Source organism: Salminus brasiliensis, chromosome 1 (assembly GCF_030463535.1).
Source record: "Salminus brasiliensis chromosome 1, fSalBra1.hap2, whole genome shotgun sequence".
In the NCBI taxonomy this organism is placed as follows: Eukaryota; Metazoa; Chordata; class Actinopteri; order Characiformes; family Bryconidae; genus Salminus; species Salminus brasiliensis.
In genome coordinates, this window is record NC_132878.1 from 66577595 (window position 1) to 66649241 (window position 71647).

The following is a 71647-nucleotide window of genomic DNA, read 5'->3' on the forward strand; positions in this document are numbered from 1 at the left end:
CTAAAACACAACCTATGCTGCAATGCTGGTCTACGCTGTTTTTTTGCTTTTTTGTTTTGTTTCTGGTTTGTTTTTCCAGGAGGGTCAGGTTCATTATATGAGAGATGTCCAGTTTAACCCTGCCATAATGCCCTATTGGTCAAACTGACCCAGTGCATGTTTAACCATGCATTAACGTTGTCTTTAGCTAGCTAGCGCAGGCAGTTCTACTTTAAGCAATATTTAGTGTAAGGGGTAGGTCTCAAACATATTCACTCAGTCATCTTTCTGTATTTTTAACCTTTTGAAAGAAGTCGATTTGCCCCGTAATATAACAAGAGGGTTAAGACGTGTGGCGAACTACTGAACTACATTTCCCATGAGCCTCGTCAACAGCTTGATGTCAACATTGCCGTTGTCAGTCAGACAAAAGGCGGATCAGTCAGAGACTGCGAGCAGAAGGAGGCCGGACAGGCTGGAGATTCACTCCTAAAAAATCATCTGCATCTGTCTGGCACTGGGGCTTTACAGGCTGTGTTAAATGGTCTGGCGGGCTGGGACGTTTGCAATACATTTAGGTAAAGGTAACGGCTTTAATGGTTCATTTTTGACGGGATTAACTTTGCTAGCGGGCTAGCTGGCTAGCGTCTGGGTAACTTAAATGAGCTGCTTCTGTTGGTGCAACGGCTTTGCTGGCTTAATTTGCCCTTTTTTGCAATGTGGAGACAGGTGTATCTGTGTGTTGAGAACAAAAGTGAAGTTACAGGGTTTTTCTTTGCGAGCAAATTTGCGGGGCTAGGCTAGGCTAGGCTAGGCTAGCTAGGCTAACTAGCTGTGTGCAGTACGCTAAGCTGCAGTTGGCAGAAATCAGAGTTAGCAGCAAGCTAGCAGATTTTGGGTTTCAGGGGGAAAACAACTAAAATCTATCACTAATGTGATTAAATGTGATGCATTTGCAGTAGGAGATGGTGAGGGGGTCGGGTTTGGCGACGCCGGGTGTGTTTTGTGTCGAGGAGGAGACTTTAATACGGGTTAAATGTCCTGCTTGAGAGTTTCTGATGTGAGTAGACAGCAACGGTTTTTTTAAAAGGTCAAGAAAAAAGAAACAGGTTTGACCAAACAGCCCTGCTGAGAGTGCTGGCTTTGAGTCCATCGTGCCTTCTTATGCAAATGGGACCAAAATCACCCTGAGAAATGGAAACTGTGGTGTTTTGTGATGCCTGAGTCGAAATCTTAAGCAGCAGGCTCGTCCTCTCCGGCAGGATAATGAGATGCTGTAAATGTGGGGATTTTTTTTTTTTTTTGGAGAGCAGGATTATTCTGGGCGTTTCTTGCAGGTCGCCATCATATGACTTGAATAACAGCAAACGCTTCATATTCCCTTCTGCACTCCTGACTGCCATCCTGAGCCTGGAGGAGACTTTTATAACTCTAGGAAGCAGATCCCCACACCCAGATAGAGCCCAAGCCCCAAGACTAAGTAGGGGTTATAATGGAGGAGGCACAGTTTAACCCAAGCCTGGGCTTAATCCCACAGACAATGAGTTTTTAAAGACTGGATTTAATCTGAGTGTCCGAGAACTGGCTTTAGCTGTCACATAAGCCGTGTTTATTTAAGGATGCACTGATAAGAGTAAAGTCATAGAAGCCAGTGGTCCAGAAAAAAAATAGTTAAAAAGGGGACGTCCACCAGCCTTTCTAAAATTCTGCCTGTTCGAATGGTTAACAGAGTCGTTCACCGCGGGTTTGGTGTGAAATGCTCTTTCGAGGGAGCCTGGTCAGATTTGTTCACAGTGGTAGTGAGTGCAACCAGACCGATAGTTTAATGACTCCCGAAGCTCCCTCACCCCCACAGAAAGTTATTATACTAAATGGCTAGAAATGCACTGCTTATTATCTGAGACCCACATTTTAGCTCAGTGCTCAGTGTTTTGCAGGAAAACAATTTGTTGGTCAGGTGTACCGTAAAAATATGTTTTTCGTTATATATTAAAAAACAACCCTGTCAGACGTTTGAAGTCTTAAAATCACTTTTATCACACTTTTTTTTTTATGACCCTAAAGGACTTTTTATGCTTTAAAAGGCAGTGATTTGTGTTGGAGTGCATATAAGCTGACAAAATTATCACCAGAATGTATTTATCACTTTCAGTAATTCAGTTACTGTGTTTTTTCCCGCCCATTATTTGAACCTGAACATGAGGGACCTCAGCTTTTAGTCGTCTAAATTGGCGTCCAGTGAGAGCAGCACTGTCTGCATCCGATCTACATTTGCAGATTCTGTAAGAGCTACATAAAAGTGCACAAGCTGGACAAGCTGCACTCTTATCGACAGGGCAAAGGGTTAAATTAGGTTAATATGTTGACAGTAAAAAGAAAATTGTGGCCTGAATAATAGATCACACAGTGCTCTTTTAAATAATGATAAATGTTCTGACATTTCGACTCTCCGACACAGTGCAGTAGTAATATCAGATCAGAAAAACTGTTATTACACAGATCTCTAGTCAGAACTATTGCTGCACTACATCCAGTTAAACAGGACTGATTACGCTCTCTGTAATGCAACATGCAGTTGGTCAGTGTTCTTTAAGCATGATGTATGTGCTGTGTATCGCTCTAACGCAATTGATCACCATCACAATAGATTTACTGGTGGTTTTGAATAGTAAATATTCGTATAGGCTAGTGTAGACTATGAGGTAGACATGAGGTAGACATGTTGACCCCCGCTTCCTATCACCACCACCACTGTAAGCCGTTACACCTTAACAGCGTAGAAATTCACCTGCAGTTTCTCTTTAATGTAGCAGTAATGACTGTCGAATAAGGAGAAATGAAATCTGAATCATTTCAATATCAGCAGGTATTTAATACAGTGTATTTACAGACTCTAAGAAGCTTACTTTTCTTTATCAAATAACTTGTTAATGACTTGGTAATTAAGTCATAGTTCAAATTATATTTATTAAAATGCATATTATAAATGTATGAATGCCACCATTAACCATTATTTTTTATTAACCATAAAAATAATGAATATCCTTTTTGAATGAACTTAAGCTGAACTTTTTATTATGCATAAATAATACATTAACTACCTATTTAAATTATGAACGCTTCAGATTGTCCAAAAAGTTGTTTTACCTGCAACTTTGTGATAAACTTTTCAAGGTGAATAAACAAGTTTAGCATTTATTAATACATGAACCACAGTAAAGCAATCATTTGCTATCATTACTAAACTATGAGGTCTTGGAGTTCCTATTTATAGAAGCCAGATCTTGTAAAGTGTTACATATTTTCAAAAATCCCTCATGTTTAGATGATGCTGAACTGCTGCACAAAATATCTGCATTTTTATTCGTTTTACTGTCTTTGTAACTCTGTAGTGCTGGATTTCCTCCAGATTTCTCCATTGTCTAAATGTTTATGTATCAACATCTGCATTAGCTGAGCAGAACTCATGTATCCTGTGTATCTCCTTGTGTGTATTATTAACAGCACTACATTCTCCAAACTAGAACAGTTTCTAAGGTATCAGCAGTTGGTCTGTAGGCTGTAGACCTGTGTCTTTTAATATCTTTATCTTTAAAGTTAAGGGGGGGGCTTGAATTCTCCCTGGTGGAGATCGCTCAGACTTAACCATGAGCCTGTTCGACCTTTACCTTAGCCTAAGGCAGTGTTTTGGTTTTGTGAACAGATGTTTTGGTTTTGGTAACGACAAAAGGCCGTTTTGTTAACGGTTAAGAGATGAGATGTGTAGATATGAAGTGAAGATCTCCTCCAGTTTTCATTAGGTTTGGAGTTTTCAACATTATTTGAAAGCGTCAGGTTTTTACGTGGCCTTTTTGTTTGTTTGTTTGTTTGTTTGCTTATTTATGTTTTGATCTGGTAAATCATATACGTGATGAACGGACAAATAGAAACGGTCCAAAATGACGTCCGTTAAAAGTTAAGAAGGTGTTTCCTGCTCCTCGCGAGGTTTTGTTCAGACAGAGGTGATTACTTTTTAATTTAGCGACTTCAGCTTAGTTGAGTTTGGTGAACGAAATTAAGGGTTCTTCTGGTACGGCAGAGGTTCTGTACAGAACCATGAGCACTCCATAAACGACGTGAATGTTAAATGGATCTTTGCCTCTTTCCGTGGTTCTTCAGTGATTTTGTATATGGTTCCTTTAAAGAAACTTTTTAAAGCATGTGTCTCTGCTGTTTTGAATACTTTAGTGTTTTCAGCAGCAGTGCTGTCGTCTAAAAAGTTGGCCTATACAGCTGTACAGTCATTTTAGTTGAAGTCTGTTTTTGTAGTCTTTGGTTGTTGCTGTTCTGTCCTCCTCTGCGGTTTACCAGATCCCGGGTCATTAACTCGTACAGATACTGGAATATCAGCCTTAGTCGTAATGCAGGTCCTCAGTTTAAACAGTGTGTCGTTAGTTAAACAGCATGATTCCTTTGACTCCCTCCAGCACTTCCGCACCGCTGCCATACTGTATGTTAACACAGTGACTCAGGAGAAGGAATATAATGACTTTTCTCCTGAGCGTGTGGTGCAGTGCCTTGCAGCAGTGGCCTGGACTGCTCTAACGCTGCGGCCGCTCCGAGTGCCCTCTGAAGCTGCTGTTCATAAATAGCCCTGCAGCTCAGCTCAGCGGTCTGCAGTGCTCGCTGTCTGTCTGAGCCACTGTACAGCGCTGAAGAGCACAGCACAAGCAGACAGACAGGAATTGTGTGTGTGTGTGTGTGTGTGTGTGTGTGTGTGTGTGTGTGTGTGTGTGTGTGTGTGTGTGTGTGTCATACTCGTCCATGCCATCCACAAGAAAGGGATCCAATGAGGGAAGAAATGCTGAAGGATTGTGTTTGTGCTTGAGATGATGGCAGTGCCAGAAGTGTTTTATGATGGCAGTCTCTCTCCCTTTCTTTCACTCTTTCCTCTCTTTCTCTCTCTCTCTCTCTCTCTCTCTCTCTCTCTCTCTCTCTCTCTCTCTCTCTCTCTCTCTCTCTCTCTCCCCTTTCTTTTTGTTCCCTCCATCTTTCTATAGCTTCCCCCCCCCTTTCTCTAACACTTTCCATTTTGGCCCTGTCCCATTCATCTTACTCTCTCTCTCTCTCTGTCTCTCTGTCCATCTATTTACTGATCTCACGCGCTTTCTCACACAGTGGTGTGCTGATGGAGCCTATTTTTAGGAAAATCAGGAGGGGGAAAAACTGCAGGTTGTGTATAGTTTCATGTCTTTTTAGAAGTGTTTAATGAGAGCTATTGATTCATTGCTGTTATGGTGAATTGCATTTTAAGACTTTGAATATAATCTAAAGTCTGTTTATCCTCAGGATCCCACCAAGTGGTTCCCTCTACCTCAAAAGATGTGTAGAATATTATGACCAGTGTTATTATTTGTATATACACTATATGTCCATGCATTCAGCTACTTGAAGTTGCACCCAATAATGACACAAATGTGCAAATGCACAAACGTGAACTAATGGCAGTTGTGGGATAGAGGGGTGTAAAGCCCCCCAGTATTGAGCTGTGTAGCAGTGGGATTGTGTTCTCTGGAGTAATGGTGCTCCATCCAAGGCTTTTGAGATGCTCTTGTCGCTAAATGCAATCAAATCCTCACAGCAGTGGTCCACAATGTAGTAGAAAGCCTTCCCTGGACAGTAGAGACAATTCCAACAAAAGCAGTGTACTTAAAGTTTTTTAAACCTTTGAATTTGAAAGAAACAAAGAACAATCAGGTGTCCCAATACTTTTGTCCATATAGTGTAAGCGTATTTGATTTCTTTTTTTCTCCTCTACACACACACACACACACTTTTTTTTTTCCTCTCCCCGTTGTGGTGTAGGTTAACGCTTAACCAGGGTAAACACAGCAGCTGAAGGGTGATGGAAAATAAAACACAAACTCAATCCAAACAATTGAACAAACGGGGGTGTGCGTGGCAGATGTGTTCTTTGGTTGGACTGTGTGGTGGTTGTTGTAGTACACTGTTCGCTCTCTCTTCACAAGTTCTCTATTAACATAAACTGGTTTGAAATATAACCAGTTAGTTAGCCATCCTGGGCTGGAAATGTAGGCTCTGAGACTGGCTGCTTGATTATTAGCCTGGTGTCAAACTGCCCTTGTTGAGTTGGCAGTTCAGGTGTTTTGGTGGTATTTGTGATGGGATACTTGAATTTGCATAAGAAAGGGTGCCATGTTTACTCACTACTGGTTTGGCTGCTCTGTGTGTGGGTCAGGTTAATGCAGTGAGCAAACGTTCTTTTGAAAAGAGTATGCATAAATAGAACTTCTTAAACCCTTGCCCTGCTAGTGGAGCGCAGGTCATCTGAAGGTGTCCGCTACCTTGTAGATGATCTGTGCTTTAAAAAAAAAAAAACCTGCTGTTCTGTCCGCTATTCTTCTGGTATTCAGGACTAACAGTAAACTCACTGGGTGGTTTGGATTGTTTGAAAAGTGTATAGTTTAAAATCTGTAAAAGCTTAGTTTAAAAAATGAGCATTTGAAGAAGGGATAATGTTTATAGTGCTGTGCTGAAATGCTGTGTAATGGGGGAGAGGTCAATATGATATAGTTTCTTGATATGAGATTTTTCAATGCAGCCAAAATGTCCATAGTATGTCCATAATTGTTCCATACATTTTTTTCAAATCTAAGGTTCATTTTATTTATTTATTTATAAAGCAATTATTTTATTCTGCGCTGTTTTGCAGCATCTGCCGCTCCGCTCTCTTTAAGTATATAACCTCACAAAATGTAACCCCTACAGGTTATAACTGATTTACTAAAAGGCCAGTCATTTGAGCTTGGGTGAATGCATATTACACCCCCCCACACACACTTTACTCGATGCGCCACACCCACAGTGGTTTCTGTGAAAGTACATAAGAACGTATTGAAATTGTTACACCCTTACTGTTTAAGGTTCCCTTTGGTGTCATATGCAGCAAAGCTCATAGTACAGTCCAGTCAGATCAAGCTTAGGTTTGTCTGAGGAATGGGAGTATGATCTCTTTATTCATGAAGAACTTACTATGTAGACATGTCGATATTGAATTTGATCAATATTGTTCTACACTGTGTTGAACTATCCCAAATAAAACTGAATGACGAAATAATTCGTTGTAGATCAGGTCCTGTGGTTACCAGCTATTGGCCCTTTGCTTGGTAGTGTTGGTAGGGCCCCTTCTTCAAGAGTATGTTGACGGACTTGTAGCAGTACATCAGCACTGAATGTTGGGAACTCCACGCAGTGCTCTGTCTGTGCATCTGCGGCATGGACTGAATGATTAATGTATCTTAATACGCCGTAAGAACCAGTCATGTTATAGATGGCGTACGTTCCGTTCTAAAGGAAATTACATATTGCAGCAGAATAGTTTCCATGACAACAGCAGAAGTGATAACTCTGGGTGAGCCGTGTTAATGAAGGAAGAGTGGATACAGGCGGCTGGAATTAGGTCAGATAAAAAAGAAATCTTCCTTTTATTGTCAGAACAGGCTGGGCGCATCAGGACGACGCTGCAGATTCAGTCTTTTTAGCTCAGTGTTTCAGGGGAAACCTCAGCCATTTTAATAACTGGTTTCATTTCAGTTCTTTGGAAAGATTTGGCCTTTCGTTGTATCTCTCAAAAACTGAGCCTTAAACTGAGACAAAAAAATATGATTTTCTGCCTTGGATGCGTTAGGACGTGTTTTTTGCTTCTTTTTTTTTTTTTTATGTTTTTCCTAACTCCCAGCTTACAATACACCTCTACGGAACTATTGTAGGTTTCTCAACAAAAAAAAAAGCTTGACTGAGGTCTTCTCTCTGTATGAAACGACAAATTGCAAACCAAGACCTATGTTTAAAAAAAAAAAACAAAAAAAAAACACATGCACACCAGAATAGGCTATGGTCTTTGGTGCAGAATAGATAGGATTTCCAGCAGTTCCATTGCCCCTTTTGTAACATGTCCTAAAGCTACCTACCAACCTGCATCACACTGGGCACTACTAAAAAAATCACTAAATGTTTTGCATGAAGGTCAGTGAAGCCATCCAAGTGTTTATCCAAATCTCTGAGATAGAGAGCAGTCCAGTATCAGTCTGCACCACAGTTTATTAGGGTAAAGCTTGGATCAGCAATGGACAATGACAGCCCTGGTATCTTATGTTCACATTAAACATTTCAAACACTGAAATGTGTTCCTTCTCATGTGAAACAACACTTTTGGTGACTTCCTAGTTAGACTATTGTCAAACTATTGGTGTATGTAAATGTCTAATTGCCTAATCTAGACCCAATGTCTTGGAGGTCGTTGTAAATTGGAAATCGCTGTTAGCAGGCAGAACAAGACAAGAATGTTAAACTAGCTGCGGTCTTTAAAGATTTTTGCAGAACTTCTCTGAAGACACTGCTGATGCTGTGCTGAAGGTGATTTTAAATTTACAACGGAGATGTTTTTTTTTTTTATTTTATTTTTTTTTTGCCTGAACTGAGCTCCCTGAAGATATAAATGAGTGATGACTCTTCTTGTTTCTATGCTCCCTACAGGATGTCCCACTACACAGACGAGCCTCGCTTCACCATCGAGCAGATCGACCTGCTCCAGAGGCTGCGGCGGACCGGCATGACCAAGCCGGAGATCGTCCACGCGCTGGACACCCTGGAGCGGCTGGACCGCGAGCATGGGGACAAGTTCGGCCGACGGGTCCCTTCCGCCTCTGACTCCGCCTCCAACAACGGCTCCACCTCTACTTCCACGCCTGCCTCCAATAACAGCGCCAGCAACGCTGCCACAGCAACCGCCTCCACCACCTCCACCGCCACTCAGACGCAGTTCCGCAGCGGCCTCTCGCCATCTCCTAGCAACAGCTATGCCACGTCTCCGCCCCGGCCCGTGCTGCCCTCGCCTGTTTCACTGGTTGCCATGGTGCCGAATGGCCGGGATGCTTTGGCCACAACACCTAATGGGAAGCTTTCTCCGCCTCGCTACCCGGTGACCGCTGCCGCCGCGGTGAGGCCATATGCTTTCGAGGGACCAGAAGAGGAGATGGACATCGACGACAAAGTGGAGGATCTGATGAGGTCAGTGAAGGAGATGCAAGACCTGACAAGTACGGTTTTGTTCTTGACATGGCTTTAGGAAACATGTCGCCTTAGTCAGAAGTACTCTGAAGTACCCAGTGCAGACCAACAGTTTGTTTTACACAGGTTCATCTAGTATCATGACCTCATTTTTACACTATGTAAAACAGAAGTGATTTATCCGATCACATTGTGGTGCAAAGTGTAAACCCAAGCTGGCCAAAGGGTATCCGGATTCAGATACAATCTGAACTTGAAAAACATGTCAATGCAATGTGTAAACAATTTCTCATTGGCTTTTTATTTGCTCATGTATAATTGACTGATGTAGGAGTAGCAGTAACAACAACAATACTTCAGGGTTCAGGGTTAAAACCCCTTGGATAAACTGTTTGATGTTGGATGTCCTTAGTGTTTCAAAAATGTATATTATTCATTGTTCATTTCTTTTCCCACAAAAGAAACAGAAAGAGCTGCAATTTTGCAGGCAGACGGTCTTGTCTTGGACCCAGTCCTGTGTCTTTTGCATCTCGCTGCACTTGGATCATCTTGTCTTCATTCGCATGATAGGAATGTGTGTACAATAGCTGAGATCTCATAAAACAGGCTCATCTCCACCCACGCAACCCTAGAGTAATGCAGTCAGCTCTAAGAGAACACACTCACACTCTCATCCTGTAATGATTCCCACTTTCCTTAACACAGTTTAGGACAAGGCTATTGATTTGACTCTGTCCACCTCAGCAGCCTTTTTGATGGGTTTCTGTAGAAAATGACCATGCGCTATATTTACAACTCTCAAACCACTGCATAGCAAATTATGCCACCTTTGATCACTGGGAGAATGAAGATTAAATGCCCTATTGTATCATTTGGATGTTTCAGTGTATTGAGTTGTTTGGTCATGTTTTGATGTTTTTTTTTGCAGTAGTGTTCTCAAGGATTGAACCAGTCAGTTGCTAGGTTAAACTTTCCTGCTTTTTGCCCAGGGCATCAGGTTCTTTAATGAAATAACCAAGAAGATGCTGTATCAGCACTTCAGCATGGAGATGCTTTATGAATGCATTCCATATGGTGCCTATAAAAGCCTAGGGTTGTGCTGCACAACGTGCGGGCGATAGGGTGATGTGGTCCCTTTATCACCATAAATTGTCACAGTACGCTTTTCTGCACTGGTGCCATAATGCTAACGTAGTTGAAAAACGATGGAGGTTTATACCCCTCCCAAAATCTTCCTAGGTGACACACACTTTATATTAGCCTACTTGCTCTGTACAATATGAGAGCATGTTAGCACTGACCAGCACTGATGATACATGCATGTTTTTTTAGCAAAACAAAACAAAAAAAGCCAAATTAGTCTTGTTTTATTGTATTCTTACCCCCTTTATCGGAAGATTCCACAGCCATCTGCAGCTGGGAAACCCAGAGAAGCATTATTGGCTTGGATGTAATCATACGTTTGGTATAATGGGATGCAGTGATGTTTTGGAACACTGAATTGAAAAATAAATGTTTTACAGTTTTTTTTTAGCAGCATTTTCTGTTTGGTGAAGTTACCACTAATGAATTTCATGTGTTCCAACAAATCTCAGAAAAAAACTAAATGGCATGATTTCATGTACTGTATTGTGAAATTGATCTTTTTTTTTTTCTTTCTTTTTGCTATGTTGTATTCTTAGGCGGGAGAGCAGTATGGTGAAGGAGGAGATCAAGGCGTTCCTGGCTAATCGGCGTATCTCTCAGGCAGTGGTGGCTCAGGTCACAGGTCAGTGGGTGAAGCCATCATCAGTGTTGTAGTTGTTGTGTAGTGGAATTGAGATTAGCGCTACACCTTCACTGTGTGACTGGGGTCTCTCTCTGTCTTTCTCTGTCAGGTATCAGTCAGAGTAGAATCTCTCACTGGCTGCTGCAGCAGGGTTCAGATTTGAGTGAGCAGAAGAAAAGAGCTTTCTACCGCTGGTATCAGTTGGAGAAGACTACACCAGGTAGTGTCTGTGTGTCTGTGTCTGTTCGTGTTCCTCTGCTGGCATGACGTATGAACCACAGCTATGGCACTGTTCGACAAACAATGCAGCACTGCCATCCAGAGTCCTGTTTTGCACCCTCCTCATTGGAGACGAACAGCTGCTGTGTTGGGGTTTGGTGACATTCACTGCTAGCATTCCTACAATAATTAGCACTAATTGTTTTGGGATCCCATCCAAATCACTTTTTTCCAAATCACTTTATTATTGTCACGTCACATTACACAGGTGTAAAGGTGAGTGGAAATACTTGGGTGCATGTCCCTCACAGTAATACAAAAAAAGAACACACAGTCGAAACCAGACGTTTACATACATTATATAAAAAGACACATTTGTTCTCACTGTCTGGCATGAATTTAGAATAAACCTTTCCTGTTTTAATTCAGTTAGGATTACCAAAATGATTTCTATTTGCTAAATGCCAGAATAATGAGAGAGGATTTTCTTCAAAGTCAAAAGTTTACATACACTTCATTGGTATTAGTACCATTGCCCTTAAACTGTATGACTTGGGTCAGACATTTTGGATATCCTTCCACAAGCTTCGCACAATAGTTGGCAGACATTTTGGCCCATTGCTCCTGACAGAACAGGTGTATCTGAGCCATGTTTGAAGGCTGCCTTGCTCGCACCTGCCTTTTCAGGTTTGCCCATAAATTTTCAGTAGATCAGGGCTTTGTGATGGCCACTCCAGAACATTGACTTTATTCTCCTTAAGCCACTTTATAACCAGTTTGCCAGTATGCTTTGAAAGCTTTAACTTCCTGGTTGATGTCTTGAGATGTTGCTTCAGTATTTCCACATAATAATCTTTCCTCATGATGTCATCTATTTAGTAAAGTGCACCAGTCCCTCCTGCAGCAAAGCAACCCACAACATGACGCTGCCACCCCTGTGTTTCACAGTTGGGGTGGTGTTCTCAGGCTTGCAGGCTTCCCCCTTTTTCCTCCAAACGTAACAATGGTCATCATGGCCAAACAGTTAACTTTTAGTTTTGTCAGACCACAGGACACGTCCCCAGAAATGAAGGTCTTTGTCCCTGTGTGCATGTGCAAACATTAATCTGGCTTTTTTCTGTTTCTTTTGGAGTAATGGCTTCTTCCTGGCAGAGTGGTCTTTCAGCCCATGTCAATACAGTACTCGTTTCAATTGGAACAGCTCATATGAGGATGTTGTGACATTGGAAGCTTCTGATTTTATTCAGGTTTATTGGCAACATCTGAGTTAATTAGATACACGCCTGTGGATGTATTTTAAGGCACACCTGAAACACACTGCTAATTTGTCTATCATGGGAAAGTGGAAAGAAATCAGCTAAGATAACAGGGAGAGAATTGTGGACTAGCACAAGTCTGGCTCATCCTTGGGTGCAATTTCCAGATGCCTGAAGGTGCCTCGATCATCTGTACAAACAATTATACGCAAGTGTCCAGCCATCATACCGCTCAGGAAGGAAACAGGTTCTGTGTCCCAGAGATGAACATGTTTTGGTCCGAAATGTGCCCAAATCACCCCAAGAACACAAGCAAAAGACCTTGTGAAGATGCTGGCTGAAGCTGGTAAAGTCATGACATCATATGGGCTGTTCCAATTGTTTAAAGGCATATTAATCTTAGTGTATTTAAACTTTTAATCAGCTAATCCTAAACTTGCCGTACAGCATAATGCACTTTTTTATCCAGCCCTAATAATAATATTGATTTTGTGCTCCCAGGTGCTACGTTAAACATGCGCCCCGCTCCAATGGCCCTAGAAGAGATTGAGTGGCGCCAGACTCCGCCGCCAATAAGCACTGCCCCTGGCAGTTTCCGGCTGCGCAGAGGCAGCCGCTTCACTTGGAGGAAGGAGTGTCTTGCTGTCATGGAGAGGTGAGGAGGAGAAGGAGGCACTTGTGAACCTGTGGGTAGCGAAGGGAAAACATAAGAGAGGATCTCAGTTATAAATGCAAATGGACGTCATTTGATACTTTAGATAGGACAAAAATAATGCCTTTGCCCAGACGTTTGTGTGTGAAGTCACGAGTCATAGCCATGACATTTTCTCAGCAGAGCTGTTGAGGTTTTCTAATACATGGTTGCATAACATCAAGATTAACTAAACAGCTCTTCTGCATAATAGGTATTTTAGGGGGTAAAGGCATGCATCTACCCGTTTCTTCTCCACAGCTACTTCAATGACAACCAGTATCCTGATGAAGCCAAAAGAGAGGAGATCGCCAATGCCTGCAATGCTGTTATACAAAAACCAGGTAACTAAGACCTATTTGGCACTTTACATTTGAGTGTCTGCTAGTTGTATAAAAATGTATTGGGATGTTTTGAAGGTGGACATTTCACATGCCTGCACGCACTTTTTGGATAAACTAAAACTGTCCAGCTGTATTCAAATGTAAAAAAATAAAAAATATTAAGTTGCATGATGCACATGCTATGTTCTAAATAATTGTAATCTGACAAAATCCATGTAGCATCTTTGAAGGAATCCATTGGCTATCCAAATTAATTTCTCTGTCCTATTCTTCAATACTTAGAATCTTAAGTCGTACCTTCAGATAACAGGACTTTTGGGTGTGTCCAGGGAAAAAGCTGTCTGACTTGGAGAGAGTCACATCATTGAAGGTGTACAACTGGTTCGCTAACCGTCGCAAAGAGATCAAGAGGAGGGCCAATATTGGTAAAGTGTCTTATATATTTATTTAGTTCAGCAGTTACTGATGGATTGCTGTCAAGTTCAGTTATCTTTATCTATTGGGGAAAAGGAAATCTGTCTGCTTTTAAAAAATATATATGCCCAAAAAATGAATTCCCATAAATATCTTTATTGGGTTTTTTAACAGGCTGCTCTGTGTGGGTCGGGGCTCAGTTTTCTGGTAGTGGATGATTTCATATTTGGTCATAATGGGACAGTCTGGTAGTGGTTTTTAAGTAGCTTCAGATGTGTCATGGCAGGGTCTTTTTTCCAAGAAGCCACAATCCTGGAGAGCCATGGGATAGACGTGCAGAGTCCTGGAGGACACTCAAACAGCGATGACATCGACGCCAGTGACTACACTGAGCAGGTGAACAGTTTTCTACAATCTGACATTAGTGATTTGTTTCTGATTATAATCATTTTATTAAGTTAAGTATTTTATCAACTGCTCACATCAGGAGGCCTAGAAGCAGTGCTTGTATTATCAATTATAAATGCTTAGCAACAAAATGAATGTTCTGTTCTCTTTGTGCCCTGCGCAGGGATGTGAAATGCCGTACTTCGAGAAGAGACCCATGACCCGACCGTTTGGTTTCTACAGGCTTGAGCCCACATCCCCCACACAGGTATAATGTGCCTGTGGCAGTTTATCCCACCTGATCTGTGTTGTTAAAAATTAAGTTTACAAACTGGAGATACGTATAATAGGGTTACATAATCGCGATTGGCTGCTATTTACTTTCAGATGTCCTATGTTCACGATTTTATGACATGAATAATGTGAGCCAGCCAAATGCACCTGTGCTGTGTTCGAATGCTCGCCTGTGCATGTTAGGGGCTACATGGGGGCCCTCCAGCCTGTGTGTTGATCAATGTGTTCATTTTTCAGCTTGCAAAGTGCGAGCTTCAGGTAAAGAGCAAATAACAGTGTTCTTGTCTTTGTTGCCTGTTTAAAATAAACCTTCTTTGGTAGTAAAACTTGGCCCAAAAAAAATCAGCTGTTGGGCGATTTGACTGTAAAGAAATCTAAATTGGCCATACAAATTCATCCAGTGCACCCCTAATGTGCTCATAAACATTTTGTTGTTATTTACATATACATGTGTGGCTGAGAGCTGTTTTAATGGATTATTTTCTTGGTTTACTGTTTGTTTTGTACTGTCTGTTCATGAAAGCATCAGTTTTGACAAGATGCATTCCTCATGCATGCAAGCAATTCTTATTGTGATTTCAAATTGATCCCTTTTAAAATGCAGCTCTTTCAAAAAGAGCTGAAATTGCATGTTAGCCATAGTTCGCAGTAGTGTGAACCTGATGTCGAGCCAGAGCTGTGTTGGTGTCTAGTCCTGACCTATCGGTGATGTTTTTTTCCTTTCCAGGACGACAGCGCCAATCATGCAGACCATCAGGACCCCATCTCCCTCGCTGTGGAGATGGCAGCTGTCAATCACAGCATCCTGGCTTTGTCCCGTCCAGGAGCCGTGTCCAGCGACATCAAGACAGAGGCACTGGACGATGACTGAAAAGGCCTGCTGGGTGTGGCTGGGTGTGAGTGTGTTTGGGGTTGCTGTGTGCGTGCGTGAGCAGAAGTGGATGTGTGCTGCTTCATTTATAGGGTGGAGGTCTACTATTGCAACGACCAAAACAATGACGCTTTTGTCTCTAGCTATTAGAAGAGGTCACTCTTTTAACCCTCCATCCTCCTGTATGTTAAAAATGGCCAGGCATGCGTCTGCTCTTCTGCACCGGGCTTGCATTGGGGTGGGGGTAACGAATAAGGTTAAAGCATCTTTGGTGCTTGGACCTCTAAACAAAAAAAAAAAAACAACAAACAAGAAAACACCACAAAGTCCTCCTTTTTCTGGAATCTTCCACAGTGTGGGGCCCACAGGCCCTTCCTTTAAACCTTTCCCTGCTTCCTAAACCCTCAGGCCACCAGTCCTGACCCTAAACTTTACCTCATTCCGCTCTGGGAGTGTGTAAATCCGTGCTGATTGTGCGTTTTCCTGGTCCTCATCGGTGTGCTTCCTGGAAGTAATGTCTCTGTGCTTCAGGTGTCTTTCTTTTTTTATTTTTATATTATTTTTTTTTTTCTCCAGCATCTCTTGCTGAAGCGCAGGAGTGTCCTGAGTTTTTGGGACAGGAGAGGTGTGTGTGTGTATGCGTGGGTGTGTAGTGACCATGTGATGCATAGTCACTGTGTGTGTGTGTGTGTGTACCGGACTCCTGTATTGACTGACCGCTCTGTGTATTTAGCTTAAATCTTCATTCCCTCTTAAAGTTTCAGAGGCGTACTTCAGCATTTTTTAACATGATCTCTACCTGCCGCAGCTGTAGCATATGATTGATTTCAACACAGTTCTTTACATTGACAGACAAAAAAAAGGACTGGCGATAGCAATAGAAGTCAGTGAGCCAGAGAAAGTGCCCTATTTTATAACGGCACGGTTTGGTCCAACCTTGCAGTGTGATTGACTGACTGAGACACAGTATCCCCCGATTACGGCAGCCCAAACCAATCTCTGTGTCCATCTGCCTCATTCTCCTTTATAATAGCAACAACCAGAAGCCGTTAAACGAGCAGCAGCCAAGTTTGAAACGACTGTTACCGAGCCTGCTGAAAAGAACTAGACCCAATAATCCTGTATCTTAACAGCCATGTTTTCATGAAAGGCAAGGGCACAATCAGAACGCTCCCATTACGAACAGCGCAGCCAGAGCGGCAGAGCTCTGAGTCAGTGTCGCATTTCTGTGTTTGAAGCGTTGTTCTGATGTTCCACCTCAACAAAAACTGCGGGAAGACGTCCGACGTTGATTACAACACTGTTACATCAGCCAAACAAAACAATCCATGAGGTGAAGACCAGAGAGCTGAATGAACCTTCCTCAGTGTTTCAATGCAGCAGCTCTCGCGCTCAGCTCGGTGCTGTTTTTCTTTGCAGGTTTAAGTGAGCTTTTTAATAACAATAATATCATTGTTTTAATATTATAACATCAGGACTAGAACTGTTTTATAATCACAATAATACACTCAAGGCTGTACTGTGAGATAATGGCACGGGTTATTTTTTAATATATATAATTATTGTAATTATATAGTCCTATGCAAAAGTTTGGGCACCCCTGTTCAGATTACATTGTTGATGCTTTAAATATATGTAATATGTAAAAAGATGCATATATATAAAATAAATTCCAATCTGTTAAATTCACCAAGAAAAACAAGAATTGTGTCTAAATGTGCAGAAAATGCCATATTTTAGTAGAGGATTAGCTCACTTATTTATACTTCTCAACAACTTGTCATTTGAGCTGAGGGCCCAAACTATTGCACCGGACCTTCAGTAAGTTTAGTGATCATGATTAGGTTAAAAAATGCTGGAGTATTCCTTTAAGCTATGTCTTTGCTTCTGTTTATTATTATTATTATTTTTTAATAGATTTTATTTTGTATTTCTTTTCTTCTTTTTTTAACATCAGCTTCTTGTATGTGTTTCTTTGTAATGGAAATCAAGTGGAAGAGGAAGAGCAGAATTTAAGCAAAGTGATACTAGTAAGACGTGATTTTCATAAATGCCAAAGGATGGAGTTGTCGTCCTGCACAAAACCGCAAGTCCCTTGGACTATAAACTGAGGGTCTCCTGGACTCCTTCAGGTTGCCTGAAAGAAGAGACCTTATGTGTAGACGTAATAGTTGACGGTGTTTCTCATTTTATATTTTATTTGTAAGTGTCCAGCTTTACCCAAAGCGCTGTGTTGGGTTGTTTTTGTTTTTTTTCTGTGTTTTTTTTTTTTTTTTTCTTGTATTTATTTTCAATTCCTATGTTCACGTCCAGAGATTTGTAAGAAATAAGCTAAGATCTCAGTCATAACATAAACAACACTTGTTCTTGTGCAATTGCATCAGTAGATTGAAAATGTGACATTAGCGTAGGGCGTCAGAGCATTCCTCTGAGTTCAGAGAGAAAGAGAAAAGACTGAGCGTTCTTGGCCCTAAGCCCTGATAATCCGGCCAGTGCATCACCGTCACTGTGGTGCTGAAACTGATTTGTGAGATGACGTAGTGGCGTAACACTTTCTCGGCGTGTAAAACGAGCCGGTGCGTTTTCTTTTCCGCTGAACGTCTGCTGTCTACTAACATAAGCTTGGTACAGTTTCCGATATGTAGCTATTGTACTCGGGAAGAAAAAAAAAAGGTTCTGAAAGAGGAGAAACCTTCTACTCAGTATATTTTCATGTGCCCTCTCTCTCTCTCTCTCTCTCTCTCGTAGTGTAAAATGATCATTGATATTTATGAAACGCAGAATTAACTAATCAAGGGTTCTTCTTTTATTTCTTATATCTGTTTTTGTTTTGCATATTTTGTGATTCTTTTTTGTTGTTGTTTGTTTAAGAGCAGTCTCTCTGTGTGTCAGATTCAGATATATTTTTGAGAAAACAAAGCACCCCCTTTGAACTCAAACGGGAATTGATAAAAGGCCGCGGCTGAAACGCTGTGCTACCTGAGGGAGCATGTTGAAAAGGAGTAGCCCACAGATAGCCTATGACGTTTGTAGAGACAGTAGGACTGAAGAATCTGGTTGTGTGCGTGCGTTCTGGCCTGAACAACTTGGAGGATTTGTAATTGTGAAATTCTTCGACAATACACTGCAAAAACACTGTAATAATTTTTCTAAAGACTTCCTTTTAAACTTTTTTAATTTAACGAACCTCGTTATCAGACGGTAGAATGACTGTAAAGCTCGTAATAGTAATGGTTTTATTCAAACCGCTGTCCTGTTCCATCTTTATACCATTGTGCAGCTGTAGATGAGCAATCAGTTTCTCTCCCAGTTAGTTTACGATCTCTGACTCGCGCCACGCTGTCTTCTCTTGGCTGATGCTTGTGGCGGACAATGTTGCAATAGTTGAGATATAACTTTTAAACAGAGTGTTTAAAGAGAGTAGGATTGTTCTGGTGATTGTGCTGGTGAGTCAGTGAACCATCGTATCTGCTGAAAAGATGTGCTCACCCTGGAATGGGGGATGCTCAGTGTTCAGCTCAGAACGTGGAGCACAGAGCATGGAGAAAAGGGGACTAAACGGCCCAGGGATCGGGGCTGACAGGACGGATACTGTTATTAAGGCAAGGAGATGCATAAACCAGTATTAGAGAAGAAATGAGGAATGAGAGAATTTTATTCCCTTTTCTTCTTTCCCCAATAAATGCTTATTCAGGCCTGTATATTATGATCCACCTTTTCTATCTAGAGGCTTAAATGCAGAGGGTCAGACAGCCAGTTCACAAGCTTTGTATTATTTGGTTAATTCAGTCCTACCTAAAAGTGGACATTGTTAAAACTGCAGCTCTGGAGATTTGGGAAATTGCATGCGAAGCCATTCAGCCCCAAGTGTAGTTGTTAAACAGCTTGTTTTCCTTTTGTGGGGATGGGAATAGACTGACTAGCTCAGTGTATTGTATGTTTAAACACACACACACATGCAAACCTGTGCCAAACTCTCATTATCAGTTAACTGGGCTTTATAAGCCACACTTCACCAACACACTAGTACTCTGATATTTAGCCTCCATCACAGCCTCTGCTGTTCACTGAGCTTTCACTGCTTTTCATCAGGGGGTGCTTTGTGTTCCAGTCTTCAGGGTTTTCAGGTCCATCTGTCCATAAGCATCTCTTTTCATATATCAACAATACTCAATAATGATGTATAATAAATAATACAATAACTATAACTTAAATTGTCAAATAAAATAACTGTATTGAGTTTAAGTAAGTTTGCTCTCAATCATTGTATGTCCCATTTAAGAATTTAGTGCCTTTTTTGGACAGTAGACTGTTCTGTAATTAAACTGTAGTATATATGAGCGTTTTTTGTACAGTTTCTTTGTTTAAAATGACTTTTTTTAAAACTTGTGTTTATTTTAGTATTGTATCTACTAGAGAATAAAGGTATATTGATGAACAGAGTTACAGCATATTCTTTCCCTGGCTTCACTGTGTGTGCATGAATATCAATCAAAAACAACAAAAAAAAGTTCATTATGGACACGTAGCAGTTTTCTCGTAGCAGAAAAGCCAAACTGGCCTCTGTGAGTCTTCAATAAAACAGATAAACTGTATCTGAGGAATAAATTACACAAGTTGAATCAAAATGATAAATTACTTTAAGAAAAGCAAGCTGGAATAATAAAAGGCTTGGAATAAGTGTTTCCAAAGCCAAAAGGCATTTACTTTTATTTTTTTCCTTCTCCAACACAGCTGTAAGAATCACTGATTGACATAAATGAGCGCGTTTGCTTTCAATGAAACTAAATAAAAATAAATAAAGGAGAATAATCAAATGCAGAGAAGTGTTCTAGTGGCTGCATGGGAAAGAACTGTTCCCAGAGAAAGACTAAAGTATCTGTTTTTAAGATGAAATTCAGGTATAAAAGGAAGGCCTTTGTGTTCACTTTGTGTTCAGGGAACGTTTCAGTAGTAGTTACACAGTTGTCTTAGTCTTTATGCTGTGTGATTTACACACACACACACACACACACTCCCATCATGTTAAAACCACTGTAAAAAAATCTCTTAAACAACTTGATCACACCATACAACCATCCCAACCCAGCACACACACACACACACATTCAAAAGCAAGCTAACCACCCATGTTTTTCCCCCCTTAAAATGTAGGGGCAGGTTCTCACATGCAGATTAAGCCTAAATTAAAGAATACTTTTAATTGTGGTTCTACACTGCCATTGCTGTTTAGTTTAAGACTACTCCTAATACATATCTGGGGAAAAAGTTTCAAATAGCAAAGACCCCCCTGATGGTGGTGGTGATCCATCCTTCCCTGAGATTTCCTAGGAAGCCAGTATAAAGTAGATAGATGATAGGCCTTCTGTAGTAAAACACATAAAAACAATCAGAAAAATACTGATCAGTGCAGAAGGATTATTACACATTGCAGTAAAACACATACAAGGCACCACGGTTTCCTATGTAACACAGTGCTGCTATCTTGTAGCATTAAACAGCATTACACCTGTTCAGGTAAACTCAGTGTCGTGACTTTGAGTAAGGCTAATGCTGTACAGTCCCTGAATGGGCAGCATGTAGCCATATAGACATAGTGGTGAAAACAGACGAGAAGAGCAGGATAGAAGAAATCTTCATTTAGCTGTTCCAGGACTTCCTGTTCTCTCCTTTGCGTGCCCCTCCAGCTCCCTCGCCTTTGGCCAGCGCAGTCAGGGCCGCTAGGTTGGGGCTGGAGCCCGAGAGGTTCTGTTTGCGCTTCTGTCGCCGGTGTTTAGCTGTGCCCGAGGCACGAGAAACCCGGTCTGGTCTCACCAGAACACCGTAGCCAGGGTTACAGTGGAAGTAATGACGGCCGCCCACTGAGCCATCGTTTTTACCTGATGACGAGAGCCTTGTAAGAGAATGTACCACGCTGTGAACTGATAGCATTTGTAGTGGGGGGAACTATAAGAGGTTAAAATGCATTACAAATAATTATGTTTACGAGTAATACGAGTAACCTTGTAAGCCGTTCTGGATAAGAGCGTCAGCTAAATACCATAAACCTAAATGTAAATGTAAGTTATCTGCCTTGGGTATCGCACACTTTTAAATTATCAGGCATTATGGATTTTCATTTTATGTTGACTATAATTAATCATTCAGGACACATCCAGGTTCCTGATGTTTCAGAGCTTCTAGTCCCCCCCCCCCCCCAAACCTCTTGACAGAAATGATTGCAGTAAAAAAAATTATAAAATAGCACTAAACACACATACCTGCTGGGACATCAAGTTCCACACCAACCCAGATGCCCTCTGCAAAGTCAGTAGGTCCAATGTAGCGCACTGTGCCATTTTTGTTGCTGCCTACGTTTACATATTCATCCTCCTTCAGCCAGTCTGGGATGGGACCTTCCTCATGGACTTCCTCTGTATCTGACAGGATCTCCAGCTTTTCCAAAGGATCACTCAAGCCCGACAGTGGATCGATGCCTTGTTTAACCTCGTCTTCCTCCACCTCGTGAATGATCCCCTTAAACGACTTCAGGCCTGAAGCCTTTACCCTCTGGATTTTAAACGGATTTGATGTGGAGGTCGGGGAGGTCTGGGTCTGAAGACTTGGTGCCAGTGGTTGAACTGGTTGTTCCTGCTTTCCTGATGCCGCTGGTGAGTGGTTTATATCAGGGAGATGACTGGTAGTCTTTATTTGGGGTGAGGATTTTGAGGGCTGGGTGTCAGGATCAGGAGCTGATGCTGGTAATCCACTCAGGAGTGCTTCTTCAGCAGGTAAGCTGGAAGGTTGTGTTACAGGGGGTGATCCAGCCAGGGATGCGTCTTGAGCAGGTAAGCTGGAAGGTTGTGTTACAGGGGGTGATCCAGCCAGGGATGCGTCTTCAGCAGGTAAGCTGGAAGGTTGTGTTACAGGGGGTGATCCAGCCAGGAGTGCTTCAGCAGCAGGCAGGCTGGAAGGCTGTGTTACAGGCGATGATTCAACCTGGACTGCCTCAAGAAGCACTGGGCCATTATCCCCCATGCTTGACTGGTCAGTCATTTTGGCTCTTTCAAACCCTTGCTCTTTATCAGTAAAGCTAGCATGCTCTGCCCCTTTCTGTGGAGTGCTGATAGCCTCTACAGCAGCATTACTGTCTTCCTCTAGTTCCATTCTGTCAGAGGATCCAGCAGTTGCCTCTGGTTCCTTTACACTGGACTCAAAAGGTAGGTCCATGTTTGAGACTAAAGTTTCTGAGAGTGTTGCTGTGGAGATGCTTGTGGACATGTAGCCACTAGATGCACTGCTAACTGGGCTGTGAGTGGAGTCTTCGGTCTCAGGCTGAACATGAGGATGAGCCTCTACAAACTGCGACAGGTCCTCTGTTTGGCTTTCTGGGACTGGGATCTGTGCAGCCAGGGTAAAGAGGAAATCATTCAGCCAACGTTGGGTAACAGGTTTAAGTAAAAGAACAAAACAGAATATTCTTTAAAAAAATAAATAAATAAAAATAAAAGCTACTTGTTATCATGTGGTTTATGCAGTATGTTACTATGGATGATGCATTTCATTTAGACTCATAGGGCCAGTTTCTTTCCTGTCTTGTTGATGTCCGATGCATGACATACTATCAACGGTTATGAATGTAAGCAAATGCCTTCAGCCTAAAAATGAGTGGCATTTAGAAAAATATTACATACCATTGATCATTGAAAGTCAATAAAAAGTCAGAAATTCTGTGATTTATATTGTGTTTTTATAATAATGCCTACACATTGTAAAAGAAAGCAAAGGGTAAAACCTTAATATTAATAAATTTTTACCTGAGCATCAGGTGTGCTTTCTTTGTAAGTGTCTGATGCTTCAGTGGCTTGCAATATTGTTGAGTTTTGAACCTCAGGCAAAGAGGAAGATGAAGGAGAAAATACTGCACTCTCCATGTTCTCCAATTCGAACTGCTGTGAAGTGGAATTTTCCTCTGGAGCCTGTAGACAACATACCAATGCAAAATATACAAGATTATATTAATATTATAACCTAAATGTGTAATGCATATTTTCTGTATATGGACTTACCAGTTTAGGAGAACTGAGGTTTTCCTCAAGACTTGCAGACTGGACTATAATACGGGGAACATTCTGTGAATGGGTTTAGCAGAAGAGGTTATGCAATCTTTTTATGAACCCAGTCAGAACAACAGAACAACAGTCTGCACATTAAGGATTAGCAAAAAATAATAATGTCAAATTTATTCAGATTTGTTGCCTAAATTACGATCCTTCTCTTGTTTGATTTCTTATGGCATACCTGATAAAACCCATGATCGTTTCTGAAATCCACAATTTAATAAATACACTGTAAACACTGGTTTAACCCCTTGATCTGCAGGCTTTCTGTTAATCTAAAGCCTTATTCTTTAGTAATTACTATAAAATGGATATAGCCTCTACGTTTTGTAGTTATTAGAACTGAGAAATTAGTCCACATGTGACTTTGCAGTTTAAGGGGTTAAAAAGGCATCATTTTGCACAGACTCAGAAGAAATTTTATGTTGATCAGTTCATCTCTGGGAAGATTCACTAGTAGGTAATTGTTGTATGTTGTGTCATTTCTTGCTAAATTTTTATTGGAATGTATGTTGAAATCCTGCAACCAAGAAAGAAAATTGCTATTTTAAAAAAATCCTATTCTTATACGCAGCGGATAAATATATATATATATTTATAATTTTTGGGTAAAATGATTCTGATTTAGTGAACTTTTTTCATTTGAAATAATTCACAGAATCATGATTTTGAGTATCGTGAAGCCAACACCTACTGAACCTCCCCCAAACAGGTCAAACACTACTACTCTGTCCCTCTCAGGGTCCTCCTTGGACTCCTCAGTGAACATCACCTGAAAAAGAACCACTATCACCTCTTAAACTGCAGGCTTATTATTTGGCTCTTAATAAATAAGTTGTATTATTCAGTAACTCTTATTGATACGTAAGTATAGTTATTATTAAAGTGAGAAAATGTATATCTGTGATAATTCCTGTCTGAACAGTCTGAAGAAGAATTACACAGTATAAAGGTATACTGGTCAAGGTATGGTACAATTTCTAGAATGTGTGAAACACTTTAATTGTGGATGGCAAATTATAGGACTTGATGTTTTTAATGTACGCTATTAAAACATGCTTTTTTGATTAAATATTACATTATTGTATTAAATGTAATTTTTGCACCATTTCTGTCATTAAAGGTAAAAAAAAATGTAAAGAGCAGTTAGTATAAAAAAAACTAAAAACCTGATATGACTGGGATAAAAAGTATACTGATATTAAATAAACCCCTTACCTGCTGCTGCATTAAAGGTGTGTTTGTGTCTTTCTTCTCCTCTCTTTTAGGAAAAAGGGACTTGAGCATTTTGGGCATTGGTGTCACCAGAGCCTTAACTGGGGAGAAATAAGAAGCAGCCAATCCTGAAAGTCCTACAAGGGCCGTTGGAGGGGTCAGAGAGTAGCAGAGGCAGAGAGAGTGTCAGAAGAGACAGATGGGTGGAATGGCAGAGAACGAGAGACCAGTGGAGAGCCGTTTCAGGAAACCAGTAGAAGAAACAATGGTGTAGAAAGAAAGAATAGAATACAAAGAAACGGTAAACATTTTATATTAACATAGTAACATCATAAAACCAAATATAATTAGCCGATCAGCTGCAGTTAGGCAGACGACATGTTTGGAAGTTTATGTAGACTGATTAGCATTGTGCTAACTGTGTGACTAAATAATCAAACACTCTCTTCACTGTGTGGAGTTGTTCAGTAATCTCTATTAGATGTTTATGTGGTTTCTGACACTGCCTGACGCACTGTTCTCTATTAACATGAACTGAACAGGAACAGAGTCTTAAGGTCTTATGTCTCTACCTTTAAAGCCATATTTTGCCTGCATTGTTTTTAGATAACAATGGGACATACAGTGCCACAAACCAAACCACATTAGACCACTATTTTATTTATTTATTTATTTAGTGGTAAACGTATAACACTAAAGACACCGAACATGCCTTGGCTGGTGGGTTGCTTTTGTTTGAGATTAAATAATAAATTAAAGAAAGGGCAAATAAGTGAAGTGCAGGTGAACAGGTGAACAGCAGTGTTGGCTAAGGTGGTTTACCTGGATCTGGGTTCTGGCTTTGGGACAGATCAGAATGAGATGTGCCTTTTAGAGATGGATGTGTCACAGAAATACTGTGTTGTTTATCCCAAACACTCTAAAGAATATCAGACAAGAGAGCAAAATCAACTCTACACTTAGTTTTGAAAAGTTAAATAAAATAAAATCAACAAAAAAAAATCCCAAATTCCACAACAATGTGGTTTGATTATTTTAAATAAAAATACATTTAAAAATAAAATAAAATCACAAAAGTGACTAGATGAGCTATTTACAAAAATAGTGTACTTGTGTACAAAAGTTATGGCACATTTGATACATATTTTGCTGTATGTCCACTCATTTACTGGAGAGCATTATTCCACATATTATTTCTGCTAGAAAAGCAATACAGTGTCCTTTAAACAGGGGTGGTCATAGTTTGCATATGACTTATTATCCAGTGAACATTTTAAAACTGATATTGAGATAAGACTTATTCATGAAGTGTATTTTGCAAGGTCTCACCTTATTTAGGGGGGGCTCATGGTTGAGGGAAAGATCTTGCCTGCTGCCAGACAGCTGAAAATAATGGAGAGAAATATTACGGCATTTCTATTTCAACCTCTCTGAAGCGCATGTCAAGAGATCTACTCACCCTGTTTATATTGGGGGAACTTAGACAGCGTGTACTTTTCTTCCCTTTGTTAGCAAGCTGCTCTTTCACAGCAACCTCCTGCACACGCGCACACACACACACACACACACGGACACATACAAACAGTATCAACCATATCTGTTCTTCTAACTGTGATCTTTTAAACAACTTATCAATAGCTTTATATAAATCTGTAGGCTTTAGAGATGTCCCCATCCATTTTACCTTAATCCGAGAGTACCCTACCAGCTGATACTGATCTTCCTGTGTTTCTATAAATAATACAGCCACCACATTTAGAAAAGATGTGCTGCTAATGAATTTATACTGCAGTAAAAATCACTTTGGTTTCAGTGAACTATTTCTATAATGAAACATTCTGGACTGATTTAGTTTGATTGGTAGCCTACTTTTTTAAAGGACCAATTTGTTTAATATCTTATAATACAGTCTCTCTGACCACCCTGAATATTTAGCTCCCAGTTACTTCCAAACACTACAGTGACATTAATTCCTGTGATGTGTGTGTGTGTGTATAGTATAACTGATAGCTGTTGTTTATTGTCAACTACTGATGTGTAAAAACATTATTATTTACATAAATATTTTAAATAGTCAAAGTAAAAAAATAATTCTTTTCCACATCATAAAAGGATATCATTTTACATGAAACAACAGAAAGATAAAGTGTGATGGTGGGAAACACACCAGACTGAACATAACTCCAGACACGCCTACTATTCACTATGAACATCTGGTGACATGCAAGAGACTGTGTTTGTGGGTGTGTGTATATGCCTGTACCTGTCTGAGTCGGTCCAGAGTGAGGATATTTTCCACAGCAAGAATGCTGTGCAGGTATTTCTCTATGGCTGCCTCACTGTCCTCTGCTGGTTTCTCTGCGTTGGTCGCCAGCCTGGCCAACATCTCCCTGTCTTCTGGGCCCTGCATGTCCTTAAGGAACAATAAAACACTGAATGGGGACTAGCATCTACTAACAACATATTAAATTTCAAATATTTTAAATATATATATCTTGAGCGGATGTCCCAATACCTTTGTCTATGTAGTGTATATGAGATTCATTGTTTCTTCCAAATTTGAGGGTATTAAAAATATGTCTATCCTGCTTTTGTTGGAGTAACTGTCTCTACTGTCTCTACTTGTGAATTCAGGATACTAGAAGATCATCCCTCCACCGCATCCCCAACTCATCCCAACAGTATTGGATGGAGCACCATCATACCAGAGAACACAGTTCCACTGCTCCACAGCCCAGACCATGCCTGGCATTAGGCATGGTGCCAATAGGTTCCTGTAGATCAGCTCTAGAGAGTCCTGATGTATTGGCAGTACTTCTCAACAGGGACTAGACAAGCTGTGTGTGTGTGTGCACATTTGCAAATCTGTGTCAGCAATGGGTGCAACTTAAAACAACTCAAAGCATTTATTAGAAAGGGTGTCCACAAACATTTGGACATATAATGTATATTATATATACAGTCAGTGGTTCAGCTCCTCTTGCTATCTCATACAGATCATGGGTTCTTGTTACATTAGAGGCTCTGAAAGTGGAATTGTTTTTTGTATCAAATGTTTTTGTGTTCCTTGAAGCAGACGTCCAAATAAAGAACCTGCTTTTATAGCAGCAGTCTCAGAGAAATAAGCAGAGATAGTGTTTAAAATCATAAAAATGATCTTAGTGAAACCATTTATCGGGTCTTAGTGTGAAGAATGTTCAGTAGGTACATCAAACATCCCCCAAAGCTCATGTAATTCAGAAGACAACAGCTCATAGCAGATAGAAATCAGAGAGCAATACCCCTGGTATGTTGGAGACGATTTCGAAGGTGACCCCACAGCCGGGGATGGAGCTCCGCTGAGACATCCGCTTCAGCAGGCTTTTAGCAAACCCCTGCAGCAGAAAGCAAAATGTTACCACTCAAACAAACATTTCACAACTTAACCAGTCTAAACAACGGGTCTAGATCAGAGACAGCCAACCCCAGAGGACCACAGTCAGTGTCAGGAAGCAATTTAGACTGCATGATCTGATTAGAAGTACCTGCAATCAGTGTAGTGTATCAGATCACAGAATTAATAATACATTGGTGCATCTGTAAACCACGTAAAAGAGCTGTATCACCATCACGGATAATAAAATCTTTATGTGCTTTCAGGAAAAAAACACCTGTATCTTCAGATGGTTTGAACTTCAAAACAGACAAGATCGACTGGTCGGCATCTGACCAAACCACGTATATAATCGATTTAGCTTTTAAAGACAAACAGAGAAATAACAAACGATCAAAAGTCTAGAAGTAGTCTAATTAAATTCCACTTTCACTTAAAATCTCAGATTCTATAAATCACTTAATTACCGGTTCTTCATTAACTGAAGCTTCTGAGTTACAGCAGAAGTCCCCCTGTCCTATATTTCTTTTAGCACTTTTTTTCTCTAGTACTCCTCATGAACCAGTAAGCAAAACATTCCAGAGTTAAAGAGGGTGTGTTAGTGCAGGGGAAAGTTTGATCCTCAGATGATCGGTGTGCATCGTGTAAAAGCCCTGGGAAGTCATGAAAACTGCATTGTAATGACATTTTTCAACAGTAAGTGTGGTTTTACCACACATCACAAAACCCAAAGCCCAAATGAACACAAAGTCAGTGGTCAGAGTGTGTTGGTTAGAAGGACACAGCTAGAACAGCACTTCTCTGTGAACTCCTGATTTGTTCAGTTACACCAGCAGCTGAACTCAATCATTTACTTTAATGAAGCTACATAGTCAAATCCACAGTTCTGCAACACTGCAGGCCCCCCCAGTGTGTCTCTGACCTGTCGTGTGGTGAGGTTGACGCAGATGCGTTTGCGCAGGACCAGCTGCATCTGAGCTGGATGGCTGAGGAGCACGACCACCCGCACAGTGAGATACACACCCTGCTCTGGACCCCCGCCACGACTCAGCTCAGCACACTCGTGCACTGTGCAGTCCCACGAGGCCTCCGCCTTCACCTACACACACGCACACACACATTTGTTAAAACCATTCAAATCTGATCTGACTTAACCTACAGAAGTGTATATGGGTCTTAAAACTTTTTTCGGAATATTTGGAATCTTAAGACGTGTAAAAGTGCAGAGTCTAAACTGTTTTATTTACAATTTATACCCCTTTGAGATTGGAATTTGATAGGGAAAAAAGCCACATTTAGCTGGCTATTTAGCCACAAATACAGATTTAATTCACCTGGATTTTCTTTATTTATTAAATTTAGCATTTTAAAGTTTATCTTCTGTGCATTAAGCAATTTGTTCACTTATTTACACAAAATCAACAAATGGCATTTGAACAGGGTGTCCAAACTTTTGCACACATCTGTATGTTTTGCATTATGGCAGAGTGGTCTGTCGTGAAAAGCTCTATACCGTTAACATTAATCTCCTTTACCATTGTGTCATGCTGCTTTACTATCTGTAGGTCAAAGAAATCGTCTGGATCATCCTCTCCATTCAAACTTGCATCCAAACCTCCAGCCAGCGGAGCCGACATACCGTCATAAAAGTCATCAGCTGTGAACACACCAACACACGAGGCTCAGTTAGTATGAGGTATAGGAGTGTTAAGAAACTCGATTTATCAGGGATAAAGGGATTAGGGATTAGGGATTGTCTGATGAACTACGAAGAAACATTAAACAGTTTCACCTTTTTCCCCAAAATGTAGTCATTCAGCCAACACATGTTTGGTGTCTGAAGTCTTTGTAGCTAACAGGTAATGGAAATTCATATTATAGCTCTCTAATTATCCGAAGCTGTACAGACAAGAACGTCAGACGAGTACAGACCTGAAGATGGCTCGCACTGCTGTTTTTAGGTGTGTGTTATACTATCATTATATTTGATCTTCTATAATGTCTCAAACAAGTAAACTTGTGTTGAAGCAGTAGTAATCTCCATCTTTCGACATACATTTAGATACAAAGTTTACAATATGATACAAAAACATTACACTATGAAAAGCAATGATTCAGTTCACTCAACAGGAATGATTCAGTCAGATTTGATTCAGGCCTTCATGTAATATGATTTGGATTTATTAAATCTGACATGCACTGAGGAGTTCTTGACTTTTGACAGTTTCCATACATTTCTCAAAATGTTCAAGGGATTTTGTGTGAGAATAAAGGAATACAGTAAAATGCTATGATGTGGATTTGTGTAACTGGGTTTTAGTGTAGCTGCTGTGCTTCAGGTATTGTAGTCCACTAACTTCTAACAGTAGCCTTACTGTATGCTTTTTTGCTGGCTGCCATCCTACTCCTTTCACAGGCTTTAATGTCTCTCTTTTTTGTTGTTATTCATCCTGTTTTAGTTGCTAATTCACTTGCTCTTATTAGCATGTGCATTAATAAACAAGTGTGTTGATCCGTCACAGCTGTATTGATTTGTAGTTGTTTTCCTCCCATACTCAGAGCATCAGAGCACCCATATCATTGATCTTTGAATTTGTTTTTGCGTGCTAGGCTCAAAGTTAATGCTTTATAGACCTGCACCTGTTATCTAGATGTGTTTATGTTAAGGCTTATCCAATATCTGGAAGGGCTGGTTAAGTCCAGGACTGGATTTTGAATACTTTCTCTAAAAGCATTTTCTTCTTCAGGCTTTTTCCATAAACCTCCACACACAAGCAAGCGTTTGAGTCCACACAGTTTAAGGCAAGTGTTTGATGTCTCCGGCAAGCACTATGCACTAACTGGTGGGGTACAGGCTTAAATAAATAAATAAATAAATAAAATTCAGGCACCAAACAGTCTAGGCTGATCAACTACATTGAGCATAAATGTAGTTTGTTCTAGTAATAAACTATCACTGTATAGTGTTTGAAAGAAAGCATAAACCTACCACTGAGACCCAGGAAGATGACAGGAACGTGGGTCTCCATTCCCGGCACAGGAACCCTGCAGGGGACAGATACTCAGTTAAGATGCAGGGAGGCTCTGAGGTGTGTGAGACGTTCTGTATTTGTACTACAGTACCGACCACTGTGCAGGAGCTCCAGGGATGCCGCTGCCAGCAGACGGTACCAGCACTGCATTCCTCTCCTCGGTCAGCGTCAAACGACATTCCAACAACTGAGACTCCCTCTCTACATCATCCTCTGACTTATCTACAGAGAGACAGAGACAGAGACTACTTTGCTCCACATTGGTCAGCGTGTGTTGTTTTAAATGTGCTTTAATAAATTTACCTGGTTTACCTGGTTTGGAGACAAGTTTCTGAAGATGCTGGTCCAGATACTCCTGTCTCTTAGTGAGAGCTGCCAGCCACTGAGATCTCAGCCGTTCCAGATCCTTCTCCTGCACATGAACATCAATGATTCAGTAAAAGCAGACAACTAGGAATGCACAGGACCATTTCAGTAGCAGCAGAGAGTTGCTTAAAAAAACCACTATGGCCATTAAGTAAAAGCCACTGTATGCTAACACACAAATCTCTACATCACAGTTACCTGATAGCTGTCCATGTCTTCATCTCCCACCTACACAGAAATAATCAGAATTAGGATTATTTTTCTGATCAAAACTTGAACATATGATGAATCTGTCCTGGTGAATTGCATACATAATATGCTTACATAAATAAACATTACAGAATACAAACAAATAAATACAAATAAAGTCTGAATGTGGATGGATTTGTTGGCAGATAAATGTAAAATTTATTCTAATATAATGTTGGTACTGTAGCCCCAATAAAACACTGATTATAATAAGTAAATAACCAAGATGTCTCATAATATATATATATATATATATATATATATATATATATATATATATATATATATATATACAGTGAAGAAAATAAGTATTTGAACACCCTGAGACTTTGTAAGTTCTCCCACTTAGAAATCATGGAGTGGTCTGAAATTTTCATCTTGGGTGCATGTCATTTGTGTAAGTTATTTGTGTGTTACTGCTGCAAATAAGTATTTGAACACCTGTGGAAAATCAATGTTAATATTTGGTACAGTAACCTTTGTTTGCAATTACAGGTACCCATGTTTCTGTCATCTTCCTGGGTCTCAGTGGTATGTTTATGCTTTCTTTCAAACACTATACAGTGATAGTTTATTACTAGAACAAACTACATTTATGTTTAGCTTCTTCCATTTTCTAATAATTGCTCCAACATTTGATGTTTTTTCACCAAGCTGCTTGGCAATAGCCTTGTGGAGGTCTACAATTTTGTCTCTGGTGTCTTTGGACAGCTCTTTTGTCTTAGCCATGTTAGTAGTTGGAGTCTTACTGATTGTGTGGGGTGGACAGGTGTCTGTATGCAGCTAACGACCTCAAACAGGTGCTTCTAATTAAGAATAATAAGTGGAGTGGAGGTGGACTTTTTAGAGGCGGACTAACAGGTCTTCGAGGGCCAGAATTTCTGCTGATTGGCAGGTGTGCAAATACTTATTTGCAGCAGCAACACACAAATAAATTATTTTAAAAAATCATACATTGTGATTTCCGGATTTTTTTTTAGATTATGTCTCTCACAGTGGACATGCACCTAAGATGAAAATTTCAGACCCCTCCATGATTTCTAAGTGGGAGAACTTGCAAATTTGCAGGGTGTTCAAATACTTATTTTCCTCACTGTATATATATATATAAATACAATAGCCATCAGTACAAACAGGTACGTGTGTGTGGGTGTGTGTGTTAGGGTAAACAGCTGGGCAGTAAGTGATCAGATTTATGAGCGTGTAATGGGCGCTTACCCGCGGAGCTAGACGAACCTCCACACTGCCCACACTCACACTGGCCACGCAATCCACCATGAGGGGCATGGTGCCTGAGTCCTGCACGGAGCGCACCTCCACCTGGATACGCCGAGACTGACCCTGCACGTGAACACACAGTAACTGTATTATTTCACACACATTTTTTGCCTCCTAATCCCCACTTAAAATGTGTGTGTGGGGTTCAAGTACCATTACATTTCTAATTCAAAATTTAATCCTAATTCTTCACCACACTTTTCCAAACTCTCTTTTATGTATTAGAATTAAACAGGCTGGTTCTGTTACTGTGCCTTCAAGACTAATACATGTTAAATACTTTTGTTTGGATTGGCTGCCCTGTACTTTGCCTCTAATCTGAATGGCTGTCCGGTACTACACTCTGTTCTAAATGGCTTTCCTGTACTGTGCCTGTACTTGTATATTCTTTGAAAGCTGCAATGATCCCTGACGATCACTTTACGGTAGAGCCCACTTACCTGTTTGAGCTGAAAGACCCCTCCTGTGCGGACATCTTTAGCAGGAACGACCTCCACAGGCACAAACTCTCCACCCTCATTCAGCTCCAGCACCTGAACCCACAGCTCCAACCTCCTCATCACCTCACTCCACCTGGGATAGGACAGCCACATTCACGCAATGATATTCAATGCTGATATAAGAATATTGTTGTTTTAAGACAGAGAGAATAATGATGTTCACCCAGTTATATAAGATACTTTTTAACTGCTGAATAATTATTAATTAAAATTATTACAGTTACTTTATTTCCTCTCCTGCTGAGTGTCCCAGAATGTAGATGTGTGCAGATTGTGAGTGTGTGTGCGTGAGTGTGTGTATACCTCTCTCTAAGGGAACGGGTTTTGGCCTGGATTACCCCTAGGTCCCACAAAGCCAGGTTTCGGCGGGGGTTGGCTAGTTTGTGACCATAAACCTCAATAGCCACAGCACCCTCAGCCAGGAAATCCATTAGATCTTCTGTCAGAGAAACGTCCAGCTCCTAATGAGGTCAGGACACAGAAGTGCATTGAGAATCATACTAATATTAAACATATTTTGTGTTTTTAATCACAATAGTCAGTGAATAATAAACTTTGCCCTTGTTACTCCAAATGCAGCCAAGATACTGCATACCCAAGTCATTGTATACTTGTCTCAAACGGCTTCTCAAACAGTTGATTGAGAATCTCTAATAGACTTTATTATGTTGTTTCTGATACTGTGTGACTCGCTGTTATTTATAAACATAGACCAAAGTACAGTAAACAGCTAACAAATGCCTGCCGTGTCTGCCTTGCCTACTTAGTACCAATTGGTTATGCAGCTAATTGGTAGTATATAATTACCACATGCTAACCATGCTAATTGATGGGGCAGAAACTTTCATTACATGCCAGCTAAAAGCAAACGTCCGCCACCAACCATGCGTTGCCTGATTGACTATATGACTGTATAAGAGATTTTCTAGTCTTACAGACCTTACAGCTGTCAAACACCACCAAGCATTGGGGGTCTTTGCTGCTGGGAGTGGATGGGGCACTTAGATCCACCTCCGGGGCAATAAACACAGGCTCCTCCTGACCCCAGAAGTGATATTGACAGAACACAAAGTTGGAGAGGTGCTGGGGCAGCCCAGTGGCCTGGGAGACTTTTATCTGAATATACAACACAAACAGAGACACGCACACACACAGACTATTTTTAGAATTTGTCACTATATCACTTTGTGCAGATAGAGGAGATACAGCGCCTGACACAGCGATGCAGTGGTGATGGTGATCTGACGCTTTACCCTGCAGATCAGTTTGCGTTCATGTGTTTCTCCCTCAAGGCTGTGGTCAGTCTCCTCTCCTCCACCTTCTGCCTCCAGCGTCCCACTCACCCTTTCTACCTCAACATGCAGACGCCCCGCCACCTGAGCTCAGACACAGAAAGACACACTCAAACACTTTTTTTAGCACAATACAGATATCACCATACACAATTCTAGAATACATACAATGGTATACATTCATACATTTTCATATGACATTATTATATACATTAATACATTTTACAGCCCATTACTGTTACCACTGGAAAATCCACAGTTAGTTTCACCCACTGTATCATCTTATTTAAAACAGTTGGTAGTAGTGCTTCGTTACTGCTTCACTAATTCTTTGTTTTTGCACACACCTCCCCCTTCTGGTTGATTATAGGCACTGCGTACTGTAGCTTGACATCGCAGAAGAGGCAGGCCAGGAAGACGTTTGCTACTCCGATCAAACTGTGGTTCTCTTGCTCATCAAAGAACGGGTCAGCCCTTTTAAAGTAGGAGCGCATTACCTGGAGGGAACAGAGATGAGAGTGGTCTTGGTTTTTACTCAAAGGTGAAATAGTGTAATTGTGGACAGGATGGATATTTAAACAGAAAATGAGAATTACTGATTGTTAAGAGGAAGAACAAAACAAAGCAAACTTTTGCTACTTCTGTACCAAGTAAACAGTATGTATTTTCATAAAACTAATACTTACTTAAATTATAAGTATTTAATTTTAAAACCCGAGTAAGACAAATTTTATATAATTACTAAAATACCGTAACAAAATGCAATGAGAACAGAGCATTTCCTTAAGGAAACACAGAATGGTTGCTTATCTTAAGTGCAGTTGCCAGAGAGTGGTTATATGGTCATTAGGGTGAAACTATTTTTGTGAAGTGGTTGCTATCGGGTTGTTAGGATGTTGCTTTGGTGTTGCTACAAGTTGGCTAAGGTGTTGAGAAGTCTGAAGTTTGAAGACTTACTTTTGTAAGTTGCTCTGGATAAGAGCGTCTGCTAAATGCCGTAAATGTAAATGGTTTCTATGGAGTGACTTAGTAGCTGCAACGCAGCTGCTATAGTGTTTTTAGGCAGCTCCTATGGTATCTCAGGTAATTGCTATGGTATCGCCAAGTGGACAATTAAACCCAACAATCTGCAGTTGGAACTGTAGATGGACTTTGCAATGCACACCCATAATAACTCAAATATCTCTTCAGATATCTTCTATGCAATGTGTACAATATTAATTTACTGTCAAGATTGAATACCTAAGGTTTTATGTAAATGCTCTTAATTTCAAAAGCACATATTTGTAAACCCATCTCTGAAACTCTACTCACATGTAGTGAACCAATGCAGACACATTTATCACACTAATGATACAAATAATATAAAGAATTAATCTCTGTGTAGCTGTGAACCAGCTTTTGACTGATATATCGTCACGGTCACACATAAAACGTGTATTTCCAATTTTTTGTGTTTCACAATTTGACATACTGTGAATGCTCCTGGAATAAAATGGAATAAAAAAACATTTACACTGACTTCTACTGAAAGTTAGGAAGGGTTGTCCTTTCTCCTGAAAAGCTGCCAAGTTTTTTGCGTAACAGTGACGATATGTTGTATGTAAACAGCTGTTGTTCCTGATCAGTCATCAGTAGAAAATGTAACGCCACTGTACAGGATTGTCTTCATCATAGTCCTTCCACTCTTGGTAGAGCTCCCTCATGTCCACCAGTCTGTTCTCCATCTTCTCCATGGCCCATATCTGCTTTCCTTTCCCTTTCCGCCTCACCTGAACCGCAGGCTCACTCAACACGACATCTCTCTAAACACACATCACCAGAGAAAAGCACACATCAAACACTGCTGGGGAGAGTATGGGGGAGATGGACTACTTTACATTGAATGTTTGCTGGTTTTCCTTACAACCAGTCTTATATCTAAAAACTGTGTTTTTAATTCTAAATTCTGTTACAGTTTATATAAAATGACAGTATATTCAGTATTTTTTTAAGGATTACATTTTGTGTGATAAAGTGCAGTTTAGTTAGTGTAAGGTCATGCTGACCTTGCGGTTGGCGTTGAGGTTGGCTGCAGGGATCTGCAGGGTGACACTGTACTCCGTTTTTTTGTTGAGCTCCTCAGCGATAAAGCTGGCCTCATGCACCAGCTGGTTCGCTTTGACAATCTGCTCTCTGAGCTTCCGCAGACTACGTGTCAACACTGCTTCTCTGAGATTGACACAGACACACACAGACACACATGCACGCATAAGAGACACTAGGCCAGAATGATAAAACTTGGCAGTAATGGTGCTGTGCTACGCAATATGTGCCAGTGCTCTGTGCACTGATGTCTTTTTAATGTTACAGTTTTTTTTTTTACATGTGACTTCAGTGACAGCCAATCAAAAGAGTTAACAAGCTAATGCATAGTAATGAGCAAAACTCAGCACCTGTTTGTGGAAAAATTTACCCGCATATGTTAAATAGAATTAGTCACAGCTTTTAATGAAAACAGAAATAGTGTTATGTCTAATATAAATATTAATGTTGCAGTTTATAACATACAGAAAGGAAATGTAATAGTATGAACTGCATAATATGATATTTTTGCTAAATATCCTAAAGAAAAGTAGGCTTTAAATATGTGTGTGAGACCACAGTTGCAGCTTAACAGACACAGGTATCAAACTCACAAGCATTTGATCAATACTCCAGTGCTCTAACCACTGAGCCTCCAGTACCCCTGCAGTTTAGAAGATCCACCACTCTGAACAGTTTAGATCCAACTCAAAACAAACACACCTGCTCCACCTAATCACTGTCTCCAGAAAACAGATTAGCTGGATCAGGGTTAGGAAGGTGGCTCTTCTGCAGTGAGGTTAGTAATCCATGTAGTTGTGTAGAGCTCAGACCTGTCATCGCTGGCCTGTCGGAGGTGGCTCTCTGAGGTGTGCATGGAGGACAGAACTGGGGCCCCACTGCTTCTTCGCTGCAGTGATCTCTCGGGGCCCAAGCACCGGCGCAGGCGCTGAAGCTCCTCCTCGTACTGCAGCCGTTGACGCTCCAGAGCAGAACGCTTCTCCTCCTCATGTCTCCGCTCCAGCGATTGCAGCACACACTGCATCGGGTCTGCTCAGCGAAGACAAAGTGGGAGAAAAGAAAAATATAACAACCAGTCTGCCTAGATAATTCAGTCTCATTGCAAGCTTCCCCATAATTCCTAAAACCATAATCTCCAGTGTACTCACCATCACTACCCAGGGCTTTCATCATGACTTCGGTCTGGGCGTACTCGTAGTTGAAGCTGACCTCGCTGGAGCCCTGACTCACTCTGTCCAGATCCACATCCAGCTGTTCCATGCTGAGAGCAGCCTTCATCCCCCCACCCTCCTCTGCTTCAGCTCCGACACGAAGCCGTGACTTAGGCAGGTTTATCCTGAGAGAAACAGCAAATAACACATACAAGAAGTCTCTTATTAAACATACTCCCACTGCATCCGTAATTCACTTTTACACCACTACTATAAATACAAATTACACTTAGAATCTTCCTTAATGGTCAGCTCTACACAGCGACGGTGTGGACTGAGGTGGTAGAGTAACATTACAGGATTTCAGACAAATATGACACGGGTTACATGGCTCTTGGGAGAGGCGTCATTCACACTCCACTAGAGTTCCATAGTGCAGTTAGCAGTGTATTCTCCCTAGTACAGACAAAGAGACAACCACATTCACCATTTATGTTGGACACAGACGGAATTTAGCCTCTGCCTTTAATCCATCAGAACAGTGAACACACACATACTACTACTGTGTGTTCACTAGTGTGTGAGTGCAAATGCCAGAACGCTGGACATACATCATCGAATGCCTGTGGATCGGAGAGCCTTGTTCAAGGGCCCAACAGTGGCAGCTTGACGAGCCCGGGTCTCAAACCCACAACTCTGTCATCACAAGTTAGTGTAGAATCAATACGACTTTAAAGCTGTCATTTTAAGATAAAGCTGCAGTAACTGCTACATGATGCTGCTTTGATTTGATAGATTTTATATCCCTACTATATTCTCAATGTCAATGTCATTCAAAATTTAGGAGCAAAAAAAAGACAACGTTAATCATAAACCATTTGTCATGACCTGTTCACACCATATAAATAGCAGCTGTTCTTTTTAAATAGTGTAAGAAATTAAATTGGTCAAGAGTGAGAACATGCTGGTGATTTTACACAGTTCTTTTTTTATTTGGGAGATGGACGGATGGGTGGATGGATTGGTGGTGGGCAGACGGGTGGAAAGAAGGAAGAATCTACCCATCTATATCAACAGAACAGGAAGTAGAGGCATGTGTTCATAAACATAGACAGAGAGAAGCAAACCTGAAGAAGTGGTTGTTGCCCCAGAGGATGCGATTGCCATGATGAAGCTGGACTGGGGCAGAAATGGGGGTGCCGTTCACACAGGTACTAAAAAACACGCACCAAAACACACACTTACATTATGGCCAAAATTAATACCTGGAACAGCTGTTACCCAAGCAGCTGCTCTCCTGCTGTTAACAGCATTCCTGTTTGTTATATTCATGTAGAGATTTTTATTTGATTATATTTTGTGTATTTTCTTACAACTTCTGTCCTGATGCTAACTTTTGAGAACACACTACCTAAATATATATATATTATATAACTAAAATATATATTTGGCTAATTAACTACAGTAATTCAAAGCATTGTAAGTAAAGCACAACCGTGTGTGTAATTACCGAGCATTTCTCTTTGGGGTGAGTATCACTCCTGAATCTGTGATGTCAATGACGCAGTGCTGTGGCTGAATGGCCATTCCACAGAGCTGGATGTCCTGAGAGTCTGCTGATCCCACTAAGGTATGATCCTGTATGGATTCACATACACATATACACAAAACATGACTATATCTGTGTTATTTTGGTCTCCTCCCTTGCACTGATCAATTTTACATGCAATTAGGCTTATTTGAAGAATTCTACACTATTATTCAACACTTCAATTTGTATACATGCAGTAGTTTTTAAAACTGTAAAACTATGTACCAATACCATCATACTCTTATTATCCAAACACAGGCCATATATATATATATACATATATATTTATCAGGGTTTGGATGCTGTCGTCATGTAAAACTAAATTAAATGATCATTAACAATTAATTAAAAGTTTAGAATCATTTGTCAGACCAAGAATTACTGTAAACTGAATTTTTTATAAACCTATAAACTTAGCGTTGATTGAAATACTATAAGCTAGACACCTTCTGTATAAAGGTTATTCAATGAGAAATCATATACTGTACAAAATATATATATTTAAAGTCATTTCTTAAGAAGTTAACCACCTCAATATATGATTACCACTTTTTAAATATGAAGTTCTATGTATGTATGGACGATACTTTTATAATAACTTTATTCTCAGTGTTCTACAGCTTTCTCAATCCTCAAATTCTAGCATCATAATATAATCTTCAACATTCATCTCCAACAAATGTAATACTTTCATAATGGAAAAAGTGATTCCAAACAGAGGAACAATAGTGTACATGCACCATACTATTAACTCACCTTTAAGTAATAGACCAGCAGCTCATTGAGGGCAGGGTCTGCGTTGAGATTCACCAGGAAGTACTTATCCTCCACCATCCGGATACCAGACGACTGGAGAGAAATGCCCAAACTCTCCAGCTGCTTCTGTCTCTCCTGTGCAACACAAAAAGCACTGCACTTACCTCCAGAAGTAACAAAAGGTCACATGCTCTAACTTTCAAGTAAGTGTTTAAATTTTATACAAAATGTGCATATATGTGAGAAACTGTGTGGAGATTTCAGACTTTGAACACAATACAACAACACCACATATTTTAATTTCTGCTACATTTATGTAATTGCTTAATATTAAAAGTGCAGAAGTGTAGTTGTTAACCTGTAGATACAGACAGTAAATATGGCCTACACATTTAGGGATGAAACAATGCATTTACAATGGGACGCATCGTGTCATATTTTTGTATCAAGAATAGCATGTTAGCCTGCGGCTGGTGTATTAGCTTGAAGCTAACATATTAGCTTGCTGCTAGAGCGGTAGGTCAGGACACAATTTACAGCGTTTTTTAACATTGTGCTTTCATAACCTTTAATGTTCTAACACACTGAAAAATGGAAACATTAAAGGCTCATATTATGCAAACCAGAGTAAATAGAGTAAATAAGAGTTTGATGCAGTATGCATTTGCAGTATTGGTACAGTTTTTAAATTATATAACACATTTCAAACACACTTTGGTACTTTTGTAACATTTGCACACATCTGGTTATTCAATACACAACAGTTTAGCTCCACCCATTTACATTACAGTTGAAGCATTTCAGCCTGGACTACTTTCTGAATAAAAAACAATAAAGGGCAGCGATTAGAACGGAGCTCGTCTCTGTACCTTAAAGGTACAGTAACAAGAAATGGACTGGTTGATTCTTAGAGATAAAGAGAGGTTGGAAGAGAGTCATATAGTCATGAACCCAACACTGAAATCTGCCCGATGTAGTTGTGCTATATCGAAAGACACCATTGCATTTTGAATGACTACACCCAAATTTACTATATTATAATTTATGAAATGACAAATAATACTGTAAGGTAATAAATTAAAGGTACAGCAAAATAATAATAACTAAAAAAACACTCCCACTTCACTGTATGTACCTGTGCAATCTCCTCAGTCTTCCTGAGTTTCTCCTCCCATGAAACAGTCATTTCCTGAATCAGTTTCTCAGACTCCTCCAGCCTCTCCTTCAGTTCTGGAGCCTTCATGGACTGAGAGAGATTAGACAGGCAAGTTATAGCCTTGTGCACACAAACATGCATAACAACTGAACACCCGAACTGCAGCAGGTCTAACAGCAGACATGCTCAAACTTAGGAGCCACCTCAGCCTTAGTGAGCTGCTCCCGGAGTTTCTCCACCTCCTCCCTCAGCTCCCGAATGATCCTGGCGTTCGGGTCCTCGTTCACCACCGCGTGGTTTACAATGCTCTTGGCCCGATCTGCATAGCGCAGAGTGGACAGAGTCTCATCATAATTATCAGCAGCCGGACTGACTGTAGCCACCATAGCTGTGCGACTGTTACCACCCAGACTGTCCTGAAAGGAAAAACACACAAAACACACACACACACACACACACACACACACACACACACACACACACACACACACACACACAGAAGAAGTACACCTTAGTGTGAAATGCTAAATAACACTGCCTGTCAAAAGACTGGGGGCACCTACACTATATGTACAAAAGTATAGGGACACTTACATACATGGTTCTTTTGAAATCAAGAATATTAAAAAAACCAAGTGTTACTCCTGCTTTTGTTTGAGTACCTGCCGCTACGGTTTTCTATTAAATTTTATACTAGATCATCACCCCACCTCATCCTCAACTCCCTAGCTCATCCCAAAAGTATGGGATGGAGCACCATCATTTTAGAGAACACAGTTCCACTGCTCCACTGCTCCACAGCTCAATGCTCGGGGGCATTTATACCCCTCTGGCAATAGGTTCATGTTTATCTGCTTCAAAGAGTCCTATTATATTGGCAATATTTCTCTAGATGTGACATATGTGTAAATGTTGTGTGTGACAGTGCACATTTATAAATCAAAACAAAATATCTTTTTTTTTTTTTTATCCCTAGTTGTGGTGTCAGCACAAAATGATAAATGCTAATTTGTCTTGGCAAGTAAAAATATCTGTTATGTAGTCAATATATCTAATATTGTATTGCAATAACTACATACACTGTAAAACTGGTCTGTCAGTTAAAACTTAAAACAAAGGAAATCATGTGGGAACCAATGTGACTAATTGTAGACTCTGCCCCAACTCTGTCAAATACTGAATAAAGCAATGTAATGTAAGATGTGACTTTAGATTTAAAAATATATATATTTTACATGAAGCAGAACCATGAAAATGTTCAGAAGCTATCAATAAAATTCAATGTTGAAATGATGCTCATTTATGTCATTTCAATGTTGATTCTACTGTAATTGTTCACAAGGTCTGCAACATCTGGGCAAACCAGCAAGCCAACAAGCCAGCAAGCCAACACTGGAGCGTAGGGACCCAGCAAGCCAACACTGGAGCGTAGGGACCCAGCAAGCCAACACTGGAGCGTAGGGAACCCCCCCCCCTCCCCAATCAGTGATTAAATTGAAAGTTGAATACAAACCAAGCCAAAGTATCCCAAAACGTATGTGTAAGATTATGTGATGTATAATGTGGTGCTTCATTGTACAAAATAAAAACTGTGCACCTTTAGCAGCCATGTGAGTACAGAGTCTCTGTACGGCACAAATTTACTCTTGCTCTTGCCTGCTCCCTGATCAGCCAGCGCTGAAATCACCAGACCTAGAGTAGTGAGAGATCTACACATGCACACAAGCAATTATCATCATCAATGCTCAACAATACATTACAAACAATCTTATCAATTAAGAGTGTTAATGTCTTGGTTCAGGAGGGCATTAGTGTCCACTACTGCTGTTCTTTTTACTGTTGTAAAATGTAGAATTGTAGTATTATCAGTAATAACACTGTATAATTATCATCAATTATTGGTGGGATTTTGAGAGCTGTAACTGAAATTTTCATAGATGGAAGTACTACACCAGAGTGGCCATGTAAACAGCCATACACTTATATTATTAATTTGCCCAAGAGGGAACTTGCACAGTTTAAGGGGAAAAGGGATAGGACATGTTTGTGTGGTTGTGTAAGTGTATGACCGGTTTAGCAAGAGTAGCACTATTTAGATTCCAATTTCTTTAGAACCAAACTGGCCTATGCTTAATTTTTAGAGTCAGATTTCTCATTAGCCAAAATCATAATGTATTGTAAAGCATATTATTTAAAGGGTCAAAAATGTAAACTAAATTTGTTGCAGTTGGAGTGTGTGTGTTACTAACTTGTTGATGTTGCTGCCCTCTTTGAGCCGGTCTCCAGCAGCTCCGGTTTTAGCCGCTCGCTCGCTGCCTGCCAGGTCCACCAAGCTCAGCTTACTCACTTTCTCTCCACTGGTCTACACACGGTGAAAAAGAACACACAATCACACCTTTCAGCATTACATTCAGTCTCATATTCAAGATGAACACTAAACATGATTAGAAAATTAGTGTGAAGTGTGACCAATTCAAGTTAGGCCAAATTCTCAAGACTCTGGTTCAGCATTCAGTAGTGGAAGATTGTGTAGCCCACCCCAGACTGTAGGTCTCGGAGTGTGTGTGTGAGGATGAGGTTGAAGACAGCGTGTGAGCGGCTGCTCTCCTCGTTCATGTTGGTGGCCGCCACTGTACGAGATTTATTCCCCTCAGACATCAACGACTCAATGTCCTGAAAATGAAGCAGAGGAAATGAACTAAAACAGCCCAACAAGTGAGAATCTAATAAACTGCATTACTGACTGAAACTGTTGTGCTGGACCTTATAGCTGGTCACAGCCAGACGGGACAGGCCATCAACATAAGGACCCAACACCTTGTGTTCTCTAACCCGCAATGCCTGGGAACTCCTGAGAAAGGAAGGTATATAAAGGAAGGTTTAAACATGACACTTAATGGAAGCTTAAATCCCACCCATTAGCATGGTGCTAAAAGCCGAAGGAGAAAGGAATGTTTTCAGTTTATTATTATTTTTATTTATAACATTATAAAAGTACAACATCTGAAACAAAGGCTAAGCCTTATTATGTCTCAATTTAATACTCTAGGCAAACAATAATTTGTTAGCTTGTGGCTTGTGTGTTAGCTTGGCGCTCACAGGCTGTAAATTATACACCAAATGACATCCTACAATTTGGTACAATATCTCATATTGTCATATCTCTAACTGCTACTTCTACTGTTTATCTTTACTGCTTGTTAAAAGTCCTGCCCCATTACACATATAAAGAACATCTATCTTTTAAGATACATTAAAAAGTCAATGCAATTCATGGTGGTGTTTCTTACCCTTTGGGGTCCAGCAGGTCTCTGACCTTCTCGTTGTAGATCTCCATGTAAGACACCTCCACAGCGAAGCTCTCTCCCTCTCTCTGCTCTCGGACAGTCCTTTCAAACAGAGCACTGCACAGCCGCGGGATCAGCCCAGGCTGCTCCGCCGAACCCATCATAGTGTACGACTTCCCTGAGCCTGAAAGCACACACAAAACAGTGCAGTTTAATACACTCGAATGGATGATCATAAGCACTGGCAGTCTTGCTTTCCATATGCTTCCCAGGGTTGCTTTTGTGGTCTGCTTTGGGGTACTACCCATCTGTACTGTGAGGAGACATCCTATCAGTTTTGCAGTAGTAGACTGAATCTAAGCAGAAATGTAGCTCCATTCACTTTAGACTTCATCCCTCTACGTCTGTTAGCAGCAATATCATCAATGAACCCCAGTGACCCAGAGCCTTTACCGTGTTTGACAGATGATGCCACACGCTTTAGGTCAAGAAATCTTCCTTTCCTTCTCCAAATTCCTGTTAATCTTGATTAAGTGATGCCAATAAAGCTGACCTCACTGACAACACCGCAGCTCAAACTACGTAAGCTAAATGAACAGATGAAACACACTGCACGTTGTAAATGTACTTTACTCTGTTACCTGAGCATCATTCCACAAGGGTCAGAAAGACCTTATATGTGATGGGCAATACGGTCATTATTTTTTATTTATTTTTTCTGATGTTAGTTTAATGTACTGTACTGATTTGAGCTGGTATCATAATCCTGTCTGTAATTTGTTACTGTGCTATTAACACATTTGACTTTTTCATTCAAATTCAACTGTGAGAAAAACACTGACACAAGTCTCTGAACTAATTAAGTGCTTTCTTGCTAAAAAAAAAAAAAAAAGATGAAGAGGGTGAAAGGGGGAGGCGGAAGAGGATATTATTGGTTACATTTTTTTTTCCTGTCCACTGATGCAGTCATGATTTAGAGCCAACAAAAGTTAGATGAAAGAGTATGGGAAAACAATAATTCTGTCTTTTTAAATGTTTTAATATAATGGATTGTGCTTAACATGATCAGAGAAGTGAATTAATATTTAAAAAAAAAAGTTAAAAAAAAAAAAAAAAAAAAAAAGTCAATTACCAGTTTGGCCGTAAGCGAATATACAGGCATTATAACCCTGGAATGCGTTATCCAGGAGATTCTCCCCAAGACATTGGAACACCACCTCCTGACCTGAGAGTAACAAGCACACACAAACAGCTGCATGAGTCGCTTACAACAGAAACTAGTTATAGTTGTTCTCACCACATGCACTTCTGAATAGCTTTACAGTTTCCCATCACAGCAACTAAATCTTATAGTTTTCACTTAAATAAACAAATCACTGAATCATAATGATGTGTGAAACGGTGTGAGATGCTGTTGCATTCTTATGTCATTAGGCTGGTTTTACAGGTTTTTTGTCTTTAAGCAACAGCTCAGTTCATTAACACAGGGGAAAAAAACACACGTCCTCTTTTTTCTAAAAAGCAGAGTGGTTATTCTGAACATTTCCCTGAAATGCTTCTGTTTTTCATAGTCCCTCATCAAGAGGCACGGAAGCACCAGGTAGGATGTGTGTGTTGTGTGTAAGTAAGTGCAGAACTGTTGTAGCTCAAATTATATATATAATAAGTCAACACACCTGCAAATTTGCTTGTTTCTGCCTCATCCATAGACCAGAAACAGTAATCATATGCAAACACCTGCAAAAATAATAAAAGCATTAATAATCTATAATATCTATAATAATTATAACATCCCTGTGTCCGTTATGAAGGATAACACTGTATCCTAACAGCACATTCAAAACTTCTCTTTGAAAAGCCTTCAGGAACTCCCTAACTGGGAGTGTCTTAACTTTTACATTTTATAATTACTATGTTTCAGACACACAGTATCAGAAGATGCGGCACACAGCAGCACATCATGCCTCGTCACTTGTGGCTGGTATAAGAAGAATCACTGATAATAATGGGAGTGCTTTGATTCATTAACATTAACATGGACACTTGCTTGTGTCATTTGTTGTATAGTCTTACATTAAGAAAGATTACAAAAATAAGAAGGCCTACCTTCGGTTGACTCCTGCGTTCATGAGGAAAGAAAGATACAGGACAAAGATCAGCTATGACTAATATTCAAATAAACAAAACAAATAATCTCACAAAACACAAAATCACATGTTTTTTTCTGCTTTTATCATATTTTAACATATCAAATAAATCCAAAATACAGCACTGAGAAATGACTCAGAGAAATTTGTAAGTGAAACAGGGGAGCTAAACTTAGACCCTGGTGGGCCACAGAACTGTATGCTGCTGTATCCCGTCATCTCATATCCCACTTTGCACATATGAGCAATACACATGAGTATGCTGCAACATCCATTCAACCACCCCTCAAAAGAATCCCTGCTCATTTACACCTGTTACAGTCAATCAGGCCTCTCCCTCTCCCTCCTGCTCATGTACACTAGTGGTCAAATCATTTCATAATAGACTTATTATTATTATATAAGTTCTTATATATATTTAATGAGTTTATTCACACACATATATGTGTGTACAGATATTATGTTATACGTCTTTACATTGTAAAGTATCACTTGGTCTGTCAGCCATTTAGATTTTTCTTGCCAGCATCATCATTATTATTATTATTATTATTGTGGTAGCAATGTGATCTTCTGATACGAATACAACCCCACCAAACCATGCATGAAAGGTCATGTTAAGCTAAAAGCTAAAAACAATCCCAGTGTTGTAGTTACTGGCCCTTCTGTATCACTCATACAGGCTGGCACTGCCAGTGCTGGAAGCTGGTAAAGAACATTCCAGAAATAGCTGGCACAGTTTTAGTCACCAGCAAGGAGGGCAGACTGACCACAACCTGAGAGAGAACCAGTAACCTGAGGCAGAGAGCGATCCTAAACATCAAAAAGTGTCTCCCAAGCTTAAACAAATGTGTTGTTATTGAGAAATGTATTCTCACCATGTGAAAAATTAATAACTGTACCACCTCCCCACCCCCTTTTTTTTTTTTTTTTTAGTGCTGCACTCAAGCTACGTGGCTAATGTAGCTGGCTAACAAGTAAAGGAAGCTTATTTACACAAATTAGCATGGTGCTAACTGCATGCCTAAATCATTACACTCTCTTCTCAAAACGTGTGGAGTTGTTCAGTAATCCCCAGTATACTTGCTTATGCGGTTTCTTACACTTCTCTGTGTGTGATGATTCAGGCATACAGTCAGAACCATGCTAAATGAAGAGGTTTTGGCTTCTATCACTTATTGGCTACATTAGCCTTGTAGCTCCAGAGCAAAACTAAAGAAGCAGACTTGATTAATGGGTCTTGGTTCTGCTACTGCATTTAGGATAGGAAGGGAGGCATTGGGCTGAAGTATCACTGCAAGCCCTCTTTGTTCTCCCAGTGATTTCATAACATTTGGCAAACACTGCGATACTCTTAAAAATTCCTGTGGTCGTATTGCCGCACACGGTAATAGCTACGACTCCAAAACAGGCCAAGTTCACGTTCCACCCAGACTCCATGCTCTCCAAATGCGATAGCAAGTCTGGGTAAACTTTCTTCTACAGCTATCAGTACAAGCCTGTAAGACCTGTTTGTAAGTTCCTCCACAATTATTACGGAAGCGAAGCAAGTCAGGGCAAATAGATCAACACAGAAGAGCTCCCACTGTGAAAGCAGACTGGAATAAAAAAAACTATATTGATCAGAGAAGTGGTAAAACGACAGACGTCAAGCAGAGCGCAACAGCAGGGGAGGGCTAGGAGATGGGCTAAGAGTCAAACACAGATTCGTCAGAGAGAAAATAGTTCAGAATTATGAAATGGTCAAAAGCTGCCAGCAGGTTCAGGCTTCTCTTCCTCACCTCTACACTGTAACCTTAAGGCCTCATCTTCTGCAGATCTCTTGCATTGTATATTTCCCCAAGGTCTACTTATAACGATTGTGTGGGTTTGTGTCAAAATGTTAAGATGAACGGATCAATAGAAATGCTTCTATGGCTTTGAACAAAATTTTTTTTACATGGTTTTCCATTAAAAGTTAAGCAGATTTTTTCTTTCTCCTCTAACGTTGCCATTTTCGAACTACCAGGTTTCTGCATAACCACAAAATGTGTATATGGAATTGGTTGTAATTGGCTGCCCTGTATTAAATCTTATTCATTAAGCAGTTCAGGCTGAAACAGTTCAGTGCAAACGAGAGGGGCTAAACTGCTGTTTGGTGGGTGGTTGTAAATGCTCCAGATTTTGTGACATAAAAAATAACAGGAACGCAAAAACAGAAGGAAAACACTACAATGTGAGCATGCCAGTGCAGCAGGGAGCGCCAACATGTCATACTGATTGATGTCAAATTTGGCAAGAAACAGCGTACCGACCAAAACAGACATAAATACAGAACGAAGCTGAAGCACATTAGCCATTTCCAAATCTGCGTGCGATGGAAGCGCAAACTTCGTTGTTAGCCGACAACAAGCATACTCAAGGTAAGGGTCCATTTTCAGTGACTCTAAATGCATAGCTTGTGTGGGTGGGAGGCCGGAATGCAGAGAAAAGGATACGTTTTTAAAAATATCCAGATACGTCTGAATATGTGGCCTAAAAGATATTTTTAAATCTATTGTTTTCAGTAAAAAAAAACATAACACCTGCAAAAGCAGGCCGAACCGGTGGGAGGCCAGAGCCTTCGGGGGATATTACACACAGCTACGCGAACAGACACACCCTTTGTAAAGAAGAAGCAAGAGAGGGCAAGCGAGGGAGTGGAGAAGAACAGGAAAAGAGAAGAGAAGAGAGGGGGAAGCAGTTCAGCCTGAAAAGTTCTTCTGCTGTCCAACTTGTTTAACTTTACATACACTACCGGCCAAACGACTGGGGCACCTGACAGCAGCTCACCTGATTTACTTTAATGAAGGACTGCTTAGGTAAACTAGGTGTGGGATGGGAACTGGGAATACAGGCGTTCCTCCAGGACAATGCTGGAAGGGGTTAACCTATAACACACACGAGCTGTTTACCTGCACTTGTTCTATTATTAATGTTCCTTGAACAAATAAACTCAACGCCCATTTTCTCAGAGCCTTTGAAGAACCATCTAGAAGTTGTTCTACATTATAGGCAGGAATCATATCATGCAGGTAAAGGACCATCTCAAGCATTCAAATGGTTCTTTGACATATTATGGTTCTAGACATAACCACTGCCTTTACTGAAGTAGAATCCTTTTTAGGAATGTAGGTGTCCCCGGTACTTTTGGCAGCAGCGTATGGCCTATAGCATTCTGCTCAAAGTTCATAATGAGTTTAACTGACAGACAGGTGGAGGGGATCATGTTAGCAGGCAGGGGGAGAGACCGACATGCTTAATCAAAGACACACGAACCGCTGGTGAAAGATGAAGTTTCTGTTCCAAAGCTAACAATCCAGCCTTTGTAGAGCTGTAGTGACTCAAGCTCTACTTCAGCAGTGATCAAACACAGCTATTATATTAACCCTGAACTGAGGGTTAATATGCACCGCCGCCATGTAGCCGAACAGGGAAAAAGACAAAGGCTAAAGTGATATCCCAAAATGCAGTAGATGAGCAAAGACATGTTTTTGTGTCTGACAATAGTTAGCATAGTAGGTAACAGTATTGGGCTAGTTTTGGCTGTGTGGAATTATTATTAAGTGTCAAAAATGCCTTCTGCTAAATATTTCAGCCAATTCCGGTGCATCTCTACATACATACACACCACAATCGACCATAACATTAACACCCCAGTCAAGTTTTTTATTGAGTAGGTCCCCCTTATGCTTTTAATACGTCAACTTCAAGAACTGACTGTTCACTTGCTGCCTAATATAGCCACCCCTTATCAATAATCAGATTATTAAGATAAGATAAGAAGATAATCAATGTTTTTCATTTTACTTGGTACTAAGGTTATGGCTGATCGGTATACACACTACTGTGTGAAAGTTTTAGGCACCTATGAAAGTGTGCTTTGGTGTCTAAAGACTAACCAAAAGAGGCCGGGTAGTCCTGTCAAATAGGACTAACACCTTAAATCACACAGACAGAGCTGAGGGGGCATTTTCATCTTCTGCACCACTACCTCCACTACTACATAACAGTGGGTGGTACAGTGTCAGAAATCACATAAACAAGCCTATTATAAGTATATAACAGTTTGAGGGGAGTGTGAGATCATTTAGGCATGTAGTTATATAAGCATTTTGCTAGTAAGTTAGCCTCATAGCGCCAGTCCTTAAAGACTTTTTCTCCCAGCACAAGTATCCAAGGTTAGGTCTGACCTTGCAGTGACCTTCCACTGGTTGCTATGACGTCTGAAGGCCAAAAAGGAAGAATCTGGGCGAGCAGTGGGACGACGTGTGAAGCCCCGATAAATACCAGGCCACAGACAGCATGGAGCCAAGCAGAGGAAGGCTTAAGTAGATAATAAGGTAAAATATTCCAGCTTTCCAGCTAAATACTTCCATTGTCTTGTGAGCTAAAACCTTCATATAGAGCGCTCTCACGCTAAAAAGCTTATTATTTTTATATAAAAATGAGATTTCTTTTGAGTCTTTACTTTTCATTTGTGCAGTAAGCTGCTGTTATTGAATTTAGCTGCTGCGGATTCTCCTGCAGAGTTTTACTGCAGCTCTAATCAGAGCCATCTGATTTCCCAATTCCTGAAACTCTATCAGGTATAAAAAAAATTACATACTGCATATATTTTATATATATATATATATATATATATATATATATATATATATATACACACACACACACACATATATATATATATATGCAGTAAACACACACACTACACTACACCACTGAGGGGTCTTGTGTCTAATGTACTATTTTGACATGCTACTATGCTTAATATATTGTGAATATTCTCTATGCCTCCTGTACACAGATCATTTCATTACAAATAGAGAATAATAAGTCCTGTTTAATTGGATTTAGTTTAGGCTCAAATGTGCCACCACTGGTTCTTCTCAGATCTCAGAAAAATTACATATTCTGCTTTGCAAATTTCCTAAAATATCAGGATATTTTTATGACATATTGTCCACCCCTACTACTTTGTATAATACTATGCTCTACTTGACAGTACTACTTACTGTATGATACTGTGTTCTTCACACACACTTACCTACTGTCCCCCTTTCCAAGGTTGCTGCTCGCTGGATGGAGCACGGTCTGATTCCCCTCCATCTCCACCACACATTTTGTCTTCAGGTCCTTTTCTGAAAAAAATACAGCATAAAAAAAGAGAAGCACTAAATAAACACTGATAATAAACACACTGATAACGCATACAGGAAAACAAACAAACAAACAAAAAAAACTGGGCATTAGGCAGATACTTTTATAGCATCAGTGACCAACAGGTGAGATTTGACCACCTCTCTCTAGAATCCTTACAGACAACCATACACACTTCTTCTGTTTATTTACTCCCAAAAAAAACCCTATAAGTTACAGTGTAAAACTAATCGTGGCAAAAGTGATCCATTTTACCATTGCCACGTTTTTTTGTAACCTAGATGACATTGTAATTCCCAGTATTGTATCAGCTTCTGTTATGAATTTCATGACATGAATTTCCCAGGAATTGTACTGGAACTCCAGCAGGTAACCTGACAGGTTGGCTTTATTATGTTCACACTTTCCAACATTTCTGTGGGTTATGCCTCCAACTCCAACTTCAATGTAGCTGGGTTGGGCTGAACTGCTGTAGGCTAAATAAGTGGATAGTTTTCATGACATGACAAAAACAGTTTATTAAAAACAGCTTAGAGTCTATCTGTGGACAATGTGGACTGGGGAGTGAACAGAGCATTTTAAAAAATAAGATTAAAAACATTTATTATGCATGATACCTTAAAAAGTTAGTTTTGCAGACAATGCAGTCAGTAACAATTCAGCAGGAAAGCATCCAGCTCGACCATCCAAGCAGACAGGAAAGCACCAAAAAAACAACACTTTCATTTTCGGAAGAGCTGCAGCGTGACCTTGTTCACGGGTTATTATCAGGCCGAAATGAGTACGAAATGACTTTACCAGACTGACCAGAGGCGGGTAACAAAACATTGTTACTTTATGTTACTATATACTTAATTTCTTTGACAGTTTATTTTCCTTCTGTTCTGCATGTTTTTCTTTTCCTGTTGCTCACAGCATTTATTTATTTTACACCAAAAAGATCCATTTGGAAAGATGCAGTGTAAATTTTCAGTCTGCTGACGACTGCTGAAATGCGACTAAAACTCAGAAACTGGACAAGCTTGACCAGAGGGAGGACAGAATAACTACTAGATGATAGCAGTGCTAATGTCGTCTGTGCAGAATACAGTTTTAATACAACCGTATAATACAGAGGATTTGATACAATATGAATTGTTTTTTAATTTAAGAATGCATTTCATTAGGATTGAACATCATAATTTAAATCACTCACAGGCCCTAAAATAGATCCCTGTGGCATGCCACAAAAATGGCACTACAAAACGGTATACGAGTGAGTGTTTGCTGTATGACTTAAAAACTAAATCATTAACCGTGGGTTTAAGGGTTTAAAGACTATGAAAACCATACGAATACATGTTCACAACATCCACATGAATATGCATGTTAAACAGAGTCAGAGTGCAGGAGTGAAGGTCGTACCTCTCCTGTTCAGAGGTCTGACTCGAACAGCCACCCTCACATTGGAGCCACTCACACCAGCGTCATCCATGTTTTTAATTTACTGCCTAAAACAGTGAACAAAAGTGTTATTATTAATAATATGTGAAAGCAGACTCCACAGAGCTAATATCAGTCAAATACGACAGAAACAGCACATGCATGGAGCTGCCTTTCAGTCTTACTCCCGTTTCCCGTTCCACCTTAAAAACTGCAGCGGTCCCATCGCTGTGCTCGTCCACTCTCCTGCATGTGACCGCTGCAGCACTTAAGGTAGAACTGGGAAACTCAGCAATAAGCTGGTACGGGCTTAAAGAATGAGGAATGAGGTTTAATTAGGTGAGTAAAGAGACTTTACACTTACTTTGTCTGATTACTCCACACGGATTGAGCTGCTGAACACGTTTCCTGCCATAGCCCACTGTCCTCTCGTTTTAAGGAGCAGGATTAGGGAGCCATTCACCAGCACAGTTCATGTAAACAGTTGTCAAAGACAGCTCACACCCCCATTAAGTTATCCTGGAGTTCCTCATTCCTTTACGAGCAGTGAAAATAAAAATAAAGCCATTAAGGAAAAAGAGAAAGGGTTAAAGAGAGAGGGCAGAGATTTAGCTCCTTCTGTTAGCCAGCTCAGTTGGCTGTCATCCAGACAGGAAAACCCACAACAACAAACTACTTTAGCAGGAGACGACTTTTACACACGCTATTAAAAACTTCACCGAGATGCAGCTTTAATCTAAACTGTCTTTCGGTGTCCTCGACGAAGCGTGAGAAACTCCCACCTGTTTCCTCTCTCCCAGCCTCTCGCCATTTTCACCCACGGAGCTCCTCCGGACTCGGGCAGGTGGAAGAGGAGGATTAGCAACCAGGACAGGAGCGACGAGGAGAGACACGCCCACGTCGTAACCACGCCCACGTCGTAACCCCGCCCCCTCTCACCCCCACCAAGACACGCCCTCTTGGATGGTACCTGTAGTACGTTTTACTGTTGGGAGCTCATGCGCTATATGTCCAAATGTTTGTGGACACTCCTTCAGCTATTTTACTTCTACTTCATTCAGCTACTTGCTGACACATATGTGCAAATGCACGCACACAGCTTGTCTAGTCCCTTCTAATAGAGAAGTAATGTCAATACAATAGATGAACAAGAATCTATTGCCAGGTGTGGGCTAGAGAGGTAAAAGCCCCCCAGCACTGAGCTGTGGAGCAGTGGGACTCTGTTCTCTGGAATGATGGTCGGTGCTCCATCCAATGCTTTTGGGATGAGTTGGGGGGTTGGGGATGACCTCACTAACGCTTGCGTCGCTGAATGCAATCAAATCATTTTACCTATCTGTGGTAGTGAACACACACACAAACACACACATACACCCACAGGTACTATTGAACTAGGGACAGTGAGCACAGACACACACACTGACCAGTGGGCAGCCAACTTTAGTGCCCAGGGAGCAGAAAGGGGGATGGGTTTTGCTCGAGGGCTTGAGTGGCAACTTGGTGAGCCCGGGTATTGAACCTACAACCCTCAGCTCTAACCACTGAGCCACCACTGCCCTATGGTCTGTGTTGTACTTGCCACACCAGTGAGTTGGAGTCAGAACAAATCTTCCAACATCAGTACCTGATTTCAGCAATGCTTCTGTGGCAAAATGCAATCAAATTCATTTAGCAATGTTCTAGCATGTGAGGCTGTAACTGCAGCAGCTGTATATTAATACCCTGAATGCAGAGGACTATTTGCACATACAGTGTATTCCTCACCACATACCACTCAAACTCCAACACAGCCACTACAGAGCATGTCTTATATTGGTAATGATAGTAATTATTAAATGATTAATTTATTAATTTATAGCAGTAGTAGTCATACAAAATAATAATAACAGCAGTAATAATATGCTATATTTTAAGAACATTTTCCATGTAGTGAGCAGATGATTATGATTAGATTAGATTAACTGACAGTTATTACAACTCAATAGCAGTATTTATCAAATACAGTTCACAATAGAATAGATGAAATCATGAAACGTCAAAGGTGGCACTTCAGTCAGTAGCAGCATATATTATTTATTTATTAAACAACATAATGATTATAATTAATTAATTAATTAAAAATGCTAATATTACAATAAATCAAATCAAATAAAATAACATTTATTGTCATGTCACATTACACAGGTGTAAAGATGAGTGAAAGCTTAGGTGCATCGTCCCTCACCGTAGTACATATTTACAAAATAGAAATACTGAATATTTACACATTACCTTATACTATACATATACACACATTATATACACACTATACATACAATATTGCACTGGTTTTACAATATTTATTTTTACAATATTGCACTGGTTTTACAATATTTATTTTTACAATATTGCACTGGTTTTACAATATTTACTTGTACAATATTGCACTGGTTTAAAGCAGTATAAAGCAGCTGAAATGGGCAGGTTGATAAAATCTGAATGTTTCCATTATTTACCAAAGACACTGGATGGGTGTGAATTTAGGTGTGGTGTGGGTGGGGAGATGTCTTTGTGATTAGAAATATACAAATGTACAAATAAAGAATAATTATGATTGTGTTCGCTTAGCCATTTCCATTGTTGTCCTGGAGGAAGACCAGCAGGTCCAGTTCCCATCCAACACCTAGTCTCTCTAATCAGTTAATCATTAAGGTAAATCAGGTGAGCTGCTTGTGCTACTGAACAAATCCATACCGTGTTTAGAGTTATATAGAGTTTTAGAGGTGAAACACACTCTCTGCTGAGATTCAGATTTAAATGTAAGTAGTTAAAGTCATTTAAAACATAACTATACAAAATGGCACATGTCTGGATTGTTCTAGCATGATGATATTTTATATACTTTATATACTTTATATACTTATTAGATGACTTATTAGACGTACCAGATTTTTTTTTTTTTTACTATTTTATTTTTTTTTACTTTTATTAAAAATAAAAATAAGATTTTCTGTTATTCTGGCCACACTCAGTAGTCCCATACCGTGGCCTATAACTCTGTACGCCTGTTAACCATTAACTGGGGACATAGAGCAGTGGGTCCTGAGAGGGAGGCTCTCTGGCGCGATGGCAGTGTTTTGGTCATTTTCCTCCTGGGCGCTGTGAGGCGGTGTGGGTTGCTTAGCCTGAATCTGCCCACGGCGACAGACTGCAGTCGAAGAAACCTCCAACCTAGTCCAACCTAAACAACGCCTGATCAGTCATCCTAGCGTCAGAAAATGAAACTGGTGAGTCGTTTATAGCTGTTGTATTTGCAGGCCTCGCCCTGGCTGCACTATAAGGCTAAAGGCTGGTTGAATAAGTGTAGCCAGTTGGCTAAGAATGCTACTCCACAATAAGAGTACACGCGACTGAAGTTGAACGTTGATTGGTAGACTTGCCCGGTCCACCTTAAATGTGCAGCCGTTGCACGCTGGCGCCCGCTGGAACACACGCTCAACCAGCGGCACGTTTAAGGTGGAACGGAAAATCCGGTGGAGAAGCCAATGGCAGAGTAAGAGGCAGTGTTAATAGAGAGGAGTTTGTTTCGCTTATGAAACGAACAGAAGAAATGGTTTCTTATAAAAAGTGTTTAGAAACATGGTGTATTTTAGTATTTTTGAAGTTCTTTAAGTGGCGGTGTGTTGCTCTCCCATAAGCGTCCATGGGGCAGAAAACATCAGGAGCACCTGCTTGCTAAAACTCTTCTGAGTTCTGTCTTGTTGTTAATTTAATCCCGTGATGTGACCAGTCAGTCCTAGAATAAATCAAATCCTAATGTTATTAGTTCTGATGTACTTAGCTATCTATATACTGTGTTTCCAAAAAAACATACCCAGACACATCTTCTAATTCAGTACCTCATAGTGCACCCCTGTTTAGCTTCACACACACAGCTTGTATGATCAGCGTAAAGGAGCACTGCCAATAGTTCGGGACGCTCTGGAGGAACTGCACATGAGCTAACGGTCAGTGTTCCCAAAGCCAAGCTTGGACTAGAGGGGTAAAAAGCCCCCCAGCATTGGGCTGTGGAGTCAGTGGAACTGTGTTCTCTGGAATGATGGAGGCTAAATTTAGGCTGAACATCAGTACCCGACTTCAGTCAGACCCACACATCTGTGCTCTGACATCTAGAGGTTGAGGCCTGTATTGTTATGTATACTACGATGAGAGGCTTCACTTTGTAAATCCCAGTTTAGAAGATTTTAAGCTGGGGTCAGAGCTCAGCCACGCTTTCATGCCCAACAGTGACAACCTAATGAACCCGGGTATCAAACCCACAAGCCTGTGCTCAGAAACCCAGCTCTAACCAGTGAGCCTCCACTGCCCCAAATATTGTGGATGCATCTTACATCCCAATATGAATCATTTTTCTCCAGTCTTGGATACACAGAGTGCATTATTAATATACTGACATTGGACTTCTGACATAAATCTACAGAAAATTTCCAGTGTTTTTAAATATCACAATATATATCTCAGAAAGAAATCTGCTAATCTGCAAGCAATTCATTTACACGGTTCATTTACAAAAAATCTATTTCTGTGATGTCCCAGTGACTGTTGCTGGCAGTAGAGGAATTTTATTTTGCTGCTCCATTGAATAACAAGCAACATAGTTTGCAGATGGACACTAACTATCACAATGTTAATGCAGCATTAGAGGCTGCTTGTTACTGTGCCTTTAAGACTCAGGTTCTGTGTTGGGACACATTCATAATGTACAGTATTTGGAGATGAATGCACCCATGAGCCAAAACATTAAGAACTTATAAGGCCTAAAAAACGGTCTCCAAAACAGCTCACTATGGTCCGGTCCTGTCCAGACTCTTGTTTGCCCATTGATGGTGGACAGGGGTTAGCATGGACACTCTGACTGGTCTCCAAAACCATAGTGTTGGTTTTTGATTTGTCCCTCATTAGACATTTTGGTGCTCACTGCAGCTGACCAGTCTTTCAGTTTTGGCGTGAAATGAATTCTTTATGTAAGCCTAAATTAGAGCTCTTTCTTTTCCAGTATTGTTTGTCTGGGCATCCGACGCTGCCTTGCAATGTCCTCAAGTTTAAATCCACCACGATCATGCTGGACTGTGGACTGGACACCTCGTCTTCTCTGTATTTTCTCCCTCTGCCGTTGGTACACAGGTGTGTCAGTGCTGTTCAGATTTACAGATTTAATTTTATCTGGTGTTGTGGTGAATGGGACCTTTTGTTACAGTGCATGACAAAGTCATTTATGTGTTCTTTCCAAGTTTCCCAAAACTCATTTATTTCTTTTTATTCTTATTCTCATTTATTTATTATTATTAGTCTTGAACACTTTGTACTTTTTGTAACAACCTTTTGGCGTCTTCTAGTCCAAGACTGTCCAAACTCCCTGGCTGGGTCTCTAAGGACGGTACGGTGAACCTTGAAAAAGTGAGTGCACGTTTGACTGTTATTAAATTAAGGCCGGAATAATAAACGAATGCTGACTTAATGCCATTTAATATCTTGATTAAGCTGAATGTGCTCTCTTTGTTCTTTTGTTAAAGGAGCTAAAGGAATGCGCTGGTCGTGTTTTTGTGGACTCACAGCCAGAGTTTTGTCTACCTGAGGTGCGTGTTTGAATCCTGGAATATTACTGTTTGCAATTCAAGTTGAATAAAAGCAGTTGGTTTAGCTCAAGACCCTTTTCCAGTGTAGGTTAGGATTAGTAATATGTAAAATACAATATAAAATATGCAGATTATAAGTATAATATAATGATGCTAGATGAATCTTTTAAACAAGAACATAGTTTGTTTGTATTTTGGTTGAATGATTGCCCTAATAAGAGATAAGAGAGTAAAATCGTGGCATGCAGATGTTTGGTCGCCCAGGTTAAGGTTCATACATTTTAAGGCAAGTAGACCTGGTCTTCAGAAGGTATACAGTTAAAGATAAAGCATTCTTTAAAACATTTTGTACAACTGTAGTAGGAAAATGTATGCCCACAATGGCTTTAAGAAGGCTCAAAGAACATGCAGAAAAGTCTTCAGGTAGCTGTTTCCTCAGTTTGTAATGTAATTTAAACAATGTCAGCTAACAGGAACGGTGGAGGTCAGTTTGAGATGTGGAGGAACTGCTCATAAGAAAAAGGCAAATGAAAAATTTCAGTTAGATTTAGTAGACTCTGTAGGAGTGGTGCACTGTTCTGTTGGGCAGTGACACTTGCCCAAATGTGAGTAACACAATAAAGTTAATCGTACACAATCAAGGTTTTTTTCTGTAATTAAGAGAAGTCTTATGGATGTGAATTTGTGTGATCCTCCTGGATATGTGTTTGTTTTCACAGCGAGAGCTGCTTGACCTGTCCACTGTTGATGTTATACTGATCTCTAACTACCACTGCATGATGGCTCTACCCTACATCACTGAACACACAGGCTTCTCTGGAACAGTCTACGCTACTGAACCCACCTTTCAGATTGGCAGGTACCTTGATTCCCAGTTATATTGGTTTTGGTCTTGGTTTTGTTTAGTTTTTTGACATTGTTGGAGAGGGATGCAAATAGCGGGCCGGTATTAATTGGAGAATATGGAAAGGATGAATAGTCATGTGGGTGAAATAAGAGCGACGGCTTCTGGAAATTGATTGATCATTGAATAGATGCTGAGCACCAGAGGTTTCAGATCATGTTGTTGTTAATGTTTTGTTTGTTTCCCCAGACTGTTGATGGAGGAGCTGGTCACTTTCATGGAGAGAGTTCCAAAGGCTCAGTCTGCCACCTGTTGGAAGAACAAGGAAATACAAAGGTAAGGAAACAGTCAGACTTGTGTTGTAGTAGTAAGACAGGGAGAGTTGTGTGTTGTAAAACGTTTTTGTTCTAGTGTTTTAAAAGTAATGTGTATTCAGGATGCTGCCTGGCCCGTTAAAGGACGCAGTGGACGTCTGGTCGTGGAAGAGGTGCTACAGCATGCAGGAGGTGAACTCTGCTCTCAGTAAAGTGCAGCTGGTGGGCTACTCTCAGAAAGTGGTATGTCTCCATTTCTGTAGATCACTCCTCTGTAACTGCTGAAACTCAACACCCACTGTTTAAAAAAACCCTCTCTTGTGGCTTCATCTTCCTGGTGTACATACACTAATCAGCTTCAGCTAACATGAGCAAGGCATGTTGCCAAAGGCGTATAGTTTAAAGCAGGGGTTCCCAAACTTTTTCATGACGACCACTTTTTCTCAGTATATTGTTCTTTTATAAACAATAAAATAAAAAGCCTTATTTGTTCTGTATTTATATGTGATTGGTTTAGCTCATTGATGAGCTTCAGTATGAACTGAGGATGTCATGCTTAGGTTATTTTGCCACCAGATCAGATCCAAGTCTATTAATGTACAGTATCAGACGATACCAATCCGATTTCTGTTTGTATAAATAACACAGTCACACAGTTTAAATAAGATGAGCTGCTGATTAATTCTGAAGTAAAATCATTTTATTTTTAGTAACAGTTTATATAATCAGACATTCTGGACTGATTTATTTAGTTTAGTAGAGATTTTTATTAAAATGACTGTTGTAGTGTGTTTAATATCTTAATATCTATAATCCAGTCTGACACACCTCCCTGATCATTTAAATCCCAAAAACACTGCAGTCAAATCACGTGTGTCTCTGTCTGTGTGTGTCTCTGTCTGTGTGTGTCTCTGTCTGTGTGTGTGTGTGTGTGTGTGTGTGTGTGTGTGTTGGTTTACACTCTGGTCTGTTGTTGTTTGTTAATTACTGATGTGAAATAACTGTTATTTAGCACTGCTGCTGGCTAGGCTAGAATGTCTGTTAATTGTGCATTGAGGACACAAGATGGCGCTCTGAACACTATGGTTAAAACAAAGAAATAGGAACTGAACTGGGATTAAAATAGCCAATTCCCAATCCCTTAAAATCTGTCTGGATTAGATTGAGACATCCATAATATTATATGTAGACATGTTTACTTTACTTTACTAAAAGTGTTCTGGTCTGTGTTGTCAGCTGTGGGATTGGGTTGCCGGATAAGCACAAATTAAAGCTCACTGTGAAGTGGTGGAGCAAGCATCACATAAAACACTCTCTCTAACGTTAAAAATGATCCTTATACTATGAAGCTGTTGGACGTGTTTATCTGTGTCTGATCACTCTTACTTTTAGGACTGGTTTCACTGGTGTGTCCCTGTATAATAACCAGTCACTGCAGAGGGGATCATATATCTGATCTGAGTGATACAGCACGCAAGATATCCCATGTGTTGGTTGTGCAACACTCACTGGCTGACTGTCTGCTCAGAACCTTTCTTAACACTAGCTCTCTGAAAGTGCAGGGAACCTGTTTCCATGTGGAACTCGCATGTGAATTATGGTTCTGCATTACGTTGATCATCTTTGCACATAGCCATAAGATATCCATACCGTGGGATTGCGCACACTGAACTGTAACCCAAACACATACCGTTACACCCCTGTTTGATGCTAGGTTTGTGGTAGTCATGGATATTTTGGGTGGTGGACCCACTCTCAAACTAGGAGTGACAATGACGTGTGTAAAAACCCCTGAGAAACCACTTTGCTACACTCACTTCCAGCGTGGCACACAAACTTCCATGAAGACTATGAGGTCAGTGTCATTGCTATGCTGAGTGGACCACCACCCAAATAATATCTGGACAACAGTGGTGCTGTGGTCAGAAACTGACTATGATAAATGGGGTGGAGGAGGCTGATAAACTGCAACAGATGGAATGCATCTCTTTCTCTTTCTTGCTCTCCCTCTCCCTATTGTAGGAGCTGTTTGGCGCAGTGCAGGTCACTCCTCTCAGCTCTGGCTATTCACTGGGCAGTTCCAACTGGATTATCCAGTCACACTACGAAAAAGTGTCTTATGTGTCTGGATCATCGCTGCTGACCACACACCCTCAGGTCAGCAAACACAGCCTGCTGGTTTACGACACTGTCAAAAACTGGTGGTTTGTTTTTTTTTCTCTTTATAGCACATCATATGTACTGATACCCAATAACCAGCAACATAAAACATAGTAAATTACATAGTGGTATCATTTTTGATCTGGTAAGTTACTCCTGTTAGGTCCAACACATACCCTAAAAATGATAGAAATCACAATGCCTTGCTCATATGTTGCATGCATTCTGCACACCCTCGACATCGTGTTTGCGTGTATAAAGCTCAATAAGGGGACGAATGGCGTGCAAATACCCCATTAGCCTCAACAACAGTGTGTTCTGCTGTACTTGTTACCAGATAGCTAGTAGTATAGTTCCCTTTACTCTGTCACACACAGAGGCAGACAGATATTCAGTTATTCAGATATTCAGAGTTTCATGCCCGAATTATAGAAACATGTTTACTGTGTTTATACACCAGATATACCAAATTACCAAGTTACAGCCTTCCCAAAATCAGTCTCTAGCCACACTGTTGCTGTGTTTCACCCAAACAGTTTGATTGATTGATTTAATTAGTTAATGTGGCTTATGGTATTTATCAGTAATTTCTAAGTGGTTCTGACCAGAGGAGGATTTCTTCATCCAGCTTTTGAGGGAGTTTCTCCTTCCCACTATAGCTTTTGGCTCGCTCACTTGGGGTCACATGATTTATTTGTTTTGTTGCTCTTGTGTCTTATTTCCTTATTTCTGTAAAGCTGCTTTGTGACTTCAGGTTGTTAAAAGAGCTATACAAATAAAATTGATTTGATTTTTGTGAATTATTATAAACCTCAAGTTTATCATTTAAATTTAAACTGCAATTTCAGTCATCTAATACTTTATACTTCTAGTTATGTTGTGAAAGCTGACTGAATCTGAGGAAGTATGGGTCTTGTCTGACCTGTCTTTTTGTTAATGCCTGCTGTACTTGTTGCAGAGATCAGAATGCAGCTAGTGATTACACAGCACTTGAAATTGGGGTTTATCTGACTCCAAGCATGTTCAGCTGTGTGTTCCTTACATTAAAGTTTGCTGTGTTGTGATCTGCAGCCCATGGACCAGAGTTCCCTGAAGAACAGTGATGTCCTGATCCTGACAGGCCTGACCCAGATCCCCACTGCCAACCCAGACGGCATGCTGGGAGAATTCTGCAGCAACCTGGGTCAGTTGATGGAACATGTTTCTGAAGCCATGGTTTGGTCAAGCATTGAGCCTACAGTTTTCCCCTCTCTCACTAAATGGTGTCTAAAGTTTGCTGCTTTCATTTAGCACTAGAGCTACACTGCTAATGTAGCTCACCAGTAAAGTAATGTAAGTTTTATAGACCAGCTTAGTACACTGCATGCTCAAGCCATCACACACTCACTTCTTATTGGAAAGGGTTCTTTTAATAGAATTGACTTATGTTGTTTCTGACAATGTACTGCAAGCATTGCATCAGGAAAACGTTTCATTTTTCATCAAACCAGCTCTTTTTATAATATTCTCTCATGCTTCTTTCTGCCGATCGTACTTACATTAATTTGTTTTCTCTTAGCGATGACGATCCGGGCTGGGGGAAACGTGCTGGTGCCGTGTTATTCATCAGGAGTGATTTATGACCTGCTGGAGTGTCTTTACCAGTTCATGGACTCTGCTAACCTGGGAACCACACCCTTCTACTTCATCTCCCCTGTGGCCAACAGCTCACTCGAGTTCTCTCAGATATTTGCAGAGTGGTATGCAGACTAGCACATGTTGTTGTATATTTTCAACACCCCTGTTCAAATGACAAGTTGGTTTCTAAGTAAACAAATCCTCTACAGGACACAAACAGCTCTTTCCTGCACAACTTTTTATTTTCTGGATTTAACATATTGATAAAAATCGAGTCCTTTATTTTTACAGTAGTAGTTGGGCAGTAAAAGGAATTAATTTACACTTAGAACATCACCTAATGTCATTTGATCATGGCTGCTGAACCATTTGCAGACTGTAGCTGTCAGTAAATTCAAAATATCTGAATTAATTTCTGATTTATATTCTGACCATTAACTAGGGCCGCACAATATGAAAAAAGTATGCCAAGTATGTTTTTGTTGACTGTATCTAACAAAAAACAACATATTAATAATTGTATACCAAGTCAGCATCAAATTCCAATAACTTACTCCTGGGTGGATAATATTGTTACATAAAATAAGCTGCTTGACTGCTGATGTATATATTATTTGCTGATAGTGATTAAGTATGTTTACAAACCCACATTTTTATCTTTTGGTTTATATGCATCTTATTGAGCTACCATTAACTAAACTGTTTGTTGGATTATGTGGACACCCTGGAAACTGGTGTCGATCTTTCTTTGGTCAGAGGTTGGTAAGAATGCTCACGCTGGTCACAAAAACATAGTCACAAAAAAAAAATAGTATCAGTATAGCAGTAATGTTTAACATTTATATAGTATGCAGTCCCACCACTCTTAAGTGTAATAACACACACAGTTAATAGTCTAATATTCATTATTATAATTCATTTGTCAATGTGGTGTTTTTTTCAACTGTTTTTCTGAGAACTCTGCACAGCTCAGTTTCTCTCTTCCTCTGTTCTGTGAAGGTTGTGTCAGAATAAGCAGTCCAAAGTTTATCTCCCTGAGCCTCCATTCCCACACGCTGAGGTGAGTTATTATTGACCACAGTCAGATCAATAAGCTTGATACGTTTTTGTTTTGTTTTTTTTCCTTCTACTCTTTTCAAGGCTGCAGTCTCCATCAGATCATTGCACTATAATATAACTGTCATGTGTGAACAGTGTGTTTTTAATTACTGAGGAGGATTTTTTTTTTTTTTTTAGCTGATGGCCAATGATTAACACTAAAATAATGTTACTTTCTACAGGTTAGGTTTAAGGTTGGGTTTATGTTTAGGGTTCGATTTTTTATAAAAGATGTAACTTTTCCTTTAAAGTTAATTTGCTTAATAAGTATTTAGATAAATATTAGTTAAATATAAGCTGATCCCCTATCAAGCTTATTCAGGACCTTTCCTTATTCAGGAAAAGTTCTTAATATAATTTATGCAATAATTTGTAAACTTTAGGCACCCCTGGTCAAATGAATCATCTGTATGTAAGCATACAGAATCACACTTTATACATAAGCACAATTTTCCACATTCTAATACACAATTACTTAATTTAACATATTGCAAGTAATACAGTTATTTTCTACATATGTTTAATTCAGCATAGCCATAGAAATTGTGTGTAAGAATTGTGGAGGATTTGTTCACACTAAGAAAATCAGCTACGTCTGATACTGGAGTGTCACTTTAGTGACACTTAGTTTAGTTTAGGTTTAGTGATCTTAAAACACATAAGAACTCTTACGAAGATTTTTGCTGCCTCATATTCTTTAGGCATATATAGAGATTTCCCATTTTTATCAGCTGAACAACTATAACATGTTCTGTAGCCCTATGTAGAATAAATTAATCAATGAACCTCCTCATGTTGAAGCTCTTTAACCAGGCATTTATTGTTGGGTGAATTGCGAAGGTGTTTGAATAGGGGACATGTGTTAGGAGGTTAAATCCAGCCAGTTGCAGTCAAAATTTTTATTAACATTATTGTGAATATATATGTTTTTTTTTAATTTATTTATTTATTTATTTTTCCTTTGACCTGATGGGACTAAAACGTACAGGGTAACACCGAATTAACATAAAACAGTAGATAATATGGCCTGTGATTTAGCCTGGGAGAGAAGAATGCAGACATGGTCTATCTTGAAAGAAAGTTACTTTCTTGCTCCCAGGGGGAAAAAAAGAAAGGACCCCATGTACATTTAAACCAGGCTGATGATGTAACTCCTAAGCGCACAGGGCATGTGTTGGCTTTGACATTGTGAGATGTTTTCTTTTTTGTCTCTCTTTGCTAATTCGCTCCCACACTTGCAGCTGATCCAGACCAATAAGCTGAAGCACTATCCGAGTATCCACGGCGAGTTCAGCAGTGAGTTTCGACAGCCGTGTGTGGTTTTCACAGGACACCCATCACTGCGCTTTGGAGATGTGGTACACTTCATGGAGCTGTGGGGCAAATCCAGCCTCAACACCATCATCTTCACCGGTCAGCATATACATATATACAAACACACACACACACACACCACACCACATATTAGCAACATCTCTTGCAGTGTTGATAGTAGGTGTGTAACAATACACAAAAGTCACAGGTCATTATACACAGTGGTTTGCCCTGACGAAACTACAGCTACCATAGCAATGCACCTAAATCCACTACAGTTCCACAGTACCATGCAAACCCAATGGTTTACAGCTTAAGGTTGCATGAGCGCATGTAAACTTACCATATTTACCCAAATTGCGCACATTGTGGATTCTCCCCATACAGTACACTCCTGGGTTGATAGGGTGACATTCTTTAGACATGGTGCAAAGATGGCTTAATCTTTTTAACCTTAATGGCCTTGTCTTGTCAAAGTAGGTGGTACTTGGCTGAGTTATGCGTACAAGACTCTCTGACTGCAATCAAGACTACCATGTCATTGTGACCTCTGTGCTGAGAATATCTGGACAGTGGTGGTCCACTACAGGGGTTGAGAAGTGTGCTGCCAAATTGTGCAGCAAGAGATGGGCTACAGTCTGTACCTATGCACCTAGAAAACACAACTATGCTAAGTGTATCCAATAAAATAACCAATGAGTATAAATGTTTCATTTAGTGTTTGTTTTATTTTGTCCACCACCATGGGTTTATCTTAGAAACTGATTATGGTTATTTATTTAAACCTGAATTTAATTGGCCATAAATTAACATTCTCCTATAGAGGATATGTAAGCCATGGGTTTGAGCTTGAGAAACTGAACAGCACAGATGGATGTTGTTTATATGAGCATTGTGTCATTTTTCTGTTGCAGAGCCGGATTTCTCCTACCTAGACGCTCTGGCTCCCTACCAGCCTTTGGCCATGAAATGCGTGTACTGCCCCATCGACACACGCCTAAACTTCCACCAGGTGTCCAAATTTCTGAAGGAGGTGCAGGTACACACACTCTAATCTCTTCTCCATATGCTCTGTGTTTCCAATACTAAACATGGGGAATGCACCTCAAGGTCATCTCATGTTACTCATCACTGTATATCCTATCCTTTCACTAACCAATGTTAGAACCGAGATATAGTATATAGTTATTATTATTATTATTATTATTATTAGTTATTAGAGGTACTGGATGGAGCTGCATCACTCCAGAGGACTCCCTGTTTCACTGCTCCACAGAACAATGCTGAGGACTATACCCTTCTTCATACCCAAGCTTGGCATTGGGCATGGATTCTTTTGGATACTTGGAGTCTGGATACTTTTGGACACATGTTGAGTTGGTAAAGTTGAGATTTGATGATGCACTGAATCCTTTTTAAAGAACTGCTTCTGTGTGTTTCAGCCTCTCCATGTGGTCTGCCCAGAGCAGTACACACAGCCTCCCCCTTCCCAGTCCCACCGTTCTGATCTAATGCTGGAGCTGCAGCCGCCCCCCATGGCGTACCGCCGCTGTTCAGTACTAGGCCTCCCCTTCCGACGCAGATATGAACGCATCCATCTGCTGCCTGAGGTAAAGGAGGACAATATGAGGGGGCATCCTGATTTTTGTTTGTTGTTTTATAGATAGCAGTGTGTCATACAGTGTCTGAAACCACAAAAACAAGTCTGTACGCGGTTTGAGGAAAGAACCGTAAGGAAAGAAGCAAAAAAAATAATTAGATAACAAACATGGCTTTGCTTATAGACTACAATTGGGTTAAAGGATGGTTGGGGAAACTGTATAGATTAGTTTTTAAATATTTCTTTTAAGACGTTCTTCTACTAGTCAGACATTTGCAGATGTTAGAGATACTTAAATGCCAATGGAATTTAAGTGTCAAAATTATTATAAATAGATAAATGGATGTATGAAATAACTCCCAAAACAGCTATTCCAAATGTAACAAATGGTTTTCAAGGTGTCCCACTCTTTAAAATGGGTCTTTGAGCGATGACCTAGAACAGAGGTCTTTAAACCTGGACCGGAAATCCAGTTTCCATTCTTGGATTTATTGTGAGCTTACGTAGTCGTCAATCAAATACATTAACTGTTAACATCCAGTGAGAGCAAAATCTAGTACTGGAAACTGAATTCAATGTCTAGATTTAAAGACCTACTGTAATAGATGTATAGAAATGTAATAGATCTGTGTGAATGTGAAAAGATGTTATGTTATGTAATGTAAAGGTTCCTTTCCAATTTAAGGGTTCTTTAGACTTCCACATCTCTATTACAAACATGGTTCTTCAGAGTAGTGCATGTGTATCTATTTCAGTCCTCCAGGAAAATCATCCCAGGGGCTACTTAGAAAGCTTTTGACGGAGCACCAAAAATGTATAGTGTCTATATAAAAAAAAATGTATAATCTAAAAAAAAATGAAGGATATAACATATGATTTAATAGAAATATGAAAGGTGTTTTGCTTTCATCATAATTCAGTATGTTATTTTACAGTTTTGTTCATACTTCTTCACCATGTGTAAATAAGGAGTAGGTGTGTCCACATATTTGATTGGAAGTGTACATATTTGAACATGCTGCTTATGTAGTACTGCCTCCAGTAGCACTTTGTTAAGGCAAAGCTCTCATGGGGAAGAACACAAGTGTCACAAGTGTTCATTAATCAGCTATTAATAAATGTCTGTCTAAATCAGTGTGACACTACACAGCCCCTACTGACTGAGCTTGCTTTCCAGCTATTTAATTAAGGATTGACTTCTAATTATTGTCAGTGTGGATCTGTATGATGCATCATAACTCCTACTGCCCGGTTCTTACCCCTAATGGGATTTATCCAGTAGCACTGTGTCCCAGAGTAGCACATGACACAACTGAGATTGGATGTGAGAGAAATTAAGCTAACACACCTTTCAGATTGAGCAAGGTATAAAACCCAGGGCGATTTGGCTTTAGTAAGAAGCTTTGACAAGGTCAGATTTCTTTAATAAAGCAGCATAAGAGTAAAGCATGATGAGCAAGCTCTTAAATGTGTTCACTATCTAAACTGCCCCCCCCCTTCTTTCTCTTCTTTATAGCTTGCCAAAAGTCTGGTGCCCTCTGAGATTAAACCTGGCGTCTCTGTGGCAACTGTATCAGCAGTTTTACAGTCCAAGGACAACAAGCATGTGCTCCAGGTTGGTGTATAACAGCAGATGTAGTAGAATGTAGTCGGTTTATTAACATTTCCACAGAATTCTCTTTCTGTACTATCCAACTAATATATATATATATATATATATATATATATATATATATATATATATATATATATATATATATATATATAGAACAGCGATGGGTACCTCTATTGCACTCACTTTATTCAGTCAAAGAACCCTTTTCAACACTAAATAGAACCCCTAAACACGAGTTTCAGAATGAGTTAAAGTAGCATTATGCATTAAGAATTGGTATTTCTTGCTCCTGGGCTCCCCCTACAGTTAGGAAATGTCATTTGTGCTATGAACCACCCCTAAAAGACATGCTCTAAACAGCATTTCTGGACAACCTGGACAATACAGAACTGAAAGGGAAAGAATCATGCAGACTGAGGTGGTAGAGTAATATTATAGGATTTTATACCAATATAACTCGCCGCATTAAGCAGTTCTTGCAAGTGTTTTCCTGCCTGCTTCACCAGAGTTACATAGTGCAGTTAGCAGTGTGCTGAGCCCCCCAGAGTAGCAACGATAGAGATGCTGTTCTCCCTAATACAGATCATTACAATAAAGCATCACAATGATTTTGAAGTGGTTATTTTAAGGACAAATCCTACATAATGTTTCTTTAAGTGACCGTCCTGCTTTTTGAGAAGGCCGTCCAAAATGAAGGATAATAATACTAGTATTACTGAGGGTTTGTTGTGGTCATCATCTTATCATGTTTCAGCCAAAATGCCTCTGACAGACACACTGAAAACTGAAACTTTAATTAAAGTGTGTGTGTGTGTGTGTCTGTGTAGCCAGTGCCCAAACCTGCTCCAGTTCCCCCCAGTAAGAAGAGGAAAAGGCTGATGGAGGAGGTTCCAGACCTGCTGAACCCGAAGCCTCTGCTAAGTGGCGCTGTCCCTCTGGAGGCTTTCCTGGCCTCACTGCACAAGGTAACACTTTTTCTGTGCGTCACACTGTGAGCTTCACCTACCTCATAGCTCCACTAAACAGGTGTAGTTTACCAGTTGCTCATATCTCCACTAAATAGGTGTAGTTCATGCCAATCAGTTGCTGCACAGTTTGTCAAACCCCTCCATTCTCCACTGTTCAGTTTTTGTTCACAGCAGTGTTAGTGAGGTCGTCACACACTGTGCACATTTAATGGCCACAGAACTCTGCGTGTCCCCCGCGCTCGCTCTGTCTGTCGCTTTCTGTATCGCACATGCTCACTTTTTACATATTTAAAAAAAAAAAAAATCAGGCCTTTTTGAGATAAATCAGGTTTGTTGAAACAGGGAAGTGCCATGTAGAACAAAGAAAGGAACACACACACACACACAGCTCTACCCAATCTTTCTTCATACAGAGTTCTGTTTGAAACTTTCACGTTCTCAATAATGAGACAGAGGGCATACCATAAATCAAATCCTTTAATTGCAGCCTTTCAGATCACCTTACTGCACAGGCAAAGGTCATGATTTTGATTAATGTATGATTAAACCATGCAGACCTATAGACTCACCACTATGTCATAGTCTGCAGCAGTATAATTGCAATGAGACATTTTATCCATGTCCTGCAGGCTTAATTAAAGGCTCTGGAGGACGCTGTAGGTCAGGATCAGTCTGGCACTAATGTGTAAGCTCGATTGGTCTGGGGAGCTTGGTGTTAAAAGCTGAAAATGACCTGCCTTGAGCTTCATGTATGTCTGTTCATATTGTAGGTGGTATTGATCTGAAGGTGGCAATTCAACTGCGTTCATTTTGGAATGTTAAAATCAATTTTAATATTATTCTATGAAGTAGGCTCCCAGTTTTTGGCCAATAATGACATTTCAGATGATTTTACACACAAACCCCTAAAGCTTGCTGTTGTCATTTTAGTCCACTGCTGTGTAAGAAGCTCCTTCAGTTCTGAATTGTGCCAAAAGCAGATTGAATCATGGTGAGCAGAAGCTCATAGCGCTAAACAATAAAGATTTTT

General features: G+C 40.1%; 3 protein-coding genes across 9 annotated transcripts in view; 2 read left to right on the plus strand and 1 right to left on the minus strand.

Annotated features, from left to right (window-relative positions):
- The first annotated feature begins 386 nt into the window (after positions 1–386).
- Positions 387–19730, plus strand: hmbox1b (homeobox containing 1 b). 4 transcript variants are annotated; one of them, XM_072687196.1, is made up of 11 exons: positions 387–563; positions 8515–9048; positions 10731–10816; positions 10926–11036; positions 12793–12946; positions 13244–13326; positions 13656–13751; positions 14027–14136; positions 14312–14395; positions 14659–14679; positions 15149–19730. In XM_072687196.1, the coding sequence occupies exons 2-11, from the start codon at positions 8516–8518 to the stop codon at positions 15290–15292; spliced, it is 1422 nt and encodes a 473-aa protein (XP_072543297.1). In that variant the 5' UTR covers positions 387–563; position 8515; the 3' UTR covers positions 15293–19730. The 4 variants fall into 4 exon arrangements, with proteins under 4 accessions (XP_072543297.1, XP_072543306.1, XP_072543314.1 ...); XM_072687205.1 differs by having other exon boundaries at positions 387–557; positions 14042–14136; XM_072687213.1 differs by having other exon boundaries at positions 387–557; positions 14045–14136.
- A 243-nt stretch (positions 19731–19973) lies between these two features.
- Positions 19974–54333, minus strand: kif13bb (kinesin family member 13Bb). Of its 4 annotated transcripts, none has more exons than XM_072687088.1 (43): positions 54255–54333; positions 53837–54007; positions 53455–53540; positions 51938–52031; positions 46829–46841; positions 46399–46459; positions 45855–45947; positions 44726–44906; positions 44199–44286; positions 43974–44108; positions 43685–43797; positions 43033–43144; positions 41639–41851; positions 41415–41525; positions 40280–40414; positions 39443–39570; positions 39060–39146; positions 37930–38117; positions 37594–37810; positions 36745–36907; positions 36355–36501; positions 35044–35193; positions 34658–34780; positions 34344–34520; positions 33708–33865; positions 33345–33477; positions 32845–32967; positions 31576–31605; positions 31324–31423; positions 31107–31233; positions 30969–31024; positions 29515–29636; positions 28902–29078; positions 27888–27980; positions 26870–27019; positions 26066–26143; positions 25936–25989; positions 25429–25525; positions 24610–24707; positions 23341–23403; positions 23089–23250; positions 21553–22672; positions 19974–21171 (listed from the first exon to the last, which is right to left on the minus strand). In XM_072687088.1, exons 3-43 carry the CDS (start codon positions 53522–53524, stop codon positions 20933–20935), a joined length of 5979 nt encoding a protein of 1992 aa, XP_072543189.1. In that variant the 5' UTR covers positions 53525–53540; positions 53837–54007; positions 54255–54333; the 3' UTR covers positions 19974–20932. The 4 variants fall into 4 exon arrangements, with proteins under 4 accessions (XP_072543189.1, XP_072543197.1, XP_072543181.1 ...); XM_072687096.1 differs by having other exon boundaries at positions 19974–20657; positions 24610–24743; XM_072687080.1 differs by having other exon boundaries at positions 24610–24743.
- Positions 54334–56649: 2316 nt separating this feature from the next.
- ints9 (integrator complex subunit 9) overlaps positions 56650–71647 on the plus strand; it is a 21806-nt gene continuing 6808 nt past the window's right edge. The window contains exons 1-16 of the mRNA XM_072687151.1: positions 56650–56738; positions 58508–58635; positions 58848–58908; positions 59025–59087; positions 59807–59946; positions 60181–60267; positions 60368–60488; positions 62268–62402; positions 63477–63588; positions 63964–64144; positions 65022–65082; positions 66362–66533; positions 67349–67473; positions 67877–68044; positions 69551–69649; positions 70477–70614. Coding sequence (XP_072543252.1) covers positions 56730–56738; positions 58508–58635; positions 58848–58908; positions 59025–59087; positions 59807–59946; positions 60181–60267; positions 60368–60488; positions 62268–62402; positions 63477–63588; positions 63964–64144; positions 65022–65082; positions 66362–66533; positions 67349–67473; positions 67877–68044; positions 69551–69649; positions 70477–70614 — 1800 coding nt within the window. The 5' untranslated portion in view covers positions 56650–56729. The remainder of the gene's footprint in view (positions 56739–58507; positions 58636–58847; positions 58909–59024; positions 59088–59806; positions 59947–60180; positions 60268–60367; positions 60489–62267; positions 62403–63476; positions 63589–63963; positions 64145–65021; positions 65083–66361; positions 66534–67348; positions 67474–67876; positions 68045–69550; positions 69650–70476; positions 70615–71647) is intronic.

Coding starts and splice junctions, on each gene's coding strand:
- hmbox1b (XM_072687196.1), top strand. CDS start 8,516: ATGTCCCACTACACAGACGAGCCTCGCTTCACCATCGAGCAGATCGAC. Junction 11,037..12,792: donor GTTGGAGAAGACTACACCAG/GTAGTGTCTGTG, acceptor TTGTGCTCCCAG/GTGCTACGTTAAACATGCGC. Junction 12,947..13,243: donor TGTCTTGCTGTCATGGAGAG/GTGAGGAGGAGA, acceptor TCTTCTCCACAG/CTACTTCAATGACAACCAGT.
- kif13bb (XM_072687103.1), bottom strand. CDS start 53,524: ATGGATGACGCTGGTGTGAGTGGCTCCAATGTGAGGGTGGCTGTTCGA. Junction 32,968..33,344: donor GGGTCTTTCAGCTCAAACAG/GTAAGTGGGCTC, acceptor GTTCACGTGCAG/GGTCAGTCTCGGCGTATCCA. Junction 24,164..24,609: donor CACCTTTAATGCAGCAGCAG/GTAAGGGGTTTA, acceptor GTTCTTTTTCAG/GTGATGTTCACTGAGGAGTC.